Here is a 71,304-nt window from a genome sequence, read left to right as displayed (position 1 = left end):
GACCCAATGCTCCGGAACACATCCCGTCGAGCACCCTTATAACGCCTCATACATAATTAGTGCCCGATGGAGATCAACCCACCAGGTCAGCTAATGGGTGTACACAATTCTCAAATAACGTGTTAGGTCAAGAGAGAACCTCGATCGATTCATAGTTGCGAGCCTTAAACAGAGCAGAGTGCACAAAATATTTTATTGGATAAACAGTTTTCATTACATTAAATAAACAATTTGCATTTCATTGAAACATTTAGAGCTTAATAACTCAATCATACTTTGTACATTTGGAAAGTAAGCCCACCTGGTTAGGCAAAGCCTGAAGATCATAATCACATATAAACCTGTCTTGGGAAAGCAGCGCTAATCCCCCTGGTCACAAAGCCTACAAGAAATTCTATTCTTAATAGGTCTCGTGAAGCTAATCTTACGTCATGGTGTAGTGCTTAATATTCTATAATTCACTTAGCCGGGTTTTCAAAATTTAATAAATAAATAATTGAAAACATTTCTCTTGAGTTAAGAACACCAACAATATTCTTACTCATCTTTCTTTAATAATTGGAATTATAAATAAAACCAATTAAATCATAAATACTTTTTATTGCAAAATATAATGCAATTTCATGTCATGCTTAACATATAATAAGTAATTACTTATAATATACACATAATAATAATTTAATATTATTATGAAAACTAGTCTTTGAAAATAATTAATCAAACTTAATAAGTCTAATTAATTAAATAATGTAATCCATTTTAAATAAAGAAACTGCACAGCCCAATTAAATAAATTAATAAAGGCCCAATAGATTTAATAATTAAAGGCCCAACTGAAATAAAAATAAATAAAAATCTCAGCCCAAATACTCATAAAAATTCGGCCCATGACTCGGCCCAAAACTAATTGAAATTCGGCCCATGACTAATTGAAATTCGGCCCATGACTCGAGCCCACTCTAAACCCAAACCTAAAGCCCAACACTCAAGCCCACCCCAAACAAGCCCTAGCCCAACACCTAGCCTCTTCTCCCTTTTCTTTCCCCCCTCTCAGCCGCTCACACACATACACAAACAACTACAATATCACTCTCTCTCTCGGTCACATTTCACGGCCGCGGCTCCTTCCGGCGAGACAGCCGGCGACCGGCCTCATCTCCCTCTGACCTAGCCACCCGTCGATCTCCCTCTGTTCTCTCTCCTCCTTGGCGACGACGAAAACGCCGCCGCCTCCCTCGGCCTCTCGCTCGGCGACAGCAACCCATAGCTGCCGCCGTCCTGACCTCGACGCAAATCAGCCCGGACCAGACCACCTCTCTCTCTCCAGCCGTGGCCGGGCAGCAGCGGCACCGCCGCCGTGCCCTGCCTCCCTCCGCTGAACCCACAGCCGCCCATCTCTCTCCACCCCCCTCTCTCTCTCCGTCCTCGGCCCGACAGCAGCGGGCAGAGCCGCCGTGCCGCGGCCTCCCTCTCCTACCCTTGGCCGGATGGCCGGCAGCGAGCTCGCCGCCATCCCGACGCCGCTCGACTCGGCCCACCACACATACGATACCAACAACAAAAGGGAAAAACATAGTTCTACTTCTTCTCTTTTCTTTCAAATACAGACTCATGCCTTGTATGTAAACATATATATATATATATATATATTCACACATTGTTCTTATGTATAAACATCATGTTATTATATTGAAATACACATATGCATATATATATATCGATGGGATGATGAAATGAATGTGTGTTTGTGTCTCTGTGTTTGGGAAAAAGTTCGAATGTTTTAAGTATGAAACATAAAAATGAATGCTTTAAACATGCAGCAACACAAATAATGGAGTTTAAAGAGTTAAACCTTGAATAGTTTTGGATGTTGTAATCTCTTAAGCTTGAGTTCTTTTTCTTGCAAGGATAATTTGTGTGAACGAAAGAAAGAAGATTTTAGCTGAAGTAAACTTTGAATTTGTCCAATGGTGTGAAGTGTGCAAGAGGTCTTTGAGGGTATGTGATGTTAAGTTTGAAAAAATGAGGGAGTAGGTGGGAGCTTATTTTAAGGGGTAGGTGGCGTATGTTAGGTGAGGGAGTAGGTGTGGGAATAAAAATAAAATAAAATAAAATAAAATAAAATAAAAAGTCTTCCAGGTTGTACTATGAAAACTGTAATAATCATTCAGTGTTTGCTTAAATAAAAGCTCGTGAAAATACTTTGAATGCTAAATTAAATAAATATGCGACGCACATAAATTTAATAACTAAATTTACAAATGTTTTTTTTTTTTTTAAAACACTTTTGTTGGAATTAAAATAAATTCATTTTCTTTATATCCGGCGTGAATCATCCTGACTTCTAAGTTCAAAATACTTCTAAATTTAGCTAAGAAATAACGGGGTGTTACAACTTTTTAAACTGTAAAAGGAAAAAGAAAAAAAACACAACTGCATTGTTCTCTAAATAGATTGTTCATTTCCAGAATGGTGAAAATTTTGATAAAGAGAGTGTGGAGAATAGTTGATGCTGTATGATAGTCAATACAGAGTCAATGCAAAAAGGAATTTGGGGCCAAAATGAATTTTTGACCAAATTCCTTTTTGAGACCCTTTACTTTTCAAAAGTTGTTAGCGTTTTGAGTCCAAAAATGAAATCACTAGCTGTTTGGAATACTTTGTTATAATAATACAGCTCCTTAACCACTCGCTTTGTTGCTTCATCATGTCTTCTTCACTTGGCTTGCTTGGAAAATAAGACTTCTTGTTTCTTACTTCTCCGATTCAAATTGTTGAATTGCAGATTTGAGCCAATGATATTCTGTTTTTTCTGCACCCGACTCCCATTTAATATATTGTTTTTGAGCAATTAAGATTAATATTAAGAAGATTAGCTAGCATTACATTTTATATCTCTAACCTACAAATTTGATAAGAATAATTTGTCAATTTAAAAAGTATTGGACTACCTTACTATTTAGTGTATATTTAATTAATTGTAAAAATTAATACTATATTGTAAAAAAAAAAAAAGTGAGTAGTTGGAGAGAGAGCAAACTCACTGGCTCATGAACCTTTATCCCATGGATGGCGAAGTGTTTGGAGTGGGCCGCGGCGGTGGTGTGCGGTTGAGACTGGAACAGGGGCACAGTTGTGGTGCGCGGTTGGAGATGGTGGCTGGGGGCGGGCGCTGGTGGTCGGATTTCAGAGGCTGGGGTGGCACGCTGGTGGTCCTTGGGTTTTCTTCTTCCTCAAAACAACGATCAGCGGCCATTCACCGGAGCTTAAGGGTCATTGGCAACGGTGGAATATGAGGAGAAGATGTGTTGTGCGGGGGTGTTTGATGAGAGCGGCGGCGGGTGGGGGGAGGGAGCGGTGATGGTGGCGGCAGCGGAGGGGAGCAGACGATTGGGGAGAGGGGGATTTCCTTTTTTTTTTTTTTTTTTCCACATGTAAAAAATATGCCCAAGTGTCAATTTCGGCTGCCACGATGTCATTTTTGGCGTCGAGTGAAAAAACAATCGGTCATCGGACAAATTTGAGACAAAAATAAAAGGTTATGGATTTAACAGTAGACTTTTTAAATTAGGAGCAAAAATCAATTTTGGAAAAACGTCATGGATTTATAGGCAATTAATTCTAAAAAATATCATTATATGGATAAGTTACAACGTCCATAATATTTTATATTAATTTTCTTTTCAACTATATATAGTTTTGTATTTTGTATCTCTATTATTAGAATAATGTAATTTACATAATAATAATAATAATAATAATAATAATAATAATAATAATAATAATTATTATTATTATTATTATTATTGATAAATTAATAAAGTTATGGAAATTTTTATATAATATTAAAATCCTTGAATTAAAGTAGTTAACTATAGTCCTTTGTTATGGTTTTTGCCAACTTTTATCTTTCTTTAATTTTTTTTTTCAATTTTTTAATCAGATAAACATAACTACAAGAAAATTGAAACAATCAAAATAAGTAAAATATAACTAAATTAGTGAGTCATGTAGTCCTTTATTATAATTTTTTCTACTCATATAATTTATTACATTTTAAAATGATTTTGTAGACTAACTTGATCTTATATGCCCATATTAATTAAGTATGTAATAACATACTTTTGTCTGATCATAAAATATTATATATAAATATATATATATATATATATATATATATATATAATATTTAATAAATAAAACTATCAAATTATTAATATAAATAAGATTTATGATCATATATGGACTTTTAGGATATTTATTTATCTATCTTTCTTTCATGAATATTTAGTCAACAAGTATAACAAAATTCTTGAACATTTAAAATTAATCAAGTTACTGTAATCTATATACTAATATATAATAACGACTACATATTGTCGTAATTAATAACTTTTATATTGAATTATGTTTCATATATAGTTTCTAAGAATTATATGTATAAATGGCATATCATATTTATGTATTGATAATTTTAAATCAACAATTAATAATTAATGTTACAATGACATAACTCATGGTAATAAATTAATTTTAATATTTTAATTGAATGTTATTTCTATAGTGGCATGCAATAAACTTAAGAAGATTTACTTATATGCAATTAATAATACATTATGTTATATAAATGATATATTCCATACAATAAATGCGTGTGTGTGTGTATATATATATATATCGATTTTAATCTATAATAGAGAAGATATTATGACCTATGAATGTTCATTAATTTAATCTAATATATATCTATATAATAATAGTATAGAAGGGGCAAAAACATTCAAATATTCTAAACTAGAATTGTTTAAATAAAATAACTCATAATATAAATATGAGAACGCTTTTGAAATAGCCATTTTCAAGAAAGAAACACAATATTTAGCCATTAATTAAAAAAACACAAAATATGGCCATTTATTATGTGTAAAGACTGTTTTGCCCTTAATTAGGGCGGACCAGATTCTGGTTGAATTCGGGTTTGCACGCGGGTTATGCACAATGACACTAATGACACTAATATGGCCATAAGTATCATTCGTGCAAACTACATAAGAGAGTATATGACACTAATGACACTAATATGACCATAAGTATCATTTGTGCACCACACTAAATGGAGAATCAAAAACTCTAAATGGATAATTTAAACCCTAAATAGGGAATCTAAATCCTAAATGATAATCTAAACCCTAAATGGATAATCTAAACCCTACGGGGAAGTGTTCAAAATTGTCATATTGTACCCATCTAAATAATATCAGCACACAGATATATGATACTAATGGCACTAATATGGCCATAAGTACCATTCGTATGACACTAATTTAGTCATAAGTACCATTCGTGCAACACTGAGTATATGTGGGGGTGATCATCGGTTCAGTTCGGTGCAAAACTGCACCAAATCCTGAAAATCGAAAATCGAACTGATGCTGAAAATTGGAACCGCACCGCACCGCACCGAATCGATAAAATCGTCGGTTTCGGTTCAGTCCACCGAACCGACACATTTTTTTTTCCGAAAAAAATCCTATTAAAATCCGTAAAATAATGTTTTAACCCTCAAAATCAAACAATAAAGGGACAAAAGAAACAAAAGTGAGGATTGGAGTTCCAAGTAGACTTCCTCACTTATAAAGGCATGCAGTGAACCAACAAATCATTTCATTAATTCATTACGTTTTGTTGATATGGATTCCTAACAACTACAAAAATACTTCATAAAAGTATCCATGTATAATATAAGTTTAAATCTAAACCAGATATAAATGAATGATATAGTGTCAATCTAAGTGTAAATCTAAGTTTAAATCTATATATATTATATAATATAAATATATTATAAAAATATATATATTTATAGGTTCGATTCGGAGTGAAACCGCACCAAAAATAAAAAATCGAAACCGAACCGAAAAATTTCGGTTTTCAGTTTTCGGAACCGCACCAAAAACTGCATCAACAGATGCGGAACCGCACCGAAATGGTGCGGTTCGGTTCGGTTTTGCATTGCGGTTCGGTTTTTGCTCACCCCTAAGTGCATGACACTAATAGTGTCATGTGTGCCTAACCCGCGCGCAAACCTGAAACCGACTCGAATCTGGTCTGCCCTAATTAAAGGCAAAACAGTCCTAAAACGTAAAAAATGACCAGATTTTGTATTTTTTTAATTAGTGGCCAAATATTGTGTTTCCTTCTTCAAAATGGCCATGCGAGTGTATTGTTTCATATCAATATTATATGTAATCAAAGTAGTTCATTAAAAGTAATTTGTCACTCACATACACAAACATAAAAAGATTAAATTTTCACCTTTAAAAATTTGAGGATATTGTAGAGTAGTAGCTCTCAATCAAGACAAGTGATTTACTATATTTTGCTACGAACTTTATAGTTTTTTCAATGGAAAATACTAACTAAGAGGTGAGTAGGATTAAAAGATTTAGAATAAAATCAAATTGTTATTACAATTTGAACTTATGAAAATGATCAATTTTTTTCATGAAGCCTCTATTTCTATATAAAAAGAAAGCAAGAATGTGAAAGTGTCAATTCAAAATAATTTCACTTCATTGAATTTTAAAAAAATAAATCATTTACTTTCTTAAAAAATATTAAAAAATTTATGTTATCTTATGTCATTTTTCTCATTCAATTTATATATTTCATTTAAAATATTAATTCATTTTAGTTTCAAATTTATCTAAAAAATTCATAAATTCACATCGACAAACTAGTATAAATTTTAGTGTGCTCAAAACAATCATCCAACTTCTTCTCATCTTTATTGTCCTGATACGCGTTAATAAAATATACTATATTCATCTCAATTAAATAGACTTATTTTTCTTTTCCAGATATCCCCAAATATAGGTCGAGTAATGCATTTTGAAATTATTTACAAATATATCTCTATTTAACTCTTTAATCCACTCTAGCATTAATGTATTGTCAAATAATAAATATGGACATTGACGACCATTTAAGGCTTCGAAACATGATGTGGGTTCATCCCCTTAGCATAGTTGCGTATCAGGATTTCCATGATGTTATTAGCTTTGACACGACTTATCTAGTCAATCAATATAAGATGCCTCTAGCCATTGTCGTAGGTGTTAACAACCATAATCAGTCAATTTTATTAGGATGTGGTTTGTTGACAAATGAGGATGCAAAATCCTTTAAATGGGTTTTCAGTAATTGGTTGGTAGCAATTGGTGGTGTGCATCCAGCTTCCTACAACAATTTTGACTGACCAATGCAATAACATTAGAATTGTTGTAAGAGAAGTTATGCCTAACACCATACATCATCTTTGCTTGTGGCGTATTGCACAGAAGATTTGTATTGCACAGAAGATTCCAATTAAGTTGAAAGGTGTCGTTGAGTATAAAAGATGTGTTGAAAATTTCTACACTCTTATACGACATTCTTAGCATTGCAGAATTTGAAAGGAGGTGGGCTGAATTCCTCGTGGAATATGCTTTGCAAAATAGCAGGTGGCTTAAGGATTTGTACGTTAAAAGGGAAAATTGGATTCCTGTTTTCTTGAATCACTTATTTTGGGCTAGTATGGTGTCTACTCAAAGAAGTGAGTCAATGTATGCTTTTTTCGATGGTTTTGTTCATGCGAGGAGTACGTCGAAAACATTTGTAGAACAATATGAAGTAATTGTGAGTGATAAAATTCGAAAGGAGCAGCAAGAAGACTATATATAGATCAAAGTGTATGACACTAAAGCCAATTTCAGATTATGAATGGGAACAACAATTTGCATGTGTTTACACAACCAACGTGTATAAATTACTGCAAGCGGAGATACTATTGCTAGGAAATTGCAATATTCAAGACGTTGCTTGTCCTGGAGAAAACAATGGATCCAATGTTAAAAAGTTTGAGGTGTTGGAGTCGTGCATGAGGCGTAATTTCTATCATAGACAATATTCTTTTACAGTGGAGTATCAGCCAATTGGGGATTATATCTCGTGCACTTGTCGCAAGTTTGAATTCAAAAGCGTTCTCTGTGTCCATATTTTGAAGGTTTTGGTATACAAGGATATTCAATTTGTCAATGATAGATATATACTAAGAAGATGGCGAACAACTAGACCCCCAAAACAAAAACAATGTAACTCATCATCAACCTAAGTAGTTGAACCCAAATCATGTTTGTGGAGAAGGAGGAATAGTAGTCCACTTCGAAGTGATTATTTTTCTAGCTTTTTGGGGAGGAGAAGATTGTGTAGGTATGGTTGCGGGGGGTGGAGTGTGCGATAGTCTTGGTGAACGTCTAGGAGAAGGAACCATTGGAATTGCAACAAATTCTAAAAGAGAAAAATCTGGAGATTAAAAGATTAAAAAAAAAAAAAACTATAAGGTAAATAAACTATGGAATCAAAGATATATATATAGAGAAGAAAATTTAGGGTTTTAAAATATCATTCCTTATGTAATTCATATTAAGAGATGGAATGTTAATATATTATTCGTTCTATAGTACAAATTTAGAGATATGTTTCAATTATTATTCGGATTTTAAATTAGAACAAATATCTCATTTTCTTTAAACGAAATTGCTTAATAGAAGACACCATTTTCAAAAAATAAGAACTTTTAGAAGACACCATTTTCTTAACTGACTATTAAATTACAAACAATTAAGTAAGATTAAAACTTTTAAAAAAAGAGGTGGTCTTGCATGCGCCTGGCCTCATATAATAGACCAACAATGTTAAACACTATATATATATAATATATATATAGGGGGCGGTTATTCAATAAACCACACTTATTTTAAGAATTACGAACCAACAAAAATGCATGAATTTTATGTATAACACGCATGAATAAATTGTATAAAAGCATGAATTGCGAAAAATAATTTTTTGCTACCTTTGGGATTCGAACTCAGGACCATTAATTTATCCAACAAGGTGATGAATCAACCGTAGATCTTGATGATCTAAGGGCTGAAAATGATTCCTAATTTATATTTTAAGAAGCGTTCTTATTTTAGGCTTCCCCTATATATATATATATATATATATATATATATATATAGATAGATAGATAAATAATTTTAGAAACAAAAGCAATAACAACAGTGTGGTGCAATGGCTTTGGCCTTCCCTTTATTACTTATGATCGTGGGTTTGAATACCATTGAAAGCATTTTTTTTTCTTTCCGTGTATAGGGGCTGGCATGGTTGACCCAAGTTTTACTATATATATATATATATGGTAAAGCATAAATGAACGGTGATCGTTTGTTTAATGAATGATCGGTGAACTACGAGTTTTACCTAGAGTTTGATCGGAAAAGTAGAAGAGGATTGATTGAATTGCAAAGAGCACGAGAAAATATTGCTGCAGTTGTGAAAGTATTGAAAGCGTAAAATTACAGAGTGTGTTCATGCGACTATTTATAGATTTCATGCTAGGGGTAAAATAGTAATTTCGCCTTCGAAGCATGCTCCCCGCGTGGTCAAGGGCATAGTGGTAATTTTGCCCCCCAGGCGGGCGATTCCTCCGTTCTTCAGCGACTTCTCTGGCGTAGGTGGCTTCTCTGGCGTAGGTGACTTCTCTGGCAAGGGCCATTTCTCTGATAAGAGTCATTTATCTGGCAAGAGCCATTTCTCTGATCGGGAATGATTTCCCTGACATATCCACTTCCTCTGGTGAGGTCCGTTCCTCTAATAAAGACGATTCCTCTGTTCTGCATATATTACTCCTCATCAATATATATAGGGGGCAGTTATTCCACAAACCCCTCTTAGTATATAACTTAAGAACTAATATTAACCTTTGATCTCCACCTATTTAACGGCTGAGATTAAGTTATAAACATATCAGGTTATTCATTTTGTTATCTTAGTTGATTCGCGCAGGCACGAATCGAAGGGGTATATTTGGCATGAGATGTTGACTTTCCAAATGGGTATTTGAAAATCTCCGAAAACGTTGCCTATTTAATTTAGAAGAGAGATTTGATGGGATTGAAATTATAGAACAAGGATATGAATCGAGTATTTGCGTGAATTAATAGGGAAGTATCTTTGAAAATATGATTAAAAAAAATAATTTGATTCATGTGTCCAATTAAATGCACCTACCTAATTAAAGTTAAACCCTATGAATCTTTTCACTATCTCTTGCTATTCTTAAATAAAATTGCTAAGGCGACGACCAAACTTTTGAGGCGGCGCTTAATAGAATCCATTCGTATCTCCAGTATTCTTTAACCCAGTTTCCGGCGATGGCACGAACAAAGGGCGGTCAGAACGTTGAGACTAAATATCAACGGTCATTGTTTTCCATCGGATTTTTTTTTCGGGATTTCACGCATTTTCGCAACCACTGAATAGTGAAGAAATTATTCTGGGTTTTCTGGGGCGGGGATTCGATGGTTCAACGAAAATTGATTTTATACCACAATGTTGTGTGGGTGCTATTTCTGGTGGTCCCTATTTGTCGTTTTTAGATCTATGTGTATAAAAAATGCATTTGTGGTTATTATCGAAGGATCGGCTGTGATGAAGCGTAACATTACTTCAAAAGAAGGTGACGATTTTTTATGACTAGTATGTGATTTTTTTGGTATATTATATAATTTTACATTATTAATATTATGTTGTGTTAATAAACGAAGGTTGTGGTACGAATATATGTTGAATATTGTGTGAATTTTTTGGTATACTGTTAGGTGTAGCTGTAAATTATATATTTTTAACACGGTTTATAACCTTTATTGTATTTCCTTTTTGCTTTTGTAGGGAATTCTGGTGACAAATGCAAGGGTAAAGCTGTATCTGAAACGTCTGATTTTATCTAGAATAGTCCTCGAGTTACAAGAGGTTAGTTTGAAGGAACAATGCATTTTAATTGTATTAGAATTTTTCATGTGTTAACGAAGAAGCATGTGGGATGAATACGTGATGAATTTGGGGAGAATAGTCATTATGGTGTTGGATTTTTTTTTTTTTATTATGAAGAGCGAAACCCATTTCAAATTTTTGTAAGTGTTCGTTACATTAGCTTGCTATCTGTTAGTTTAAGATATGGTATACGTAGATTCATTCGTAGGGATGCATGCATTAACTAAGATTTTTTTTTTTTTGCTACTGCTTACTCAAGTATTATTTTTTAGTTATATGAGATATTTGGTTTGTGTTTGATTAAATTGTGTGTACGAATATTTTACCTAACTATGTGATGCGATATGTATTTGTGTATGAATTTTCCGGTAGGAAGGTGACACTATCAATTATTATAATGCTCAACGGTATACTGTATTCACTGTATTAAGATTCAATGAAGTATGTGAAAAGAATATTGTTAATAATAATGTGAATTGGTATGTGTTTGAACATGAATAATTTTATTTTGAGTTGTTATATGTTCTTAAATGTCACTGCCATTTATTATAATGCACATAGTTATAATAAAATAAAAATTATTCGTGAAGATATACATAAATTCTCAACAAAAATACATATTCACAACATGCTGCATTAGTCATTTTTTTGGAATAATATTTGATCCGGGTTTATTTTGATATGTGGAGAGTTTATTTAACAATAATGTTGTGTGAATGATTAGTTAAATTTTTGAATAAATTCGTGAGAATATAATAACCCTACACACGTGCAGGTAGTGTGAAGGGGAAAGGCAAACTGATTGCGACTGATGACGTGAGTGGACCTGCAAATGTTGCTCAACTACGTGAAGGTTAGATATATTTATATTTTCTTATTAGTGAATGCGTTGCAACATTGTAAAGATGGAAAAAGTATTGACAAAAATAAAAATTATAAACGGAATATGTGCTGCAGTTCGTACGAAGTATCGAAATGATCCATCATTGTTAGCTTTTAAGCGATCGATACTTGGCGATACGTTTAAATAACTGCAAATTCATTTCATATTCTACTAGTTTAATTGCATTCTGTTCACCTTATATTATGATTTGGTAATCAAGCATTAATTTTAAATGATTGTTTCTTATTAGGAGAAATACTTAAGATAAAATTGAGTGAGACTCATAACAAGGAAGCGTCTGGTGGTGGTTCGGACGTACCAAAAGTTAGAGTTGTGTCTCCAGTTGCTCCTGCCAAAAAGGCTATAATTGATAAACGTATTTATAAATAATTTTATTGATTAGCCTGTAATTTGTGTATTTATAAATAATTTATAATCTAAACGAATATAATGTTAAAAAATTTAATGTTGTTCTTCGTTTATTTAATCCATCATTCTTGTGTTTTTATAAATTTCATAAATGGTATAACTACATATGTTGTTTGAGCTTGGAAATTTATGTGATTTTAATTACATAAATGGTTCACGTAGAATATGTTAGTGTATGTGAATTGAATGCAATCGTCAACCACACATTAAGCAAATATGTGAATATAATTCAATGGTGTGTAAATATTTGGGCGTAGCACAGTATACAGATGTATCATAATGCGAATATTACAATGGAGGCGAATATTTTAGTGTGTACGCATGAATAACATGCAAACCAACGTGAATATGAAGACACATTAATTATAACAGTTTCATGTTTATATTTTCTATCACGACCTGTGTAAGAATTTCCATGAGGTATAACGCAGATTCCATAAAATTATTGAAATATACAATTAATTGTTCATCTCAAGTTATGAGCAAAATTGTGAATAACTAAAGGATGTCTGAAATCTGGTCATAAATACATGGTTAAACGACGAGAATAACTATGTAATTATGCATGAATCGTTATCACATATTGTACGAATAAACCATATATCACATAAACATCGGCATTCCGATGAATCAGAATGCGAAAAAACACGACGAGAATAACTATGTAATCATGAATAATATGTGTGATATGATGAGAAATTTCTTGCTGTAAAAAACATAATATCATATACCTTCATTCTCCATCGGCAATAAATAATACTCCCTCCGTCCGCCAAAAGTATTCCACTTTGGCCGGGCACGGAGTTTAATAAAATGTGTGATGATGTTGATGTAGTGGAGAAAGGGTCCCACCACTTTATGAGATGTGTGGTTGAGATTGAATTTGGGGTGGGTTTTTTGTAAGTAAAGAGTGTTTGTAAGGATAAAATATAAAGATGGATGGTGGGACCATGGCTTAAAAAGGAAAGTGGAATACTTTTTGCGGACGCCAAATATAGTAATTATGGAATACTTTTGGCGGACGGAGGGAGTAGCATTTTTTTGGGACCCCTACGAAACCGCTAGTTACGAAATCGGTCATTTTAATAGGGTTTGCGTGAAGATAGTGGTATCAAATCTTTAACTAATTTGAGCTACACTATCCCTTTAATTGTGGAAATAATAATTACATAAAAAATGAAATTACCTTTGTATCCTATTGATGTAAAAAACAAAAATTATAGGCATAGATTCAGATTGAAATCTAACCGTGTATTTCTAAAGATCTTGTGGTTTATAATGGTTCTTAGTTTATATCTTAAATCTGGTTCTTATTTTAGCCTAACCCTATATATATATATATATATATATATATATATATATATATATATATATAGGGTGCGGTTATTGTGAGAACCACACTTATCGTGAGAACATAAAAACCATTAAAATCAATGCATCTACTATATAAATTAATGCATTCGCTATTAAATTTAATGCATCCGAAAATAATAAAATTTTTGCTCCCTTCAGGATTCGAACCCAGGATCTGCATTCATCCACCAAGATGATGCATCCACCGTAGATCTTGATGATCGAATGGTTTAAAATGGTTCTCTGTTCTAATTTTATTTAGTGGTTCTTATTTGAACCTCTCCCTATATATATATATATATATATAGGGAAGGGCTAAAATAAGAGCATTTCTTAAGATATAAAATAAGAATCATTTCAGCCCTTAGATCATCAAGATCTACGGTTGATTCGTAATCTTGTTGGATGGATTTATGGTCCTGAGTTCGAATCCCAAAGATAGCAAAAAATTATTTTTCACAATTCATACCTTTATACAGCGAATTCATACGTGTTCTACATAAAATTCATACATTAAAAATTTCTCTTATTTCTTATTTAAGATGTGCCTATATATATATATATATATATATATATATATATATATATATATATATATATATATATGGTGTGGTTCTAGAGAGAACTACACTATTTGTGAGAACGTGAGAATCATCAAATCTAATGCATCCACGGTAAAAATTAATACATTCGCTGTTAAAATTAATGCACTAAAAAAAATAATAAAAATTGCTCCCTTTAGGATTCGAACCCAGTATCTGCATTCATTTAACAAGATGATGCATCCACCGTAGATCTTGATGATCAAATGGCTGAAAACGGTTCTCCGTTCTTCTTTTATTTAGTGGTTCTTTCTTGAACCTCTCCCTATATATATAAAGTTAAATTAGTGTATAAATTAAAAATTGAACTCATGACCTTTGATTTACAAAGTAACATCTTATCCATTGTACCACAAAATACTTGAATTCCTTGTCACCAATAGTTCTTCATTTTCATACTTGAATACATAGAACATCTCCAAAGAAAGTAGATTGCGTTATAGTATAGGGATATACCTTACACCTTACAAAATTCTAAACACACCATCATGCATTTTCAGCTTTATCTTGTCAATTCCTTTTACTGGGCATAAATCATTCTATAGCATGACTGTTCCTGTTCCTTCATCTTTCAGATCCAAGGAACCATTCCTTATGTGGGAATATATGAAAAGAACATGTTGAATTCATGATCTCTCTTTCTCCAACCTCATGACCGACAACATTGAGCATCTTCAATATGCTCTGTCACCTCTGCAGATTCATGATTTTGGCCAGTTTCCTTCTGCTTCTTCTTTCATGAGAAGCAATTCTTTTTCTAGTCTCCTCAGTTTTTTGCAGTAATAGCATTTTCTAGTTTCCTCAGTTTCTTTACTTCTATTTTGGCTATCTTTCTTGTTGTCTGTATATGGCTTCTTGAACTTTTGCTTGGGCTTACTCTTAACATTCAACCCCTCTGCAACGGACTCTTGTCTAGTATCTGATGTCTTTTGATTTCAGAGCTTTGATGACTTCATCTGCATCAATACTTGTGGTTCTTCATTGTGTCCTTGAAATTCTCAAGTGATTTTGGTAGTGCTTTTAGAAGAATTGTAGCCTTATCCTCATTGTACAACCTTCACATTCAATACTTTCCAGATCATCCAAGATCTTGTTGAATTCATCCAATTGATCAAACATTTCTTTTTCATCCAATATCTTGAATGAAAACAATCTCTATTTGAGAATTAGTCTACTCGCAAGAGATTTCTGCAAATATAAATCCTCTAATTACTTCCATACATCCGCTGCGCTTCTTTCCCTAGCAACCACTCTGAACACCTTATCTCCAAGGCATATAATGATGGTTGAGTGTGCCTTCTCGAACATGTCTGTTCTATCAATCTTCTTCCCTTCATCGCCGCTGCTTTTGGATTTATCCATCCTCAAGCACCAGCGCAGCTAGCCCTTGCTGTGTCAGTGTGGCTTTTATTTTGATTTGCCACAAACCAAAATCATTTTTCCTATTGAACTTCTCAATCTCGTACTTGGCCATTGTCGCAGCTCGTTGAGATCCAATTCCTCTTTCCACAGACGACGCCAATTGCAGGGACGGATCCACATAGTAGGTGTGCACGCCCAAAATTTTGTCTTATATATATTAAATATATTTAGTCTAATATCTTTATAGTTTAGTCTTAGCTCAGTCTAATTTTCAAAAAAAGATAAAAATACCTTTCAATATACTAATAAAAATAAGTTTATTCTTGTAGAAGCTAGATTAGTTTTTTTTTTTTTAAACATATAGCAGTAGTTTTTTATATGCTTTCAATGTATATATTATTGAATCAATAGAAACAGAATAATTATTTATTATAGTAGGTGATGGAATTCTAATCCTAGGTCTATTAAAATTCTATTTGAACATAAAAATGAACTGTACGGATTGCCCGAAAATTTTGGCTCGCGGGCGGAAGCCCTCGAACCCCCATTAATACCTTCAAGATTAGCCCCCCTTATCGGCAAATTCTGGATCCGCCCCTGGCCAATTGTAAATCTAAACTCAAGATTACAATCTATGGATCTCAATCATCGATCAAAGATTTGAAACGAACAAGATGCAGAGTATTTACGTGGTTCAGTTCACGAATGGAAACTCTTTATTGAATCAAGATGAAGGATTGAACAATACAGGTTTAGGCAAGAAACTCACAGTTTGCTGGAGATTCTTTTCTCCTTTTTCCCTCATACAACCTTATGAATAAGAAAACTAGCTCGCTAATACACAATGAACTATATAAGACTCAGTTGGAATCTGGATCATAGCCGTTGATGTGCAACTTCTATGAACAGAGATCCATGCATGGGATAACAGAAACTTAAAGAAGTTTGCTGTTAAGTCCTTGCCGAGAATCGCCCTTCCACTTTAAGTCCTTGAGCCAAAACGTGTTTATGAAGAGTGTCGTTTTAGGGTTTAGATTAGTTTGTTAAAGCTTTGATTTTGTTGCTCATTTAAGTCCTTGCCGAGAATCCCCCATCGGAATGAGATTCAGTATACCACATTTTATGTCCCACTTTCAATTTTGTTTAATTTCTTATATATATTTTCTTCAATTTCAATTTTATATGCTTTAGTTTAATTTTGTGATTATTAATTAACTAGGGTTTATTCCATCAATCTAGGGTATATAATTAATTTTTATCATTTAATTTCTCTTTTATTAGCTAATAATAGGTTGATAAATTCAAAGTGATGGTATATGCTTTTTAAAAAAATTAATTTTTTGAAATAAATATTAAATATAATTCATAGTATTATAATAAATTTTATTTTTATAAAAAATATTTTTAAAATATAAGAATGGGACACAGTGGCACACATAAGATTGTAGGACACTGAATCTCATCCCGAATCGAGCTCTCATCTATTCAGGTAGAAATTTTAAGAGTTTTACACAGAATTAATTATCATTAATAGAAATTACTTTTTGGGCAATTTTTTTAATTAATTTATGTGCTTGCGACATATGAAAAGAATGGGAGGGAGTATATGGTTTTAAATTAGAGCATTATCATCATAGCGTGGATATAAAGCTTTTTTGAAAGGGAATTTTAGCGGTTAAACATACATAAATATATACTACTCTGCATTTCAAAGTCAATATGAAGTTAATTAACGCGCAAGTAAAAAAAAAAAAAAAAAAAGAAGAATCTATTGCGAAATTTCCCCTGCAGTCTGACGAAAACCGTGAATTTCTTCGTAATTCTCAGTAGGCCCTCTCTCTCTCTCTAGGTTAGGATAAAAGAGTACGTGTTTATCATTTCTGTGTTTTCATAGAGTTCAAAAAAATTCGCTTTAGAAGACTATTGTGAGTGTTGACGGTTAGTGCTCTTGTTCAACTTCATCTGCATCATCTCTTTCAATAAAAGTAGATCTTTTTTTATTTTGATCGAGTTGTGCATTCTTCTTGTATGTTCTTGCTTCGATCATCACTCCTTTTTTCCTTTGAAAAATTGAATTCTGCAGTATATGAACTTACGTGTGTTTTTCTTCCTTGTTTCATTTATGGTTCTTGAAATCTTCGCCTTCTCTAACTTGGTTACATATTTTGTGATTATCATTACCACTACAACTATTAATCAATAAATCAGATTGTTCTCGAAAGAAAATGGATTAAGAATTTTTTCCGTTGATGATTCTTGAGAATTAAATATCTTAGGCCTCAGATTGATTACTCTGGAAGGGTTCTGTTTGAGTGATGATATACAAATGTGAAAAGGGTCTCTGGTCAATGCAGAAGTTTGCTTTTTTCTTTATCTAATTTCCCGAGTCTTTGATTCCTTGATTGAGTATAGTTGGAATGTGCAAGTCTTTTCCACATGATCTGATCTGTGTGAATGCAATTATGTTTTTTCATTCATTTTCCACATTGAATTGCAGAGAAGATAAGAAGCACGTAGTCGGAGATGGAGATGGATCCATTGGTGATGAAGGTGAAGCTGAAAGATGTAGTGAGGGAGAGGGTCCTCCCCTTCCTCCCTGCCAAATCCCTCCTCCGTTTCATGTCCGTTTCCAAGGAATGGAAGGGATGGATCAACAGCCCTCTCCTCGCCTTCCATCAGAGCCACTACTTCAACAAACTCTCCGGTTTCTTCGCCCAAACCCAAACAACTGATCCCACATTCATCACCTTGGACGCTTCTGCTTACGGAGTTGCAATGCCTAACCTCAGATTCCTGCCCGAGCCCGTTCACATCGCGACCTCCTGCAGCGGCCTACTCGTCTGCCTCGGCCGTGAATCCGACTCCTACTACATCTGCAACCCGGCAAGCAAGGCGTGGGCTCCCCTGCCTCAGCCTCTGCTTTACCACCAATACGGGGCACGGGCCATTCTTGCCTTCGAGCCATCTGCAAGAAACATAGAGCAGAGGTATCAGCTGATCTGTGCTGTGCCTTTACCCGGTGGCGAGCTGAGCTTCGAGCTCTACAGCTCCGCCACAAAGTCGTGGACGGTCTTGAACACCACCTTACCGGACATGGAAAATCTCAGAATGATAGGCAACGGGTTGTACATGAAGGGAGTGGCGTACTGGCTCACAGACGCGGGGATGGTGATAGCTTACGACGTGGAGAGGGAGTTGCACGACCTCATACCTGTAGAGAGCTCAGACGGCGTCCTGGCTCAGATGGCGGGGGAGCTCTGCTACATCACCATGTCCCACTTGACAGGCAGCAGGTACAAGATCATGATCCACGGGGGGATGGACTTGAGCTTGAAGCGTTGTCTGGAGATCAGCATTGGGGAGATCGATCCCTGGTTTAGGGTTCTGTCGTGTGTCGATGGGGAGACAGTGATGATTCTGTTTGAGGATTGGATCTACTCTTACAGCATCAGTGATGGGAATCTTGAAGCAAAAACTAGGGTTGGGATTGGATCTGTTTCTGCAGATAACAACTATCTGCCTTATGTCAACACTCTGGTTCAGGTGGAAGGCGTTTGGTAGTTTTTTTTTTTACACTCATCTTGCTTGCTTCTCTTGTGTAATTTCTCGAATCACTTTTGACTGATATTTCGTATTTTCATCATTGCATGTCGTGTGTTTATATAATATAGTTATAAACTGATCTTGCTTAGCTTTGTTGTGTAAACAACAAACACAAGAAGTCCAACTTTTTAGAGTTCAACAACAAAAAACTTAAATAAAGATTCCTAAACTTCCTAATCAATATTCGCTAGTTTCATACATTGAGGCAAAGATAAAATCACAGCTCCAAAAATAATCATATGCTATGAAATATGAAGGGATCAAAAAGTTTCACAAATTATTAAAGATAAGAAGATAATCAAAGTCAGCTACTTAGAATAGAAATAAAAAAGGGCAAAAAAATATATACCCTTTTTTTTTTATAAAAGATACTAGTATATAAATTCTGTCCATTACGACTGTTTCGTCCTTATACCATTTTTAAAATTTTACTTATATTTTACTATTTTAAGTTATTATTTATTATTTATAAAAAAAATGAAAAACATGAACCCTGCCACCATCGACCGTTGGGCTTTGCAAATCCACCACCACCTCCATGCAGGACTGTATACTGAAAGCAAACATTTATTGCTTGTATACAATGTTATGTATTATTTTCACTACTTTTCTCATGCCTGAAGTAATTATAATTGCATATGTTTTGTTCATTTATCTCAAAATTATAGATTATGTGTTGTGTTGTAGATCATAGAGAACCATATGATCAATTTCTCGTGAGATATAAACAGTTTTCATAGTTGATCTAACTATGAATGAATTATTGGTCTAAGTTGTAGTATAAATAGCTTATCTAGACTATTTATTTACACTAGTACGTTTACGATCATGATTTCTTTTTCTAACCTTGAAGGAGAACTAATGACACGATAACTTATTAGTTTAAATCTTGATAGATTTTATGAGTATACCTGAATGTCAGTACATTACTTTGACTTGCTACGTGTGTGAGTTTTTAAAGAAATTTAATATGCTTTGTATCTTGGGTAATGATAGTTCGCGCGTGGTACTTAGAGGGTGTTTGGCTGAGCTTATAAGCTCATCAAAACAGCTTATAAGCTCATTCAAAGTGTTTGACAAAATAAGCTCTTAAACAGCTTTTAAGCTCCAAATTTCAGCTCCCAAAAAAATAAGTTCCTCTACCCCAACTTATTTTTTTATAATCTCATATGTAATAATTATTTTACAAATATTTTTCAACTATAATTTATTATTTTCATCATATATCATTCAAGTTCATTTCTCTTCGATTTTCTCTCTCTAAAAAAATATTTTCTCTCTCTAGCTTATAAGCTCAATTATCCAAACACTTGGACAACTTATAAACTCTTATAAAACTACATCTTGTAAGCTCCAAGAGCTTATAAGCTCTTTAAAATAAGCTTAGGCAAACACCCTCTTAGTCAATTGTTTTGGGACACCATATCTGTTAAAGATGATGACATTTCCTTAATGAGCTCATAATGTTTATCATACTAAAAACTCTGTGAGTGAAGTTTAAGTATGATAACAAGGAATTTAATGGCATTTAATTGATGAGCAATTAATTAATTGAGAATTGTCAAAGCTTTAATTCTGTACGTACACACACAAATCAATGTAGCAGAGCTCCGGCGGCCGAGCCGATCATGTTAAAGACCATGCTGAGCAAGCTCCAGCTGGACTCAATGTTCCAACTCAGATTACTCCAGCTCAGCATAGAGAAAAGATGAGCAGTGGATTAATGGTGAAAGAATAGCACGGTGATCTTGTTATGAAAAGTTACAACCGGTGGTTATGCTTTTGTTACTTTATGCATGGTACTGTTCCATTGCATAATTAGGGTTGGCTTGTTATTCTAGTATCTTCGGTAGTTGCATATTTATATGGTTCTTCTTGACATAGAGTGAAATGAAATAACAGAGCACACTTCTCAAAGTTTTCCTATGGCTTCTCTTTTTGTCTTCATAACTCTTTCTTTCACGGTCCCCTAGCGTGATCGGCTCGACGTGTATCTCCTCAGACCCAACATGTGAAGCAATAGGTCAACATATTTAAGATTGTAAGCCAACCTTATGAACTCCAGCTTAAAGTCATTCCAAGGAGGGTACCTAGGCTCGAGTTCCGGGAAGAAGGTCCGATGCAGCACGGCTTTCTCGTGGCTGAATGTGTCGAACGAGTACTTCCCATGGTACCTCCCGAAGCCACTCTGCCCCACCCCTCCAAACGGCAGCGAATCACATATGAACTGCAATGAGAAAAAACCATGAAAAAAATGATTGTTTCCACCTCTGGATGCTGGCCTCGAGGATGATATGGGGCTTACCTGAATCATGGTGTCGTTGAATGTCACACTTCCTGATGAAGTTTCTTGCAGAATTTGATCTTTCAGTTTCTTGTTGTGAGTGAATGCATAGATAGCAAGAGGCTTTGGTCGAGCGTTGATGAAATCGATGCTGTCTTCGATTTTATCGAGCTGCAAGAACACAGATTTCTCATAAAATCAACACAAAATACAGAGTTTTGCTACATGTAATTGTTGATCTTACTGTGATGATGGGAAGCAACGGCCCGAAGATCTCTTCAGTCATGATCAAAGCATCCACCGGGGGATCCAGCAGAATCGTGGGCTCGATCATCCTGAGAGGTTCAACGAGTTAGATCCCTTCGTGCAAGGATGAGACGGAGAAATGCAGAGGACAAACTTACAGATTCTCTCTGTCAAGTGAGCCGCCATAAACAACGGAAGCTGCCACACCGGGCTCCTCGAGAAGGCTGCATATCCTATTGAAATGATTCTTGTTCACAATTCTGCAGATGCTTTGCAAGCTCTTCACGTTGTCACCGTAGAAATTCTTGATGCACGCCTTGAGTAATTCGATCTGAACGACATTGTCATCATCTAATCAGAGCTCAGTTGTCGTTAACAAGTCAAGAACAATGAGCAGAGTTCGCCTAGTTTACCAGATGCGGAGCTAGCTTCTGTTGCACGAGCAGATAATCAATCCCGATGCAGGCCTGTCCCGCGCACGGTCCCCACTTCCCTCCGGCTACTCTCTTCACGACGACCTTCAACAATCATACAAACACGAGCACAAGCACGAGTTAAAGGTAAGGCATCCAAAAATGCAGTTCTTTGAGGTTAGTACTACAAGCATAGGTAGGACGAACCTTCAAGTCCGACTCGGAGAAGGAGTCGAGGATGACGGGGCATTTCCCACCGAGCTCTAGAGTCACCGGCGTCAAATGCTTAGCTGCTGCAGACATGATTATCCGGCCAACTCGTGGACTCCCTGCAGCAGTGATCAAGAAAAATCACAATAGTCGAAACCAAACACAACCTATATCGCAATTGAAAAGGTATCACATAATGATAGTAGTAGCAACCACTAAGATACCTGTGAAGAATATTTTATCCCATTGTTGCTGCAAAAGTTTCTCAGCAACATCACTTCCACCTTCAATGACTCTAATGGCTTCGGTGTCCAAGTATAGAGGGATCGTTTCACAAAGCAAAGACGAGCATGCTGGAGCTAGCTCGGAGGGCTTCATTACCACCGTGTTTCCAGCAGATATAGCCCCAATTAACGGGTCCAATGTAAGACCTGGATATCATTGTTCATTCATGCATTGAAATCCGAATACATTTTACAACAAGAAGAGTGAGAAAGACGATAGGGAAACTTACTAATCGGAAAATTCCACGACCCAAATATGAGTACAGTCCCGAGTGGCTCGGGCAACACTTGTGCTCTTGATGGAAACAAAAGCAATGGAAGTTGGCCCTGGACGCGACATGCCATCCACAATTACCCGTCTGTGAATATAGGCATCGTATCTATCCTAAACAGTTTGTCTTTTACTAATCTTTATATATAGTATCAAGAATGTTATAGATTTCATCTCTTTCTAGCCATGGTTCAACAACTCATTCATGTCAACTTATTCATAATCTACAAATTCAATCTTTATTCAAGAATTTACAAATTGGCATCTTCTACTATTGCATAACGTCTCAATCTGAAGCCTCGTGAGTGTTTATTGATGATCGGGTACTACAAGCATAAGCATAACGCACTGATGAAACAAAACATGTGCTTGCTGATGATTCGGTACTACAAGCATAACATAACGTGTACTGATGAAATAAAACACAAGACGAGTAATTAAGAGGTCCCAAACTACTAGCTATGCCCTTTGCCTCAACACATTATTATGATCATGGAAAGATCAATGACAGAGATCAGATCACATCTTCTACTATTGCATAATGTCTAAGTCTCATGCTTTGTACGTACGTATTGATGATGCGGTGCTACAAGCATAGGCATAACGTGTACTGATAAAATCAAATGTGTGCTCATTGATGATTATTGACATAATAAACACTAGATGTCAACGTGTAAGAGGTTCCAAACTACCAGCAACGCCTTTGCCTTAACACATTATTATGAACATGGAAAGAAATAAATGAGAAAACCATTCTCTATAATAATAAAAAATAAAAATAAAAACCTTTTTTGGAGCCATCCATTTCTTGATGTGTAGCAAAGCGTGGGATGCTGATTTCTTCACCACTCCAATCTGTTACACAAAATCAAGGAAGACAAAATAAGAAATTACTATTAAAGACTGAAGCAGAAAAATCAGATCTTCAAACAACAATCACGAAGCTTCTTACCCATTAAAGCTCACTTACAAAGAACCAAAACACACACTAATGGACAAAAAAATGACCAAATCAAAGCACAATTGCGCACACAAACCTTCACACTAAATTTATTTCCATAGAAGCAAATTAAGTAACTCAAATTAACTTCACCTATATAAACAAAACTCAAGCTTGATATAAATGGACAAAAGTATTCAAATTAGTTAAAAAGAAAAAGAAGCAAAGAAATAAACCTCATCTCGATAAGCTTCAACTGGGTGTTTGCCGAGATCTTGGTCCAGAGCTTCGAAGATTCGGGCCTCGTTTTCTGCGATGAGCTTCAAGAGGGCCCGAAGCTGGCCCGTTCTCCAATCGATTCCCCTCGTTTTTCCGGCACGGAAAGCCCGTCTCAGCCCGATTAAGCCTCCAAAATCTTCCATCGATCTCCGAAGCTCTTCGCCGCGTTGAGAATAAAAGTAGGCTGGTTTTTATATACACGCGTTTATTCAAGATTTGGCGATGCCATACTTGGCAATAAATGCAGATTTGTTTATTTTCGAAGTTATTCATCTAAACGTGATACGGATTTCAAACCCATTGACGCCCATTTAATTGATGGAAGTCGGCAACCAACTTCTGCAATTTGCTCGAACAAGTTTGAGCAAAAAGCTTTAATCTTTGCTTTCTTTTCGTTTCGACTCCGTTTGAAATTGAGTCGAGATGAGTCGTGAACGAAAAGTATATGGTGATAGCTTTATTTCATAATTTTAGCTAGCATGATAAAAGATGCTCCCTCCAATTCTTTTTACTTGTCTTTTTATTTATCGTTCTAAGCTCAATCATGCCCCCTCAGTCCCACTATAAGTGAGACAATTTTTTTAGGCACGAAAATTAAAAAATTTGTATTTTGTGTGTATATGAAAAAGTGTTTAAAGGGTAAAATTTTTACTAAGAAAATAAAAAATCTTACTTATGGTGGGACACCCAAAATAGAAAGAATCTCGTGAGACGGAGAAAGTATAAATTAACACAAAAAAATTACCATTATTAACCTCACTTAATGATGTTAATTCTTTGAACCAAACTCAAAAGAAATGGTGCATGCATGTTTGAGTTAAATGAGAATATTATTGGCAATCTTATTACTCCCTCCGTCCACGAATTAAAGCCCTACTTGCACTTAAATTTTTGTCCACCAATTAAAGCCCTATTGTGCTTTTTGTACTCTTTTACTCTTCTTCTTTTCCTATATTTACTACCCTTTGCCACTAATGGACCCACCTTACAACAACTTTATCATTTTTATATTCTATATTTATTACATTTTATCACTAGTGGACCCACCACACAACACCTTTAACACTTTAGTCAACTACTTTATCACTTTAGTCAACTACCCTTATATTTCACCCACAACACCTTTTTCAGTTTTCTTAATCTCCGTGCCCACCCTCAAACGGGGCTTTAATTGGTGGACGGAGGGAGTATTAAATAAGATTTTATTGAAAAAAGAAAAGGAAAAGAGAACCTAAACCCTTGAAAGCATAAGAAGCACACTAAGAGTCGAGCCTCATTAAAACCTCTCAGGAAGAGAGAAAAAAGATTACTTGTCTAAGAAATCAAAGAGAAAAAACCAAAAACATCATGAAAGTGGAATTACTTCGGAAGCTCCGGCCTAACCATTGCCCCCAAGTAAGCCCGACATTTCCTGATCTGAAAGAAACCAAACACAACCAGAGAGAGTAGCAAAGCTCTCAACTGAACTATCAACGAAATACAACTCATCCCAGCAGCAGCCAACCAAACGCCCCTTGCTATCAAACTATCGAAGCTCAAAATAAGCCCCAGAAAAAAAAACCACCAAGCGTTCGAAGAAACGCCAAGCACAAACCAAGAAAGACCATAACCCATTAAGTCTTGATGTGAATATGGTTGTGGACTGACATATTCATACGCACCGAGTGCTTAATATCCTATATCTCATGAGGCCACCATCCTTCCGTTTGGCTGTAATTTGCCATGATGTTCGCCGCTTTATTGCCCTCTCTGTAAATATGAGTTACTTGAATATTGAAATTCATGAGAAGTCGAAGAGTGTGATTCCAATATTATTGGCAATCTAAACCAAAACAACATACTAATATTACTATAAATTAGTCAATATCATGAAATGACATCTGATAAAAATGGGAGGGAATAGTAAATTTACAAGTGAGTTTTCATTATAAATTATTTTTTAAAAAAATTATCACGGTCCATCTTATATTTCTCTATCATTAATTCAAATTAAAAGTGAAAGTTATCGGTTCACTAAAAATATGGTATAGTTTGGAGGGTAAGAATTTTAATAAATAGTTGAAATATGTGTATAAAGTGAAAAAATAAATCTATTAAAGTTGATTTGTTATATAATTAATAAATGATTTGTGAAATGTATTTTTTTTAATATCTAATTGAATAAGGTTAAAAATATAAAAATATGTGTACTAAAATAAAAATATCACACTTACAATAAATAGACTAAAATAATAAAAAGACTATAATTTTTATGAATGCAATAAATATAATTTTTTATACTTTGAAAATAATATAATTAATTATATCTAACGTAGTACAATAGATGTGAAGTCAAAGGCTACAGTTGCATATCTTGTTAAAAGAATTACTAATAGATTGCGAAAGGTATTTTTTTTAAAATATTTAATTTAATAAGGTTAAAAATATAAAATATGTGTACTAAAATAAAAATATCACACTTATAATAAAGAGACCAAAATAATAAAAAGACTACAACTTTTATAAACACAATAAATATTTATAAAGAGACCAAAATAATAAAAAGGCTACAACTTTTGTGAACACAATAAATATTTTTTTATGTGTAAATTATATCATTAATTATATCAAACGTACAATAGATGTTAAGTCAAAGGACTACAACTTTTGTGAACACAATAAATATTCTTTTACTATACAAATAATATCATTAATTATATCTAACGTGCAATACAAAATCTTTTGTACATCTGAGTGTACCGTACACCCAAGTTGCCCCATACCCAAATCCTAATCCGTATGCTAATCCAAATCCGCATTCTAACTCAAAATCGTATAAGTGACACTATTCAGTTATACAAATGACACCGCTTTATAATTAACACTATTCAATTATATTAAGGGTTAAGTACCAGATTCCCCCCTATCGATGGCGTCCCTATCGCGTTTAGCCCCCTACCGTCAGGGGGGAGAGCTACCCACTACCTCAACGTGGCTTTATCGCACCAATTTTTCCCCCGCCTTTTAACGTCCGTTAACGGGGCGTCCCTATCGCGTTTAGCCCCCTACCGTCAGGGGGGAGAGCTGCCCACTACCTCAACGTGGCTTTATCGCACCAATTTCCCCCCCGCCTTTTAACGTCGCCATCTATAGGGGGAATCTGGTACTTAACCCAAAAAATATTTTTATGATTCGTCTCTCCCTCTCTCAAGCTCTGCCACCGCGGCTCCTCCTCCGGCGAAGGGTCGTTGGCCGGCCTCCATCTCCGTCGCCTCTTCCACTACCATCGTCACCACCACCACCACGTCTTCCTCCGTCTCCACAAGTTCAGGAACCAAAAGTTCAACACCCAACAGTTTCCACCACCATCCATCTCTCCCCCGCCTTTGCCCCAAATTCCGGCCGCAGGAGCTTCGCCGATGAAGACGGCAGAATCCACAGAAACCTAGATCTGCAGAGAGAGAGCCCATTTCTCCCACTTACGACTGGTGCCTCTGAGGGGTAGGTCGACGCCGACGAGAATGGAGAGGTGGCGGACATCATCGTGAGTGCTGAGAGTGCTGAGATTGGCGTCGGAGCTGGCGAATTTATAATTCACTTTGATGACACTAATGGTGCCGCTGCTGCTTCCGCAGACTAAATTTAGAGAGAGAAAATTGAGGAGCGGCGGGAGAAGGGGGAGCAAGTAGAGGGCGGAAGTGCGGCTTCATTTTCTGTTTCTCACCTTCTCCGACGAGCAACCGATGCCGATTGGCTTCGCTGGAGGAAGCAGCAGCGGCGGATTCTGCCAATTGGCTTCGCCGGAGGTGTCGATGGGTGTGAGGCGGTGAGGCGCCAGATCTAAAAATTAAGGAGAGAGAGAGAGAGAAAGATGAGTGGGGCCCACTTGTTTTTTTTTTTTTTTAAGTACCAGATTCCCCCTATCGATGGCGTCCCTATCGCGTTTAGCCCCTACCGTCAGGGGGGGAGCTGCCCACTACCTCAACGTGGCTTTATCGCACCAATTTCCCTTTAACGGACGTTAAAAGGCGGGGGAAAATTGGTGCGATAAAGCCACGTTGAGGTAGTGGGCAGCTCTCCCCCTTGACGGTAGGGGGCTAAACGCGATAGGGACGCCATCGATAGGGGGAATCTGGTACTTAACCCTTATATAAATGACACTGTAACATTTTAAAATACATTTTAAAATGTTATAGTGTCATTTTCAATCTTATAGTGTTATTTAAAACATTATGATGTCATTTACAATCTTATAGTGTCAATTACATGGAGTGCCATTTATATTTTTGAATAGTGTCAATTATACACAGCGTCATTTACAATGTTATAATGTCATTTATACGCAGTGTCATTTGTATAACAGAATAGTGTCAATTACAGGCAGTGACATTTGTATAACCGAATAGTATCATTTACACGATTTGAGTCAGGATGCGAGTTTGGATCAGAATGCGGATTATGATCTGGGTACGGGTCAACCCGAGTGTACGGTACACCTGAGTGTACCCAAGACCACCTCAATGTACAATAGATGTTAAATCAAAGGCTACAGCTGCACATCCTCTTTAAAAAAAGGTCATAGCTGCGGTTTAGAGTTGTGAATTATATGAATTACGTGAATTACATAGATAGGAAATAGTTGATGGGACCTCTGTCCTATAATTTAGTGTGTACCATTGTGTCCCACTTTTAATTTGTTATACTTTTTAATTAATTTTTTTAATGTTAATTTATTATGTTTTAATATAATAAAAAGATAATTAACAAGGTTCACTCATTCAATTAGAATTTATAAATTTAAATTAAAATTTATTATATAATACTCCCTCCGTCCATGAAAGAACTTCCTAGGAGAGAGTGGCACGGGTTTTAAGAAAAAATATTGTTGAGTGTATTGAGAGTGGATAAAAGGTAGTTGAGTGTATTGAGAGTGGTGAAAAGGTGTTACTCCCTCCGTCCGCCAAGATTATGGCAATTTGCTTGGGCACGGGATTTAATAAAATTGGTGATGATTTAGTTGTAAAATTTTCATTGAAAAATGATGGATGAGAATTTTTTTTAATAAATCATATGTTTACTAGAGAGAAAAAGATGAAAAATTGTTGGATAATATTTTCACACCCTTACCCTAGGATAATATTATCCAATATTGAAGATAAAATGAGTTGTCCGAGAAAATATTCCATTCTGCCTGAAGAAAATTTTCCATCATAGTAAATATGTGAATGATAAAAAAAAAATAAAAAAATTAGTGAAAATATTCTTTTTCTCTCATTCTCCGTCAAAATAAATGCACCAGTTAAGCACCGTAACTTCTATGTGTAAATATCATAACTTTGAAATTCAAAAGGCATACAGTTGACAATTAAGAAAAATAAGTTACGCACCGTAACTTCTATATGTGTAAATATCATAATTTTGAAATTCAAAAGGCATAAAGTTCAAAGGAAATTAATATTGTTGAGATTGGTATTCTTGCTTCTTACTGCAGAGATGAACTATTGCTTATGCCAGAGGTCCGTGTTCATGCTATTAAAAGAGCTAGGAATGTTGTTGCTCATTGCCTAGCGAGATCAGCAAGAGATATCATTGCACCCCATGTTTGAAATGAACCCCCGTCCTGTGTGGTGGGTCATCTCCACACCCCATGTTCGTGTGCTCAATAAAATTCTCTCGTTTCCCTCAAAAAAAGGCATAAAGTTGACAATTAAGAAAAATAGAAACTTATAATAATTTTATAGAACCACGTAGGATAATATATGAATGAAATCGTACCATTATAGTACATAGATTATCCGAATTGATTTTTGGATTTTGTTGTTTAGACAAAGGGCTTTAATAAATTTTAAATTATTTGGAGAATTTACTTAATTTATGCATAAAGAATCTATTCTATAATACGATTAGGCCTCAGCCTACGTGGCAGGCCTCAAATTCTTTCTTTTCAATCTCAATCTCCAACGTAGCATTTGAGAATCCAATCTATATATTCTCATTCTCACTTTTAAAACAAAAGTCACGCATCCCTCTTCCTCACGCCTCCCTCTTCCTCACCCCATCGCCGTTGTCCCTGAATCCGGTCGGCGTCGTCTCCCCCTTCACTCTCTCAATCATTTTCTCTCTCTAAAGTCGATTGCACACTCAAATCGAGCCCTAATTCCCCCCTTAAACTGCCCGCCTCTCTCTCCCTCTAAATTCAGGCGTCGCCGCCGTCCTAAGGGCGGCGTTGCTCCGCCTCATCTCTGACTCCCTCTTCCATTCCTTAATTAGTTCGATTTTGTTTCCACTTCTTAAACCCATGAGAATTCTCCATTCGAAGCAATTAATACAAGAGCCCTAAGATTTCTTTTTCCTATAACCCGTTGCCGTTCTTTCTTCTAGACTCCGGCGAAATAGTCGTCGCTGAGCTTGCGGTTCGTCCGCCGCCGAGTCACCGCTAAGCCCTGGAGTTCGTCCACCGTGCTGTCGACCCCCACCCCACCGACGACTTCTCTGTTTTGAAACCTCCATTTCCTGATCTGCCGTGATTCTTCCTACACAGCTATGGTAAGTATTAAATTAGTTTCCTAATTTAATAACGTTTTTCACTATTTTAAATATAGAATGATTATTATTTTAGAAAGAACAAATTTTGGAAAGAATTTTGGCATCTGCTATCAAGTGTGTTGTGATTTTTGCATGGAAGCAATATGATTTATCAACTCTGATGAGGGGTGAAATATGCAAGGTCCTAAGATCAGGACACGTGGCTTTGCTTAGAATACCAAAGTGGAATACAAAAAATGAGCAGCAGGGAACAAAGAAGCTGTGAGAAATAGGCAGAGGGAAAAGTCCAGAGCAGAGCTAACCAGAGCAGAGCTTTCCAGAGCAGAGTTGGCAGAGCAAAGCTTCCAGAACAGAGATGCCAGAGCAGAGTTGCCAGAGCAGAGCTTCCAGAGCCAAAGCTAACCAGAGCAGAGGGCCAGAGTCAAGTTGCCAGAGCAGAGATGCCAGAGCCAGAGCTAGCCAGAGCAGAGATGCCAAAGCCAGAGCTAACCAGAGCAGGGATGCCAGAGCAGAGCTTCCAGAGCAGAGCTGCCAGAGCAGAGCTTCCAGAGCAGAGCTTCTAGAGCAGAGCTGCCAGAGCAGAGCTGCCAGAGCCAGAGCTAACCAGAGCAGAGCTTCCAGAGCATAGGGCCAGAGCCAAGTTGCCAGAGCAGAGCTGCCAGAGCTAAGTCATTAAAGTCAAAGCCAGAGCCAAGTCACCAGATCCAGAGTCAGAGCCAGAGCCAAATCGCCAGATCCAGAGTCAGAGCTAAGCTATTGGAGCCAGAGCGCGGAGCCACAAGCCAGAGACAATTCGCCAGAAGGCGGAGCTACTTAGCAGAGCGGAGCCAAAGAGTAGAAGTTTGCCCCAAGGAAAGAAATCCAGAGCTACTAGACAGAGCGGGATGATGAGGACAGAATCCAGCTCTGTAATTAGGGGACAACGACCTAACAAGTTATAATCTAATAATAGCCTTAATTAGTTTAATGGCGAGCATGTGGAATAGATGACCAAACGAATTTACTACTTTACCCCGACTGTAATGCCTATAAATACCTACGATGATGAAATAAAGCACACACTCTCTCTTTTACTGCTTTAAGAGCTCTTCTATTTCCTTTCTCTCTAGAGTTTGAACTAATAAAATTACATATATAAATAAAATATCTAAATTGTTAGAGTTATGTTTGTTAGATAGTTGACAATTGGAGTCATGGTTGAATATAATTTCATATTTGATGATGCTCTCTCAAACTCTAGATGAGATGATGCTCAAAACTCCAGACGAGATGATGCTCTTTCAAGTTTTAGACGAGATGATTCTCTTTCAAGTTTCAGACAAGATGATGCTCAGAAGTTAGAGGTGATCTGTCAAGTTTGCGACGAGATGATGCCCACAACTTGGTTGGTCTTAAAACTCCGAATGATACGATGTTCGATAAATCAGTTATAGTCTTTTAAATATCAGGCGAGATTATTTTCATAATTAGTTATGCTTTTAGAAGTTCGGAATTATATGATACTCACAATTCAATTATGATTTTTCAAACTCCATATAAAATTATGGTCAAAAGGCAAAATAAAAAAAATTGAACAAAATTAATAAATCTTGTAACAACAAATGCAACAAATCAATCCTCCATGCAAGAAAATCAATCTATGTAAAATTTATATCTATTTCTACTCTTTTTTTTTTCTTATGCGTCAACTTTTTATAAAATTTCATATGAAAACTAATGGGTATTTTTATGATCTCAACAAAATTAATAATTTAATTACTAAAAGTTGTTGAGATTAATATAATTTAAAATGTATTACTAATTTAATTTAATTTAATTAATTATATAAATAATTTACATAAAAAATTATTTTATATAATTATCATAAGAATAACATAAAATATATAAATTACAAGAAAATATGTACCCGTCGAATTTCGACGGGTAATACACTAGTTGTATCTAATATCCCCAATGGGACATCAAGCGGTGCGACTTCCTGAGTGTGAACAGTGAGGTCCCGGGTTCAAACCCCACTGTTCCCCCTCCCCAACTCCCTTAAGTAAAAAAAAAGAACGGTATCTAATCTAAATACCCCCTCCGTCCCAATATTAATGGCCACTTTCTTTTCGACATGAAGATTAAGAAATTGAGTGTTATGTTTTACTAATTGAGTGGGGCCCATCAAAATTATTGAGTTAATTAAGATACTTTCTTCTTCTGCCCACCGGCCACCTCTCATCCACCGCCTCCCTCCTCCCCCAAGTTAAGAAAAAAAAGAACGGTATCTAATCTAAATACCCCCTCCGTCTCAATATTAATGGCCACTTTCTTTTCGGCACGAAAATTAAGAAATTGAGTGTTATGTTTTAATTAAGTGGGCCCATCAAAATTATTGAGTTAATTAAAATACTTTCTTCCTCCTTTCACTTTCTTCTTCTCCCCACCGGCCACCTCTCATCCACCGCCTCTCTTCTCCGGCGAAGTCGCCGCCATCAGCCACCCTCACCTCCCTCACCTCTCTGTCTATCGCCGCCAAACACCCACTGTCAAGAATCCCCCATTTTCTTCTGATCTGAAACCCAGCTTCAACTGGAAAAAAATTACACAAAATCTTGCCCAAGTCTTATCTCCTCCAATAAGATCCAAAATCCAGAAAAAACAAAAAAATTCTCCGATCAATTCTCTACGTATGCAACTGCCGATTTTAGAGAAACAAGAAACCAAACCTTCTCTCTTAGCCGTGGATTCTTCATCTGAGTAGGGAAACTCTAAAATCAAGCCGCCGCTTCTCTAATTTTGAAAATCAAGCAACGAAAATCAAGCCGCCTCGTCCGTTGTGACTGCTGCTGCTATTGCTTCGTCCGTGGTCGTGGGCCTCACCGATGGCGCCGCCGTCGAGGCGACGGCGGAAGGCAGGAGGCGGCGGCGGCAGACATAGATTTCTTTAGGGAGAGAGAGAAATATTGAGAGACATTGAAAAGGAGAGAAGGATTAAGACGAAGGGTGGGCTCAGGGGTGCTGCTGCGGAGGAGCTCGATGTCGGCGAGCCAGACGGCGGCGATGCAGCGTACTGGGGAGGAGCGGTGGGGGAAGGAGGGCTGAACGTGTGTTTTGTGTGCGTTTTTTGTTTGTGTGTACTATTTAATTAGGGTTTAGATTTAGGTAGAAATTTTAATTAGATTAATTAATAAATTTTTAATTAAAATAAATATTTATACTTTAAGAAAGTGACCACTTTTAATGTAACAAATCAAAATGAAAAGGTGACCACTTTTATTAAAATAAAGAAAGTAGTTTTTTATTTAATTGATGTGATTGAACCCAAAATCTTTGTAGGGGAGAATCTTATGATGCATCAATTTTGCTACTTAAACAATGCTTCTTTAACATTGATGAACGTCTAATAAGAAAAGTATTCCCCAAAATTATTTACTATTAATTGGCAATGTGGTTTTAAATTCAAAGTAACGTCATAATCGCTTTCAACAGAGGAATTATTCCATATATGTTGTAGCGACTTCAATTCATGTATACGTATAAGGATTTTAAGTATATAAAATTTTATACCTTCAAAAGAAAAAAGTACTCCCTTCGTCATAAAAAAAATAAGGCCCATTCTTTAGGCACAGATTTTAATAAAACGAGTAATTAGTGGAGAAATGATTCACCATTATTTGAAATGAGTGGTTGAGATTGAACTAAAGTTGATTTTTTTTTGTAAACAAGGGGTATTCATAAGGATAAAATATAAGAAAAAGAGGGTGAGCCCATGTCTTAAAGGGAAAATGCCCCATTTTTTGTGATTTGTGAACGCCAGATATAGTAATTGTGCCCCATTTTTTTATGGACGGAGGGAGTATATAAAATTATAAAAAAGAATCATATCTTATCACAACTTCACAAGTATAGAGTATGTCCCGATAAAATATATGTGACAGTGACATATATATACATTAATAAAAATTACGATATCAAAACAACACAAAATAAACAGAGGATCCGAACCTCAACAAATATCAAATACGTTAATAGAGCGTTTATTTTGCGTGATTGATAAGATACATAATTGAGTATTTTTATCCTCAAAAGTATGATTACTCCAATCCTACCCTTTTAATGTGATAAGAATCAAGCAAAAATAGCTTAAACGATACTCCCTCCGTCCCAATAAATGTGGTCACCTTTCATTTTGGTTTGTCCCGCTAAAAGTGGCCACTTTCTCAAAATGAGAATATTTATAATTTAAGTAAGTCTAATTAGTTATCTAAACCTAAACCCTATTTAAATAAACAAACACACACGCTCACACACACATCACCCAGATACGCACACTAGCGGCGCACCCTCTCCTCTCCCTCTCATCTGCCCTCTCCGGTCGACGGCGCCGACCGCCGCATCCTTCTCCTCTTCCTCTCGCATCTCTCTGTCTCCCCCTCTTTCACCCTGTGACTCTCTTTGTCATCTCTCGCTTATCTCTCTCTTTGTCAATTCCTGCCTTCCGCTATCTCCTGCTTTCCGCCGTCGCCATCGATGAGGCCACCAGGCCCACCACCACTCCGTGAAGTCACGACCGCGAAAGAAGCAGTAGCAGCAGCAGTCACAACGGACGAAGCCACGACCGCGACCCTCTGACTTTGGGAAACCGCGTGCTGCCGTTCTAGCTCCGCCGCTTGACGCCAGCTTTGCCCTCCTCCGCCAGAGATTCGACGCGAGGCAGTGCCTGCCACGCTGTCGCCGACTGTACCAATTTGAGGGTTCATGGATTTGGTTTTGGAGTTCGTTTGATTTTGGTTTTGGTTTAGTTTTGATTTTGGGATTTGGTTTGGTTTTGATTTAGGGATTTACTTTTGGTTTTGGGATTTAGTTTGATTTTGATTTAGTAATTTAGTTTTGGTTTTGGAGTTTGCCGGAGAAAAAGGTGAGTTTCGCCGGCGGTGGTGGCCACATTTATGGGGACGAAGGGAGTAAAAATAATCAAGACCCTTGGGATATTCCAAAAATCAAATCCATCAAAATAAATAAGAGATTAGTCTTACTATTTTTATCTATCGAGACTAATTCTCAAAAGTAAATGCCCCTAGATGTCACAACTTTATAAGCTAACCACTACTACAAAAATACACATACATAACACTTCATACATAACGGTTTTTTTAAAAAACCGTTATGTATGAGCGCATTTTTATAAAAGACAACGGTTTTTATAGAAATCAGTTATCTATGTAGTGTTATTTATAAGCATAGATAACGGTATGAGGTATTTCGTTATAAATGAGTGTTATCTATTAGTTGCATACATAACGGTATTATCGAACCGTTAAGCCAACCGTTATCTATGAGCGTATTTTTAAACTTTTACATAACGGTTATTGAAATCGTTAAGAAGAAGTGTTATGTATGCGATTATTCCATTTTATCTTTTATTTTCATAATTAATTTATTAATTAAATAATTAAAAATATAATGTGAATTATATTATTATTTCTCCCTTCCTCACACCCCTCATTCACCTCCACCCTAGAATTATACACCACATCAACGTCTCCTGTAGAGGAGGCGACGTCTTCGATCAGCCCTTCCATGGCGGCGACGGCGACGGCGACGGCGACGCGCCCGCCACACCGAGCGGCAACGGCCAGAGCCTCTCCATGTCGTGACTCTCCTCCCTTCAGCCATAAACCCCGTGCCACCAGGTACGTCGCGACCTCAATCTCGCCGCCGCAATCTCGCTGCCCCTCTTCTCGTCTGCTAACCCTAGGTGCGCTCCATCTCTGACCTCAATCTCGCCACCGCAATCTCGCCGACCTCAATCTCTGACTGCCACGCTGCGCTCCCATCTCACTGCCCCTCTTCTCGTCTGCTAACCCTAGGTGCGGCGATTCGTGCTGCCTGCCACGACTGTGCCCCTATCTCGTCGCCCTGGTCCTCGTCGCTACCCTAGGCTTCGCGATCTGCGCCGCATCCCCCATCTCGCCGCCCCTATTGTCTGGTAACCCTAGCCGCACCGCCTGGTCCCCCTCGCACTGCCTGCTTTCCTCCCTGTTCTCATTTTCTCTATCCTTGTCGCATCTCTGATCGATTCATGCTCCATATGCTTGGAATCTGGTGTTCTGCAGCTCTGACTCTTCTCTAACGATGTGATTTTGTTCTATCACTCTTTGATTTTTGGTTATTTGGAATCTGAGGCATTGTGATGCTTACTTGGGGTTAATTTTGATTGTGGGTTATTAGTTGGTCTTCGATTGCTTGCTTTCTTATTGTGATGCTGCGTTGTGCGTATCTTTGTGGTTTGTTGTTTTGGGGGAATTTGTGTATGTTTGCTATGCAGGTTGAGCAAACAATTAGGTAATTAGTGATTCATATAATTCTCGAGCACCTAAATTAGTGATTCATATAATTCGTGGTTTGCTATGCAGGTTGAGCAAGACTCCGTGCAATCACCGGAGGCATTTGCTGCTAAACAACCTTGGAAAAACTCCAGGTGTGTATTTTCAGGCTTCTTTCTCAGTTAATACTGATTCTTGCTCCATGACCTCAGGAATAAACATGTTTATGGAAAATCATTAGCTCAAATATTTTGGTATTCAGTGGTAGAAATCAGTGTTTTGATTATTGTCTGCTCTATACTTGATATTTTGTAAGGGATGTTTAGTTCTTTTAATTGAGTTCTCTTGTTAAAAAACAGAGTATTGCAAAAGGACATGTAATGTTTGGACTTAAATAAGCTATGTTTAGGCTATGGAGCTCATTATTTGACATAATTTGAGTTGTTTACATAAAGATGGTAAGATATTCATCACACTGCAGTCATTTGTAGAAAGTGGTTGGCGTGGAGATGTTTGGAGCTTCAATGTGTGTGGCTATATACTTTGTATTCTTTAAATTTTAGTTATTGGTTGTGGAATCGGTTCAAGTATCCAGTTGGGAGTGAAAATTGCCTAAGAGCCTTTGCATTTTAAAGTTGAGAATTGTTTACTTTCATACCATTGTTGCATATATTGCTAAAGATAGAGCTAAATTAAGTGAATTTCAATTCCAGGAAGTTTGCTAAGTGAATTTCAAGGCTCTCACTCATTTGAATGCGTGGATTTGTTGCTTAAGGTATTTTATTCCAGGAAGTTTGCTTCTTTAGTTAATGAAAGATTCATTCCAGGAAGTTTCGTTTCACCTCTTTAGTTCTAGTTTATTTCAATTTTTCTTGATTTTGCAGCCTTTTCATTTCATTAGTATCTGCTTTTGGTATAAATCTTCCCTTCAATTATATTCAGTATTGGGATTGATTGAATTGATTTTCATAAGTGCAGTCATTTCTCTTTTTAGGTTAATGCTTACTCAAAGAACTATTTTGTTGGGTTAAGCCCGCTGTCCATTGCAGCAAAATATGGCGAAAGATTTATTGCATCTGTAGCTAAGTTGAGCACGATAACTCTCATTCTTGAAAAAAAGTTTGCCAGTGTTTGATTAAAAGATAGACTCTTACTTAATTGTTTAACTTCATATTGTATGAGTTTGCTGCTCCTTTGAACTTCTGAAATTGGTGTTTTTCTTTAACTCTTTGTGTGTTCTAAGTTTCTCTCTGCATTTGTTTGTGTAGTCCTTGATGAATGATGACACTACTGATGTGGCCAATCATACAAAGTTTGCCAGCCGGAGAAAGGACCTATGAGGTTCAAGGTACAAATATTATAGGCTTTTTTTTGAGGTAAAAATACCAATACAACAGGCTGCTTAGCTATAAATGTGTCGATCTATTCTATATTTGTATTGCTTCACTTTAATTTTCTGACTATCAATGTCAATTAAAAAAATGCAGTTGACGTATGTATGTTGAAACTGTACATTATGTGATTAAAGGCTGATATAGTGCTCAAGTAGGAAGTTTGATGTTTGATTATATGGAAGTCTTTATTCCAAGCTATGAATCACTAACTTACTATCATTGTGACCGAATGACTGAACTAGTTTCAGCGATAAGTTGAGTGTAACTGATAGAACATGAAGCCTTCGTTTCTGTAGTTGTTTGTGAAGAGCTAATGCTCAGCTGTATGTAAGACTTACATACAGCTGTAGTTGTTTGTAGAACATGGAGACTTACATTATTTTCGAGTGCATCTTGAGGTATGTAAGGTCACTATTATGTTGGTATTTTTTTTACCTTGGACCAAAAATCATATGCTTGTTCTTGCATCAATTTTGGGTACTTTTAGTGCTTAGTAATATTTCCTAAAAAATGTGAAATGGAGAAGTTTTTAGTGCTTAGTAACTTGATAGGTTTTGTCCATTTTACCAATCACTCTGATATGCTTTTTAAGTGTTTATCATGATGCTCTATATTGTGATTCTAGGTTGACTCTTTGTATGATTTTGTGGCAGGTTTGTGGTGGATTAAATGAGTCGTACGTTGAGCTGAAGAGGCTTGTGAATTCACAAGAAAAGTTGTACCATATGGCTAGCTAGTTGCATATTTAATATGTTTAGTATTTTTGTAAGGCATAATAGTATAGATAGAGCAGTTGTTGAATTTTGACTATATTCAAATCTTGTATGAATTCTTTTTTATGATAATAATATAAAATTAAATATTTTGGATGATATATAATATTATTATTGTTGGTTTTTATCATTTATACTGTTATGTATAAATTAATAGATAACGGAGAAATAGAAATCTAATTACGGTCAAAAACGTTATACATAACGGATTACCAAACGTTATTAATATCAAAAAACCGTTATGTATAGATGTGTACATAACAGTGAATATTAAACTTTTATGACGGTTTGAAACGTTATGTATAATACTATAGATAACGGATATAATCCGTTACTTATATATAAACAATCGTTATGTATAATAGAATAGATAACAGATATAATACTATAGATAATGGATATAATCCGTTATGTATAATAGAATAGATAACGCTTAAATCTCCGTTATGTATGAAATCCACATACATTATACCACTATATATTACGGATGTTTTTGCACATAGATAACGGATAAAATCCGTTATCTATGAGCGAATCTAGCGTAGTGAACATATAATTATGTCCCAAACACATAAAAATTACAAAACGGAAGTGATACAAAATAAATAAATAAAAGATGAACCGCAACAAATATGTAATACGTTAAAAATCAGAATATATTAGACATGCAAAAAAAACAGAGATTCCGAACCAAAAAAAAAGGTTAAAAGTCAGAAGATCAAGACTCGAAAGAGTTGAGACAAAGCTCCAAACAATCTGAAGCAACGGAAATTAATAAGAAGTGGAACATCATTAATAAATCCTAATGCTAATCAGAATCCTCAATCTCCATAGTTGTAATGCAGCTATTCTCGCCTTCATCTATTCGAGGCAGTTGCAGAGGAGCGGCGGGGCCGGGGTTAGGGCGACGAACTCTGCCTGCAAACGCAGCAGCAGAGTCGAAGCCATCCTTGTCCACCACTCTCCCCACCTGCCGACGCTCGTACTCCTCCTCCTTCAATACCACAAAAAATTGCAAATATTCAAATGGAGGGAGGGATCAAGAAACAGTGCCTCTTTATATTACTATCAATTTAGTACCAAGTGGTCTCGTAGATGTTTTTGCATATCTTCCAAATTTCTGATCTGCAAAATTTTGCCAAGAAACTGCTGTTTGAGAAAGCAAGAAATGGAGAATCATCAATATTCAAGAAATCTGAGATTTCACTAACCTTTTTTTTGCAGACCTCAATACGCATTTGGATCTGTCGGTACTGATACAGAAATTATTGACAAAATTAAATGAGTATCACTTTAATTTATAGTATATATTATATACACACGTTTTCAAATCAGATTTTACAAGATGATGAAAAACACAATCAATATAAGGAATTGAAATTCTAACTAGCATGCATGTATCTTTGGTAAAGATTAGAAAATTAAAGAAGATGAAGTTAAAAGAGAATATGACGAAGCATGTATTTTTCACGGAGCTTATTTTATAGCCTATATGCTATTTAAGAGCTTATTTTATCAAACATTTTAGAAAAGCTTATAAGCTCAACCAAACATCCTCATACTAATGCACTTCATACGCTTCTAACAGCAAAAATTACATCTTTAATATCCAAACTATTGGTCTTTTGAATATCCTAACTATCACGAAACTAACAAATCCCAAATTCTAATTTTCGACAATGGAAAGATTATGTGGATTTTGACATGATTATGATCCACGTAACCTCTTATGGCCGGGAATTGGAATTTGGGCCTTCTGTAGGTTTTGTGATAGTTGGGGATATTTTTTTTTATTAAAGATCAATAGTTGGTAAATTAAATTGTAATTTCCCCTTCATTTTGTTCAAAATCAGTTAGACCCCAAGTTTGAGTTCCATTATTGCAATATAAACAAAGGGCAAGTGAGACAAGCCTATTCATATACATATGTAAGAAGATGAAACGTTCAAGACAGCTTAACGCAGTTCCAATAATTTACAACTATGAAGAAATTGATGAAAGGAGCAACACCAAGAATCAGAAAACTAGCAACATCTTTTAGAAAATCCACACTAAAAGAGTGAAAACAATAAACATCAAATATTTGGATGCAAATTAAACCTTTCGCTCTTGTATGTTCCTGAAAGCAAGATCCATTTGTTCCTCAAGATTGCATAGTTGCCTCATATTCAGATCATCAAGCTCTCCACCTTTTCTCTGCCTTCATAAATATGTAATGTAATAATTAATACTTAATCTCAAAATTTGTTGTCCTAATCTATGATGAAAAATGATACTATAATAACTGCATACATGATCTCTCTTGTAAGTGTAGTGTTCACATCTTTCAATCTTCTCAACTCTTCTTGCATTTTCTGCACAAGACAGTAAAAATCAAAATAACTTTTTTAATGATTTTCCTCAAAACCCTATTCGAAAAAATACAGAATCAGAAGAAAAAAGGTGATTTTTAAACCTCATAATGTCCACTCCAGATATCAACACCCACTCTGCTCTGGTATTGATCAATGAGTTTCTTCAACCTACCAAAATCCCATGGAAAAAAAATAAAAGTGAAAGTGAAAGAAATCAGGTCAAAATCAAATCTTTTCTTCCAAAATAAAAAAAATCCAAGATGGGCCAAGACACATTAATTAAACATTAAATTTAAGTGCAAGAACGTACGAGGAAGTGGGGCTGGTGTATTCATAGAAGTTGTCGCTGTTGAGCAAGATGATTGAGACCTCAGCATCACAAAGAAGAGTGATTTTGTGGGCTTTCTTGAAAATCTTTTCTTTGTTCTCGGAGAAAGAATCCATTTGCTCCATCTCCATTTCTTCTTCAAGAACAAGAACCTCGAGGTTATTTGTTCTTGTGCAAAATTATTCCAGTACTGTGGCAGCAAGCAAGCACAACAAATGTTTGACTGTTGCTGAGGAGAGAGAAGGGGAGGAGAAAGAAAAGCTTGCCATTTGCAGTATGCAGAGAAAGTGAGATGGAAAGTTCGATGGTAGCTTAGCAATTTCAAGTCTTTTTGCCATAAAAATGAGAGTTTGTTTATGTGGTGTGCTACTTCTTGTTACATCATTTGAAGTTTGAGCCTAAAAGACAGCTAATGGAAATTATTTGAATTTGTAACACACTTTAAACTTAAGGCACAATTCGAACTGAACTGCGAATTACTTAAGGGGGCAACAATAATATGTAAAAAATAAATTAAAAAAAATCAATTTTAGTTCTTTTTTCTTTTTATCTTTATTCTCATTTTTTTAAATTAAAATTTATGATCACTATGTCCGGTGTGTATTGAGCAATTTCACCTAACTTTTTATTTTTCTTTACTTTTGACGTTTTGCCGTTTTTGGTGTTTTGCTTCTTTAAGAACATTTTTCTATGGGTTAATTGTCCCTAAATACACCACATTTTCTTGAATTCTACAATTGCACATCATCTTTAAAATCTGCCCCTAAATACATCATTTTTTCTTGAATTCTACAATTGCACATCACATTTAAATCCGCCCCAAAATACATCACCTTTATATTTTTTTTTTGTTTTTGCACATGACTAAAAAATCCTCAAGAAATAAATTAAAGTGTTAATTTATAAATTTAAATATCTTTTTAGCAGCGGAAATATAATAAAATAAAATTCTTTATAAAGTTTAAAATCATATATATATATATAAGTATTTTCGTAAAGAAATAAATTTCTAATAAATTTTTAGAAAGAACTTGAATTAAAAAAATAAACAAGCCATGACATTAAGAAAATAAAATGAAACTTTTATTTTAATAAATTTCACACGAATTCGATATAATTTGGAATTTAGAGTTACAATAATCAAAAGAAACAATGCGGTCGGCTAGCCATAATGAAGATCAAAACTCAAATTTTGGCCACTAATCTTCAAACTACAAAATCTGGCCATTAATTAGGCGGTATACCTAATTTGCCCTTTTACCCATCTCACGCACCAGATCTCAGCTTCCCTCCCATCTCTCTCTCGGAGATCCGCGCCAAATCCGACTCGGAGTTGGTGGTGTCGAGAAAGGTCCGCAGGGCGGCGCCGCCACCGATGGTGGACGTATTCGCCGAAGCGGGGTTTGAATCATCGTCGTCGCCGATGGAGGAGGTCGGTCAGGTGGCGGAGGATGAGGCGGCGGCAACAAATCTGATCTGATGAGGCGGCGGTGGATCTGATCTGATGAGGTGACGACGGTGGATCTGATCTGATCGTTGCGCCGCCTCCTCCATCGGCAGATCTGATCTTCGCCTCCTTCGATTTCAGCCATCGACAGATCTGATCTGATCTGATCTGATCTGTGCTGCACGTATGGCACTTATGGCACTAATAGTGCCATAAGTGCACACTTCCCCCTAGGGTTTAGATATTCCATTTAGGGTTTAGATTATTCATTTGGGGTTTAGATGTTCCATTTAGGGTTTAGATTATCCATTTAGGGTTTAGATGTTCCATTCAGGGTTTAAATGTTGTTGTTGTTTCTGTATTTGTGCTGATGACCATTTTACTTAGTTTTATTTTGAATTTCGTTGGCACTTATGGCACTAATAGTGCCATAAGTGCCAAAATGACTATTTTACTTGGTTTTATTTTGGATTTCCGATGGCACTTATGGCACTAATAGTGCCATAAGTGCCTAACCCGACCCGGCACGCGACCCGCGTGCCTGATCCTACCCAGTCCGCCTCATTAAGGGCAAAAACGTCCAAATCAATAAAAATTGCCAGAATTTGTGTTTTTTCAATGTGTGGCCATAAATTGTGTTTTATGCTTCATTTTGGCTACTTCAAAATTTTACTCTAATCAAAAGTACCACATGAATAATATAATGAGTTTGAAAGAAATATATATATATTTTTTTTAAAGAGGTTCGACGCGCCCATTCGACTCTCCACGCGCCTCCAATGTCCTTTAATAAAACAAAAAAAATGTTTCTTTCAAACTCATTATATTATTCATGTGGTACTTTTGATTATTGTAACTCTAAATTCCAAATTATATCGAATTCGTGTGAAATTTATTAAAATAAAAGTTTCATTTTATTTTCTTAATGTCATGACTTGTTTATTTTTTTAATTCAAGTTCTTTCTAAAAATTTATTAGATAATTTATTTCTTTACGAAAATACTTATTTATATATATATAGATGATTTTAAACTTTATAAAGAATTTTATTTTAGTATTATATTTATGCTGCTAAAAAGATATTTAAATTTATAAATTAACACTTTAATTTATTTCTTGAGGATTTTTTAGTCATGTGCAAAAACAGAAAAAATATAAAGGTGATGTATTTTGGAGCGGATTTAAAGGCTTTCCTTTAATTGTAGAATTAAAGGAAAGGTGATGTATTTAGGGGCGAATTTTAAAGGTGATGTGCAATTGTAGAATTCAATGAAATGTGGTGTATTTAGGAGCAATTAACCATTTTTCTATTGTTATATTGGTGTTTTGTCTGTACGTTTTCGAAGTTTGAGAATTAAAAAATGTCTTCCTTCTCTGCAAAATTAACAAAAAATATATTACTCTCTCCGTCCACGAAAAATGAGATACAATTATTATTTTTTACATTCATGAAAAATAAGCCACTTTTCCTTTAAGTACATAAACTCATATCTTTTCTTTATCTTTTATCCTTACAAATATCTTTATTTACAAAAAAAAAAACATCATTAATTCAATCTCAACCACTCATTTGATACAATTACGGGCGTGCATCGATTGGTTCGGCCGACCAAAAATTTACGAATCGACTGGCTGTTACATAAAAAAATAACCGACCAACCGAAATTTAAATTTTAAACCGACTGAAATCTAACCACCAAAAGTTTGATTGTTCGGCCGACTGAGTCGAACTGACCGACATGAAGAAAAAGAAAGCAGCAGGGCGGCCAGAGCGAGCGAATATCAAAGGGCAACGCGATTATTGTTGGACCAGAGGATGCCGCAGTGTGGTACTGGTTATTGGGCGGCGCGGACGGAGGCGATAGGCAAGGAGAAAAGCGCAAAGACGTAGGGGAACAATATGGGCTAAGGGCAGAGCGCTTGAGTCAATAACCTTTAAACTGGAGGAGAGGAGAGCCGACGGGAAATCGGGAGGGAAGGGAGGGCGAGGGGAGCAAAGTGGATATTTTGGGGGTGGGGGAGAAGTTGACGAAAAATTTGGGAACATGAAAGAAGATTGGATTTTTAGGGGAAGGGGGGGCAGACGAGTAGGGGTGAACAAAAAATGAACTAGATCGAAAAAATACGAATTATTTTTAGTTCTATTCGGTTCACAGAAGTTTGGATCGATTTTCGGTTCGATTTTATTAGGGGAAAACCGATCAAATTTCGGTTCAGTTTTGATTTTCCTACCATGTAGGGGTGTAAATTCGGGTAGAGGGTATCAAGTATATCCTCACCGACCTGATACCCACGCGGGTATCGGTCTCAATTCATAAAGAGGGTCGGGTGCGGGTATGAAATTACATAAAATTGCGGGTATCGGGTACCCGCGTCGAGTAATGCGGCTACCCGCATACCCGATTTTAGTTCAATTAATTAATTAATTTTTTATTCATTGTAATTATTTATTAAAATTTTGAATTTTTATTCCAATTTCTACGAGGAGTCAGAGAAGAGTTACATTTTTTTCTTCAAAAAGTGGGACAAAATACCCACATTTTGTGGGTACCCACAATTTGCGGGAAAAAATACCCTCAAAATTACATGTCTTCAAAAATTTGCGGGTAATGCGGGTACCCGAATACCCGCAACAGATACCCACTACAGGTATTCGAGTACCCGTATATTGAACACGGGACGGGTGAGGGTGCGATTTCTATGTGATTTTGCAGGTCGGGTACCCTCAATTTGCGGGTAGGGTACCCGACCCGTCCCGAATTTACACCCCTACTACCATCGGTTGGTCGAAAACTAAACCGAACCGATTTATATATTATGAATTGAACCGAAAAAATCGATCGAACCAATCGAACCAATCATTTTTGGTTCGGTTCGAAGAAGTTTAGGTCGGTTTTTGGTTCGATTTTGAACAGATGCTCAGCCCTACAGATGGGAATTGGGGTTGGGGGAGGGGGAGGGATGGAGGGGAAATTAGAATATGTATGTATATATATATATATATATATATATATATATATACTCCCTCCGTGTATAGAGGTGCGCTCCAATGAGACTCTTATTTTTCGTGAGATATTGAAACCCTTATTTCTCAATGAATAAGACATATATACTGATGAACAAGGCAGTATATACTGATGAATAACGAAATTTAAAAAATTGGTAATGAATAAGACATATATACTGATGAACAATGGAGTATATATTGATGAATAACGAAACTTAAAATATTCCGCTCCCTCCGGGATTCGAATCCTGAGAAAAAAATTCATCTTCTAGGTACAATAATAGTCATATGATTGATAAAATAAACGCATGAGATCGTGTCTAAAATCTCACTAAAAATAGGGGGTCTCATTGGAGTGTTCCCATATATATATATATATATATATATATATATATATATATATATATAGGGTGTGGTTCTAGAGAGAACTATATTATTTGTGAGAACGGGAGAACCATAAAATCTAATGCATCCAATGTAAAAATTAATGCATTCGCTGTTAAAATTAATGCACTAAAAAAATTAAAAAAAAATGCTCCCTTCAGGATTCGAACCCAGGATCTGCATTCATCCAACAAGATGATGCATCCACCGTAGATCTTGATGATCGAATGGCTGAAAATGGTTCTCCGGTCTTTTTTTATTTATGGTTCTTTCTTGAACCTCTCCCTATATATATATATATATATATATATATATATATATATATATATAGGGTTAGCTTCTATGGAGACCACTCCCCTACATAGAGAACAAAGATCAAATCATGTGCGTCGATCTTGTTTAATCTAACGGTTCATATAATTTTCTGATTTAATTTTTGATGTAATTAAATATTGGTTGATTAAATCCACTGAAATCTGGGATCACGTTGAATAAATCCCGAAAATTCCGAAACTTCCTGTTCTGGGACCTGATCCGTTAATGAACATAATATGTGAACATTATTATGTTCATTTGTTTTCCTACGAAAATATCGACGGACATTAGTAAGTTCATTTATTTTTTTACGAAAATATCGACGAACATTAGTATGTTCATTTATTTTTTACGAACAAATCAACAAAAATTAGTATGCTCATTTGTTTTTTTACGAACATTAGTATGTTCATTAGTATTTTCTACGAACATATCAATGAACATAATATGTGGATGCATTATTCACGTAACAGACTCTTCATCAAATTAATATTCCATAAATAAAAGATTTGATTGCCTATATCTATGACAATTAACGAAAATATCAAATCTTCACTAGATGAATCATCACCCTTGGATGTACCAAGATCGACGCACAAGATTTGGTCTTCGTTCTTCGAATTTTTGATGGTCTCCATAGAACTCTATCATATATATATACATATATATATATATGTATAATTATGTACTCGGTTCGATTTTCGACCGACCAAATTTGAAAAAATCGAACCAATCGAGAAAACCAAAATCTCTACAAATTTTCGGCCGAATCGACTGACCAATGACATAAAACTTATCACATTTTTTGTTAAAACATGTGGCAAGGATGGTATTTGGGCCCCTATTCATAAGAAGGGAATTCAGCCCAAATACTCGATCTTGTAACCTGGAAACGAAGCCCATGGATACCCATAGACCAATCTTTAGTAAATAAGCCATCCGGAGAAAGCCCAAAACCAATACAAAAGAGGAGACCAAACAGAGCTGAAGGTCTAGAAGACTTTTCGTCATCAAGCAAACGCAAAGACAGAAGTAAATGCCCTTATCAACGAAGTAAAAGATCAAAGAAGAAGAGATACGTACCAGAGTAAGTTGGATGTCCAGAGGAGAAGAATGTCATCAAAGCTGGTCAGGGAGGACATTCGGGGATCGCAAATCTGAAGACATAGACAAAAAGACCTTTTTTGCAGTTGGAAAAAGGGTGCACCTAGGAGTGGTTGTTGTAACTGTTTTGCAGGTGGTCCCCTCAACTTTTTGCAGATTTAGCGACGGCGGAATATCTGATTGTTGGCCCATGTAGAAGATGCTAAAGAGAAAAGGACAAAACTACCTGTGATAAAAAAGAATGAGGATCTTGAGAAGACAAGAGTGTCCCTCCCGTACTCAGAGCTGAATTTATTAAAATACTCTCGGTTGTAATAACCTATAAATAGTGAGAAAATCCAAGTTGTAATACACATTCAATCTTTTAACAATATATTCTCTCTCGTTTTCGTATAAATTCATCAATTCCCTTCATGTTCAAATTCAAATGATATAGTCGTTGAATAAAAAATCCTCTCATCATCTTAACCTAGAAAATACACTTAAATCCCCTTGATTTCGAACCATAAAGATAATCTCAAAAAGTTGTGCGGAAATATTCGGGAATTCACCACAGCCACTCCATCCGATCTCGTCTTGTTACCGCTAAAGATTATGTGTTTTTCTTTTTTGGAAAATTCTCATATTTTAAACCTCATTCATACTCAATATTTACAAAATATCCACCATTTACTTTTACAATTTGGTGGGTCCAATATTACCCTTTGTGGAACCCTTCAACATTAAAGTAACATCTTCCAATTATTTCATTAAAACTCATGTTATCCACTTCACCAAACACTTTTTGTGAATGGATGGAATATTAAACAACACCTAATTTTTACTTAAGATGAGTTTTTTTTATGCAATATGCATGAGGAATAATAAAATTCTAACTTGTACTTCAACTTTGACATATGAAGTAGATACTTAATTTCTTAGAATAGTGGAAGAAAATATCAATGAGCAGTTATATATTCCTCAAGTGGTAACGACCGAAAGCCAAAAATTGAAATGAAATTTGCATCAGTAAATGATGCATTTTCATTCTATAATCAGTACACATGTGAAGCTGACTTTAGCGCAAGATTAAGATATAGCAAAAAGAAAAAGATAACAAATGAAATTATTTAGAAACAATTTGTATGCTTCAAAGCTGGTCAAACAAATGAACCTTGTTCTAAAAAACAAGCACAAAGTGATGCCCCAATAAAGACAAGAGCCCGTGGTGAATTTAGAACTAATTGTAATGCAAAGAATTCCATTATCAAGCAATAAATTGACATGAATGGAGTGCTAGCGTCTTCGTAGAATGTCATAACCATGGACTTTCTACTCCTCAAAGGTGCATTTGCTCCAAGCTTACCATATATAGTGTATTTGTCATGAAGAGAGCATTGACTCAACAATTTTCAGAAGCTAATTAATATGACGACTTGTCAGTAAATGCAACTATTGGAGATAGAGTGCGACAGGCTGAAAGTGTATGTTGCACATAAAGAGATATTAGGAATTTATAGAAATAATTAAGGGATGAACATAAAAAGATTGATGCTAAAACTCTAATAGAATTATTTACATTTGAGAAGGAAAAGTATTCAGCATTTTTCTTTTATTACGAGATTCGTTTATATAATAGGTTCAGAAGATATTTTTGGGCAGATCATATTTCAAGGAGAGCCTATAGTGCATTCGGCGATATCATAGTGTTATAACAAGTTCTACATCTCTTGAGGAATTCGAGCATGGTTGGGAAGAGGTTATTTAGTATGCTAATTTGAAGCAAAATAGTTGGATATTATTAATGTATTTATTGCTACATATGTGAGTTCAAACATATTTTTAGTTGTTTTTTTTTTTGTTGGGATGTCAAGTAGTCAAAGATATAAGAGTTCACATTTTTTTTAAATGCCTCGAACAAGAATTCATTGATAAATTTCATCACACGATTTAATAGAGCACTAAGACACCAAAGACACAATGGGTTAATTGCATACCACATTGATATAAATGAGCATCCCAAAACCAAAACAAATTGTTCGATTGAAACTCAAATGGTTAAGATGTGCACAAAAAATAAATGAACATAATTTTCAAGATGAAATGAGTCAACAGAGAGATCATATATCATGTAGCTGTGGAAAATTTGAGTTTGATGGTATTCACTTAAGTGTAAATAGGGGAATCTACCCACTTATATAATCTATCTTACAAAACTACCCACCCAAAGCCAAAGTCAAAAGTGATGGTGATAGGCATGCTTGATTTTTTGTAAAAGGTCTTACACAAGTACAATTGTGTAAGATTGGTAGTTGAATTTGGTTCAAAATCTGAGAAAGAGACAATAAATGCCCAACTCACGTCACTTTCATAATGTAATGTATACTGTATGTATGAAAAGTTAGAAAAAATTAGCTTACGTTTGTGTTATAAAAACATTACTAAGAGGGCTAAAAAATTCATTATTATGTATATTATGCAATAAAAAAATATTATGAAATAAATGGCGTAATTAGCCGCCGGAATTTCATAGCCGCGAACAGTAGCCGCGTATATTTTGTATCGACGGCTACTGTTCACGGCTATGAATTTCCGGCGGCTAATTACGCCATATGTTTCATAATATTTTTTTGTTGCATAATATACATAATAGTGAATTTTTTAGCCCTCTTAGTAATGTTATATTATAACACGAATACCTTAATGTAGAGTTTTTTATTTAATTTTTTATTTTAATTTTTTTAATAGTACAAGAAGTACGCATTGATGTGAAATATGAGAGATAGTGAATCTGCAAAAAATTGGATTATAGTGGGGTAATAATACTCATTTTATGCATGATTTGATTGAACATAAAACAATACAGTAACACATAAAATAATAGGCCATTTTTGAAGAAAACATTTGAAACTCCTGGACTTTGAACAGAAAAATATTTTAGAGCTAAAAATCGATTAGTCGCCAGAACTGCGTAGCCGGTCGTACTAGCCGCGTGAAAATTTTCACCCACGGCCAGTGACGCCGGCTACGGTTTCGTGGCGGCTACAATGGTTTTTGTAACACCCCGATTTTTCCTAATAGGATTTCCCGAGAATACTTGAACTTAAAAAATACTCCCTCCGTCCCACTAGACTTTGCACACTTGTCTTTTTTGTTTGTCCGACTAGAATTGACACTTTCCTAAAATAGTATGTGGTCCCTACTTTCTCTAGTCACATAAAATAAGTGGACCCTACCTACTTTACACTCTTAACCCTTTATTCTTAATCTCCGTGCCCAACTCAAAAGTGTCAAGTCTAGTGGGACGGAGGGAGTATTATTTAAGTGAATTCTCGCCCGGATAAAAATTTTTGTAGATAAAAAAAGGGTATTTCTTTCAGTAAAAGATTTTATTAAATTTTACCAAGAGGGATTAAATGCAAATACGTGACTATGTGAATATATTTCATATTACATTTTATTTTTCAATTACTTTTAATTTGAATTGAGCCCAAATAGAACTATTATACTAACCTATTTAGATTGGGCATATTTTTTTTTAAGATTGTCTATATACTCCCTCCGTCCACGAAAGAACTTCCTATTTTTCTATTTCGGGACGTCTACGAAAGAACTTCCTACTTTTTCCTATTTTGGGACAATACCCCACCACTTAAAAAATACTCCCCTTTTAAGACAATTCACACCACTCAAATAACATTAATTAAAACAACACAATAAATTATTAATACTTTTTCACAATTCCCAATACACTTTACAACTTTTTCTCCACTCTCAATACACTATACAACATTTTATTAAAACCCGTGCCACTCCCTCCTAGAAAGTTCTTTCATGGACGGAGGGAGTATTTTATAAGCCCATTTTTATCCACAATTTTTCTTTAGATTCATATCAGCCCACATACTCTTATTAAATTTTGTTGATTTTTACTTTTACTTTTGAAAAGAGAGATGGGCCATGTTTTGGCAGCAGCCATTTGTCATATTCATCAAGAAATTCCACCACGTATCACTCTACCATTCACCACTTCTTAAGCCAATCATCCTACATGCAATTTTTCCCTTCCAAAATAAATCTGCCAAAACTCAGATCATTCACAGAAAATACAATTATCATCAGCTTTTCTTTCCTCTCCAAAAATTCATTCAAATCACAAGTACCCCTTCAAGAAAGTTCTATCCCAGAAATCAAAGATCTGATACTCCATACATCACAAAAACAAAGAACACAGTCTGTAAGTATATATATTTCTCAAGTGTTTTGCCCATTTCATAAGAAAAGATTGAATTTTTGCATAAGAAAAGACTGAATTTTGCATAAGAAAAGATTACAATTTTTCCTTCACCCTTTCAATGAATTAGAAGACTAGAATAAGATGATTTGGGGAGGGGTGTTGGCCGGCAATTTTTAGCCGGAGAAGGAGAGCAGCATCCACTGCTCGGCGTGGCAGGAGGAGGCGGCGTCGGCCACGGCGCCGGCGCTGTCACGGTGCTGCTGCTGTTGACACGGCGCCGGCGGTGCCAGATCTACAGGAAAGGAGGGGCAGCGGCGCTGCTCCGTGCAGGGACGGCGGAGGCAGCTGCTGCTGCCGGTCAAGAGGGAGACGGGTGAAGGGGAGGCGGCGGCGGCTGCTGTGCTGCGGTCGACGCGGCGCCGACGGTGACTTTCGCTGCCGTCGACGGAGAAGAGGGAAAGATGAGAGGAGAAGAGAGAGGGATGGGGGGAAATGAGAGAGAGAGGAAAAGAGAGAGAGAGAGAGGGGGGCGGCTGCCGACCTCCGTCGGGCGGCGCCGCCGTCAGGCGGCGGCGGCAGTAGCGTGAGAGGAAGAGAGATGAGGGAGAAGGGCGAGAAGTGAGGGAGAGTGAGAGGGAGACAAGAGCTGAGGGAAGACAGAGAGAGGTCGAAGGGAGGGAGAGAGGAGGCGGAGCCGCTGGCCTCCGACGGCGGCGTGCCGTCTGGTGGCGGCGGCAGGAGGCCGAGAAGAGGAGAGGGAGAGAGGGAGAAAGGGAGGCTGGCGTGAGCTGTATGTGTGTGTTGGGGTGTGAGAGTTAAATTAGGGATTTAAGGGAGAGATAAGGAAGTTGGGCTCAAGGATGGGCTAAAGCTTTAATTTAGTATTGGGCTGGAAAGTTGGGCTAATATTATTAATAAATTGAGTTGGGTTTTATTTTAAGGTTTTGGGCTAATTTATTTCTTTAAATCAGCCTTTACTCAAATATCTTTAATTAGTTGAGTAATTTGGATAATGATTTAATGGTCTAATTATTTAATTAGACTCTATAATTTGAGTTTTGATCAATTATTTTTACGCATAGATTAAGTGTGTTTATTTATGAGAAGTAAAACACGAACTGATTTTGCATACTATGTTGCAATTATAGTATTTTTATAAATTGTTTTTGTTCAAGACTTTTAATTGAGTTTTGAAAATCCGGGCGCAGAATATTAAGATTTAGCAGCTTTGTAGAATCGTTAGTTCATACGATATTTTGAGACCTATTAAGATTAGATTGTCTTGTAGGTCCACTTGAGAGAAGGAATTAGCATTGCTTTTACAAGAAGAGAATTGTACATCTTTTATGTACGAGCTTGTTCTATCAATGTGGGTTTTATTTACCAAAGTATGCTTTGAGTTATTGAACTCTACTTGTATTATGCAAATGCAAATGAATATCCATGTTAAAATGTTTCTTATATCTCTATTGTTTAAAGTGCTCCTATATTATCTAACGATCGGGTCCTAGCCGGCGTAGCGATTGGATTGCCCTGGTTAGGATTGTGTACACACAAAGGGGTATTGTGGGCTGCTCCCACTTGCCTCAGACTGTCAGACTTGGGTTGCTCCCATTTCTGAAACATGCATGGTAGTGGACCTCTGTGGGCTGCTCCCACATGTTCACATTATAGGTGAAGCACCAATAGAGAGAAGACTGGAAATGGATCCACAAATTTATTTTAAGTATGCATGGAATGCTTTCAAATATTTCTATGTTATACTGCTCATAGCATGGATTTCTTTTAAATGGATTTTCAAATGTTTTCAAATGGCTAAACCCACTGAGTATATTAGTACTCAGCCCTGCAATTGTTTTCAAAACCTTTTGCAGGTTGAGCGGCAGGTGGTGTCGTGCGAGGCTGAGGGAGGATGTTGCCGTAGTTTCGTATAATAATTTCCGCTGCCATAATATTCACTTAGGTGGATAACTTTTGAGAATGACTCTTTAAACATTCCTAGCCTAATTATTATGAACTCTTTTGGCAATCGCATTTCTAGCAATTGAACCTCGCATATATGTATGTCTAGTATGAAGTCTTTTCTTGTTGTCTCAGACCTCCGAACTTTTGATCCTGGTTGGGAAAATTTCTATCTTAATTGTTGTATTTATTATCCTTCAATTGCGGCACTCCTTTATTAACAATGTATTACCTGAATCTAAGAACATATCACCCATTTTATTCTAACAAAGTCTAGCAAATCCCATTAAGTAGCCGTTTCTTATTCTCCCGGGAGTCGGGCTGTTACAGTTTTGGCAAAAAAATATTATTTTTGACGTAATATATATGGTTGTGAAATAATTTACCTTGTTATGAATGTTTGAAAGTAACATACGTATCCTTATTTTGTGTATTTCTATTTTTTTGTTAATTTTTAGTTTGAAAAGTACATGTCGACATGAAATAAGAGAGAAGGTGACTGCAAAAATTTGGATTGTAATGATGCTTTAATGCTCACTTTCTGCATGCATTTCATTGCACATTGAATAATAGATTGAATTGTATTGAATGAACAATACATTTCACGTGAATTTGTACAAAGGAATCTAATATTAGTCTATAATAAGGCTGCATTTGTGAATGAGAAAACATAAATCCAAATACTCGTAGATTCGTGAGTTGAGTTAAAAAATTGAGAAATTGAAACCCTCAAGATTTGACAAGTGGTTTTGTGCGATAGGTGGTGCAATTGGTGTTCAAATTCTACTTGAAGAGGTGATTTTCTCATATATTGTTTGTATAATTAATACTCCCTCCGTCCGCCAAAAGTATGACACTTTGGCTGGGCATGGAGATTAATAAAATTGGTGATGATGTTGATGTAGTGGAGAAAGGGTCCCACCACTTTTTGAGATTTTGATGAGGAACCTGAGCACGAAGCTGAAGCCTCGGTTGCAGCAGGAGACGATGATGATTCTGAAGAAAATGACGAAGATTTTGACCCTGCGCTCGAGGTGGGCACTGCTTCTGATGCCTCTGAGGATTTATTAGAGGACGATCTAATCGATTTCACAGAGACCGAGCGAGCAGGTTGGATCCGACAAAGTAGAACACGTGATGGAAATCCGACAGCTGAAACCGGTGATCTAACTAATTGGTTAGTTCCCTTGATTCCAGTTGACGCCTCGGCTTCCCTGGTTGCTCGCGAGAGTGACTCTTCTAGAGTTGATGATATGCAGAAGAATTCTTTTTACAACAGCAAAGACGACCTGATCATTGCTGTTGGTTTGTGGACCATGAAACGAGGCACTGTGACTAAAGTTGTCCGCTCAGATTCGGGACGGGTCTATTTCACGTGCAAGCACTCTGACAAGTGCAATTTCAATCTTCGCGCGTCTAGTCACGGCGGAGGGATGTGGAGAGTGCATAAGTTGAAAGAGCATTCATGCGAAGGGGACTTGCGCACAGCTAAAAAAATCAAGGCACACTCGAAGATGGTTGCAGCGTATGTGGCAAACAGAATACGCGATGATGGAGAGGTCATTAAGCCGAAATCCATCATGGCGGAGTTGGTACGCAATTTCGGCATCAAAATCAAATATGATGTCGCGCTGCGTGCAAGAAATCTCGGGATGGAGATGATATACGGTCTAGTTGATGATTCGTTCCTCCTGCTCCCAAGATATCTGTATGCCCTGAGGGAAGCGAATCCTGGCACCTTGATTGGTTTGGAAGTAGACATAGACTGCCGGTTCAAACATTTGTTTGTTGCTCTTGCTGCTTCCATCTCACCTTTCTACTTTTACCTTCGACCAGTGATTGTGGTTGACGGCACACACCTGAAGGGGAAAAATAGTGGCATTTTGTTTGTCGATGTGGCAAAAGACAGAAACGAGGCAGTTTTTCCCTTGGCGATTGGTGTCGGTCCGATCGAGAATGATGAGTCGTGGAAGTGGTTCATGTCACATCTGAGACAATCTTGCGGCGAGCCCGAGAACTTACTTGTTGTATCTGATGCGCATGTCTCCATCGCTAATGCTGTGAAGAGCGAGTTTCCAAATGCTACTCACGATATTTGCTACTACCACTTGTTGAACAAGATCAAGGGTTACGGGCCCGGTGTTGCTGAGCTTTTCCGCCAAGCTGCATACGCTTACGAGCAATCAGATTACACACGTGCAATGTCAGCCATGGCTGCTCTGAAGCCAAAGGCGTACGAGAAGTTGTTGCGCGTAGGACCGGAGAAGTGGGCACGATCACAACCGTTACAGTTTCCTTACATCCAATGGGGCCGAGAGTTTTAATGCACGTTTGTTGTGGGCCAGGCGTCTTCCCATCTGCTCGATGTTGAAGGCAATCAGATTAGTTATCGAGCAGTGGTTCAACGACAGGCTTGCGGCCGCACAAGAGAGCGATGAACATCTGACTCCGGAGGCAAAACAGAAGCTCAGTGCAGAACTTGTAAAAAGTCGTCGTTACACAGCCAAGAGGACCACCGAGAGAAAATACAGGATTCGTGCTAGTGGTCGCCATTATATGGTTGACCTTCAAAAGCAGAGCTGTGAATGCAACGAATTCGACCTGGACCAGATGTCGTGTTCTCATGCGATTGCAGCCATAACGTATGTCATTTCTATTCATGAACACAATTACCATTATTAGATGATCAATAAATATAATCGTTTGTTTTGCAGTGAGGCGAACGAGTCAGTGGAGGATTACGTGCACTCTTACTACTGCCAGTACTGCGTAGCCGTACAATGTAGTCGTGAGGGGTTCCTTACCCACGGCTATTTCAGCCGGCTACACAGTTCTATCGGGTAATTGTTTTTAAGCTCTAGTATGTTTTATTGATTCATAATATATGATTTTATAATTTTTTTATCCAACATTTGCTATTATTTTATGTGTTACAATATTAATTCATATTCAATCAAATAAATTGAGACTTATTGAGTTTATTTGTCAATCTTCTTCTCGTGAATTTACTGCAAGGGCATGAGATTCCCACCATATAAAGCTGCATTGTAGCCGTATGAATTGTCCAATCACCCTTTAAGTTTATAATAATAATAAAAACTAGGTCTGTTTAAAAATTTAAAATCAAGAGTATTATGAAACCAGAAATTTTTTTAAACCTAATGCAGTATTTAGCCGCCAGTTAATCCTAGCCGCTCACAGTAGCCGCCGGGATCCATTTGCCACCGGCTACTGTTAGCAGCTACGATTAACAGACGCCTAAATGTTGTATTAGCTTCAAAAAAAATTGTTTCATAATACGCTTCATTTAAAATTTTTTCAACTTTCTTATAGATGTTTTATAACACGAAAACGTGTCCTTATTTTTTCAAACTTAAGGCATTTTAGGGTTACAAAGTGACGTAAGTTAGCAAATAATGTCATTTCCTCAAATTTACAGTCATATTTCTCTTACACATTATCTTACACAATTGTACTTGTGTAAGAAAAGTGTAAGAACTTTTACAAAAAAGTATGCAAACCTATCACCATCAATTGTGCTTTGGGTAGTTTTATAAGACATGTTATATGGGTGGGTAATTTTGTAAGATAAGTTATCAAAGTGGGTACTTTAAATTCCGCCCCCTTCACTTAATGACAAGAATGGTATAGATATGAGTAAGAGTCGTGCGGCTGGTGCCGTTTTGCAGGGCGCAGGAGCAGATATTGACACTTCGTCGCCGGTGGAGTTTTTGAATAAAGTGCAACATGCTCAGGCTGGAGGTGCGATGCTGTAAAATTTTGTGATTCATTCTTCTTCCAACGTTGCTCAATCTATGTTGGCGGTGGTTTCTAAAAGATGGGGAGATATGTTGGAAGACAAAGACTCTTTGGACGAGGATGAATCTCTAAATATTTTCTCATAGTCTTGGTTGTTTGCTTTTCGGTTACCCGTGGTTTCTCGCTGGGTGTTTTCGCCTGTTTTTTTTTTACTCTAGACTTTCTTTTTTCCTTTTAATAAAATTTCTATTTCAGCAGACACAGTTAGGATTATGTATACTGCAAAGCATGCTTTAGATGCTTGTATACTTGTATTAATCTTATTTCATGATTTGTGAGAATCTATGATGCACGGATTCTCCAAAAAAAGCACATTGCAGTATCGGATACGTGCAGGGGGCGGGTGCGGGTGCGATTCGCGTGGGATTCGCGTGGGATTCGCCACGGGGCGAATCCCCCCCCCCCCCAAAAAAAAATAATAAAATAAAAATTGGATACGCGAATCGGGTATGCCCACCTCAAGAATCAGGTGCATTGAGGGTTGTTTTGAAGAACTTCATTATTTTTGGGCTCTTTTGTAATTTTTTCAATTTATTGCCCTACAATTATTTCTGTCTCTTCGATCCCTCAACAATGAAGATTCTATACGAGATAGATTGACGTTGTCTCTTCGTTTGCAATGCAACATTTAATTTATGAATGTTATTTTCTTTTTTCAATTTGATTGGTCATATATAATAAAATATATAAATATAAAAGACGTATCATTCACGAATCACATCTAATAATTTTTGAAAATCCGTATCCCCGCACTCGAATCGTATCGCTCCTGCACCCGCCCCCTCGAACCTGTGCAACATAGGTCTATGATGCACGAATTCTCCAAAAAATAGCACATTGCAGTATCGGATACGTGCGGGTGCGATTCGCGTGGGATTCGTCACGTGGCGAATCCTGCCAAAAAAAAAAAAATGGATTCGCGAATCGGGTGCGTTTAGGATGTATTGAGGGTTGTTTTGAAGAACTTCATTATTTTTGGGCTCTTTTGCATTTTTTTTTCAATTTATTGCCCTAAAATTATTTCTGTCTCTTCGATCCCTCAACAATGAAGATTCTCTACGAGATAGATTGACCTTGTCTCTTCGTTTACAATGCAACATTTAATTTATAAATGTTATTTTCTTTTTTCAATTTGATTGGTTATATATAATAAAATAAGTATATAAATATAACAGACGTATCATTCACGAATCGCATCCTATAATTTTTGAAAATTCGTATCCCCGCACCCGAATCGTATCGCTCCCGCATCCGCCCCTCGCACCAGTGCAACATAGGTGAGAATAAATATTTTAGAATAAATATTTTTAAAGAGCGTATAATTTTTTTCATTATTTTTCATTTTTTTTCAAATTTAGAAACGACTTTTAATTGTACTTAATTATTCAGATATTTGCGTGTCTGAATAATTAGTGAGTAATCACTTTTTAATTGTACTTGATTTTAAAAATTTCTAACATCAATCAACGCACTAAAGTGACTTTTTTATTAACTTTTTAATTTTGTACTATTTATTATTAATATTATTTAATGTTCATGTTTTCACTGAAGTACATAAACAATTATTGTAATAGTAACTTTTTATTTATAAATTTAAAAAAATTAAGACATTTAGCGAGTAATATTATACGAATTTGAAACGATGACTCATTGACTCATAGTAATTAAATCACTTTTTAGTAGAGTTTGTGAAGGGTACAGATATATAAATAAACTTTCTAACAAACATATAAATATAAGTTAGAAAAATTATCAAAAAGACATGCTCTTTAAAGTATATTTTATTATTTTATTTATTTTCTAACTTTTTTCCATGTATTATCAAATATTATTATATCAAAATAGAATATTAATTTATTTTTTATACATATTTATAATTTATAAATATATATATATATATATATATATTTTTTTTTTTTCTTCGAAATTTGGCGGATCAACCACTAATTTAAACACATTTGAAAGGAACAATATTTAATTTTCCATCAACTCACAAATGTGAAAATTGAAATTAATTATTGAAAATAAACTACTCTTAATTATTTTTCTCCACTGAACTAAAATTACAGCCAAACATTTCCCAAGAATCTGTGTAATGACTAATGAAGCGGTTGGGCACAACAAAAATCATATGAGATCACCAAAATCCTCGCAACAAATGGGTGGTTAGTGTTTCAAACAATGGAGATTTGAGAATTCCGCATTACAAATCCAATAATCCAAGCCAGCTAGCTGCGAATTGCGATAACTCCCGTCATCCTTTGCATTTTTCCAATAAAAATCGCAGCTTTTTTGCTCCCCTTTTGAATTGGGTGGGAAAAGGGGTTGAATTTTTCTCTACTCATTTCCTCTCACTCACGCCAACAGTGTTTGAATGTGTTGAATTAGGAGCTCAGAATTCCATGGAGATTGTTCGTTTTTCCATCGGTGACGTTGCCGTTAGCTAATCTGGTCAGCTGGATTTTGCAGCTTTTAGTGAAGTGAGAATGGGTAATTAGGGTTCACGAGAAGCTGATTTTGTATGGCGACGGCTTCTACGGTGCCAATTCAGTGGATTCCTGAAGATGACCTCTTGCTGAAGAACGCTGTCGAGGTAATCCTGATTTCTAATTTTGTTGAATTAATTGCAATTCTGAGCTGATATATGCCGTTGCAATGCTCATATTTAATCCGAATTTTGGGCGTTGATGCTTTTGTTCGATATAATTTTGTGTGCTTCTGTGTTAATTTTGGCTGCGGAAGTCTGTGGATGCTAGGGTCACTTACCGCATCTCTTTTACGCTTAATGTGCAGGCGAAAAGCCATAAGATTTCTAGGATTAGCAATCTTTGAGCACTTTATAGTATTGGAAAATTATTTCATTTCAGAGTGTTGTGATTCGTAAATGTTAGTGGATCTTTGTAAATAGTAGGAAGAGTTTTGTTGTGGAGCTGCTTTGATTTATACATGGCAAGAGCAATTAATAAGTGCTTGGGTTATTCGACCAGGATGTAGAGTGTCGTTGAATTGGAAGTACGTGCTCTTGCTACTTGTCTTATACTGGTGCAACAGCGTGCAGATTGTAGATTTTCCAGTCACTCTTCAAATAAAATGCTTCCAAGTATTCTTTCTTTAGTCCTACAAATTTTACCAGATTAATCAGTGAAACCAATAAATGGAAGAGAAATGCCACTTCTTTTGATGTCAGTTGAAGGTCTAGTTACTGATGTCGAAGCTAAAATTTGCTTGCTCATGGAGAAAAAACTGTTGCTCTTAGTTTGTGTTTCTCTTCCAATCTATGATACTGTTTGTTCTTCTCATCTCAGGCTGGTGCATCATTGGAAGCACTTGCCAAAGGTGCAGTACTATTTTCTCGTAGATACACTTTACGAGAACTGCGCCAGAGATGGCACTCTCTTCTCTATGATCCTGATATTTCAACGCAAGCTGCTGCTCAAATCTTTCAACTTGAGATATCTGGTATCAACCATGTATCAAAATTTAACAGATCTGAGAGCAACTCCCTAGGAAGTAAGGATGTTGCGAAAAAGAGGAAATCTGCGAGCATCCGTCGAAAATACTATGCCATGAGAAAAAAATTCCGTAGTGAGTTATTCAGCAACAGCGATCTGGGTTTTTTTGAACCCAGTCCTCATGAATTTAGTGAGCAAAGTACCGATTTTCAGAAACAATTGATGCGTGATGGTAATCGTTTGGGCCGTAGTTGTATGATTGGAGATGGCATGTCAGACCATCTAGGACTTCAGGAAGAAGACTTAGATATTTTGAGGCATGCCTTTCCGGGAACAATAAGGGATATTTCTGTGGCATCACGATCCACTAAGACATCTGGAGGCTATGGACTTGATGGGAATGCGACTTCATCGTTGATAGAAGGTGGAAATAATATTTTAGAGGTTGATACCCAAAACAGAAAAAGTTCAATGGATGAGAATGCTCACAATTCTTCTGTTGGATTTGAAAGTAGACAACAATACAACCCCTCAAATTCAGATGGCTTTTCTTCTTTACAGACAATCATGTTCGAGCCTGATCAGCCTCACTTGCATCACTGGAGAAGAATGCAGGATGTTTCAGCTTCTTCAGTACCTTCTAGTATGAGCCTGCAAGATGCAGATCAGATTGCTGAAGATACGATCCCCCATGATGTCGAGGATAAAGAAAATAGCTCAACTGTATACACAGGTGAATTTGCTGACCCAGACTCACTTCTGAATCTCTCGAATGAGGATGAGATGTTGTTGGAGGATGATGAAAAATATGCAGCTAATAAATGTTGTACTGATAATGCTAGTTCAGTTGTCCAAGATTCTAACAAAGACGACCAAGAAAATGATACAGCAAAAACTGAACCTGAGTCTGTGACAGTTGCAGAAGTTGTTCCTTCGATTGCCCCTAGTGCAACACCTGTGGTGTCCGAAGTAACTACATCCTCTGTTCATGCAGACCAACCAATGAATAGCCAGTCAGAGGTTGATGCACCTTCAAAGCCAACTTTGATTTCTGATTTTACTGGACTCGGTGGCGGCAAGATCTGCTGCACGTTGAACACCGAGGACACGGAAATTCCATGCAATGATGATATATTCTTGCTTATACATCCGTCTACTTCGTTTGGTTCTTCTGCAACACAACCAAACTCCACAGGTCCTGTGACATCTGCTCATGAAAAGGATTATGAGCAAGGTTTAAAATTTTCAATGAAAGGAAATGAATCTGCAAAATCTTCTGGGTGGCCCCATATGGTGGGTACACATGGCTTGCTAGAATCACATGCGGCGCACCCACTTGTAGGTCGTACTGCCAAAACTGAAATTCATGATTCCAGAGCGCAGGCTCTACTTCCTGGATTCGTTACCAAAACCATTGGAGATTCCAGTAAAGGCAGATCACAGTATGCGACTCCAAAACAATGCAGCAATAGTCTGGTCAAGAAAGAAGTTGCTGGAGTTGATATAAAGGTAGTTTGCGTTCCACTTAATTCGTTTTTTCTTCTTTTTCTGAACTACCTTATTGGAGTATGTAACACTACCATCTATGGCTTACACAATTACTCCTTGCACACAGGTTAGACAAAACCCAGCAACAGTCACTGAGATGATACGATCAACAGAAGCAGGTTCCTCAAGAAGCCAACATCCAGAATCAGCGGTTGACGACTCAGTGTCAGATGAAGTCGAATCTGGAATTGATGATGATGTACCTTATTTTTCTGACATCGAAGCCATGGTATTGAATCTTGACAGTCTACTTGAATTTATTCTTCCCAAAAAAAGATTTAAAGAAATTCTGCTTTTGATCTTGCAATGTCTACTATGCAGATACTAGAAATGGACTTAGATCCACACGATCAAGACTCCAGCATTGTTAGGCAAGGTTTGTCTGGTTCTCTTGTTTGGTTGATAAAATCAACTCTTCCTCTATCCTATTTTACAAAGAACTTCTCTCACAAACTTTGAATGCTAAATTTCACAACAATGCTTTTACCTGATTTTCTTTTTTCTTGTTAGAGATCGTTATTTTTGTACCGAGTGCACAATTATTTGTTGATTTGTTCTGTTAACTTTCCAGTTCCAAGTTATCAGTATGATGATACCAAGAGAACAATCATAAGGTTGGAGCAAGGTGCTCGTTGCTGCTTGAGAAGGGCTATGACATCACACGAAGCCCTTGCTATCTTGTTTGGCCGCCATTTGAGGCATTACATCAGGAAGCCCGAGGTGTTATATTAATACCACTGCCTTCATGCTTTTGAAGAAACTACCATAATCATCTCTTTTTGATTGGTTATCGTGTGTAAAATAATAGTAATGTCAAGAAAAGTGATTGAACATGTCAATTTAAACTTTAAATTAATGAGCAAATACTGAACAGGAAATGCATCAACTGAAGGGGCTCTGAGTCACTGTTGCATTTACACCTGTTAGCTTTCCTGCATTCTTGAGAATTATATAGCTCTATTCACAGAAAGTGCTTCATTCATGTGATAAGTTCTACATTATACTCCCTCCGTCCCATTTCAATAGGCCACATTTCCTTATTTGGATGTCCCATTTCAATAGGTCACTTCCTAAAATGGTAAGTCAATACATAACAAATATCCCCACATTACTCAGTATTTACAGCAAATGTCATTGTGGCCCACACATAATTATCTCTCTTTTCAGTTTAAAAAACAATTTCTTCATTTCTCTCTCCTACTTTTTGGACAAATATATTCTCAAAAAAAGTTATTTTCTCTCTCCTTTTTTATTATAAACTATTCGTTTCTTAATATCCGTGCCCAAGCCTTGTGATTTATTGAATTGGGACAGAGGGAGTATGATATTCTTGATATAACTCAATAACTAGGGATCTCTGATTGAATATTCATAGTGAAACCATGAATTCTGCTACAAGATGCTCAACTCATTGCGAATATTGTTATAGTGTAAATATTCAGTTGTTCTTTGAGTCTAATGAATTATGATCACATTGCCTTGTCTTTGGGCCGTTTGTGGTTCACTGCGTTTTGAGTACTGTGCACAACATTTTTTTAGGCCCCTGTGCACACCATTTTTTGATACAACTGTTCCTTTTTGATAGTGGTAATTATTCTAATCATGCACATATTTATTTCTTTGCACCTTACAAGTTATTTATTAGTAAAATTTTGTTGTTGATTCTTGTCCCATGATTTTTTTTTTCCAGGTTTTACTTGGAAGATCAACTGATGATATTGATGTTGATATTGATCTAAGGAAAGAAGGAAGAGCTAATAAAATCTCTAGGCGGCAGGTATGGTTATGCAACTTTGTGCTTGATAAGTTTTTCCGATGCTGTAAAGATTCAAAGAATGAAGATGGTACTAAGATGATAGAGTAAAGATGATTGATAAACGAAAACCAATAAGAAATTTAGTAAATAACTCCTCCACAGAGGCCTACGGAACACTTCCGTTCCTAACTTTGATTATCCAAGACACCAGGACTAGCTAGTACACAGCTATAAATAATAAAACCCTGATCTCTAAAGCCCATGCACACCTTGGGCTTGACTCAAGTAATTAAACGATAAAAATAACAATTAAAACAAAGATAAAAATCAAGACTCTAAAAATAGTTAATAATCAGGATGCTGCTCGATTATCATAAGAGCCTTACTTTTGAAAATTGAAAGTAGTAGAGGCATGTTTTGGATGGGTATACATATAAGACCGTTATAGGGGTCTGTATATTGTTTATTTAGATCAATTGGAACCTTAATTGTCACATTCATTTGGATTACTCAGGCTATTATCAAAATGGAGGCAGATGGATCGTTCTTTCTAAAAAACTTAGGTAAGAGTTCAGTGTTGGTGAATGGCGTTTCAGTAGCTTGTGGACAGTTGCTGAACCTTAGCACAAGTTGTTTAATTGAGGTAATCTATCGAATTTGATTTTTCCAAATTGTTCCATCTAATCTGATCAGCCACTGCTTTAGAAATGTACATGATTAGAGCTCAATTAGTTTGTTATATATATAATTTTTGAAAATTGTTGCATTTGTAGATAAGGGGGATGAGTTTTGTGTTTGAGATCAACCAAGATTACGTGAGGAAGAACTTGCGGAAATATTGCCTGAAAAATAAAGGAAAGACGGGCAAATCTGATTGGTCAGCTGAGGACGAATCATGAGCATACGAAAGGGGTATAAAGGTTCCTTGGTAAGTGAATATTTGTCAATGTATAGGCTTACACCCTCAGGTTGAAATAAATAGCTTCTCTATCCAATATTAGTGTAGATATACCATGTTTTAGAGCTCGTCCCAGTCTAGCTGTGTTCCACACGCACTGTCTCTGTGTTATATACTTTATTTATGTACTCTACGTGTTAGAAATTAATGAGGTTTTCACATGCTTCTTCGTCCCTTTTGGCCATGCTTTTTATGTGAAGAACATGGAATATAAGACTTAGGAAATGCCATCTCTTTGAATAATTGTTGCCATGTTTGGTGCTGAATATGACGAATATATTTTATTCTGGAAAAAGTAAAAATTAAACCTGAATCATGTACTCCCTTCGTCCCACTGTAAGTGAGACCTTTTTTTTGGGCACGAGAATTAAGAAATGTGTATTTTGTGTGTAGGTGAAAAAGTGAAAAAGTGTTTAAAGTGGAAAAATTTTACCCAAAAAGGAAAGAGTCTCACTTACAGTGGGACGCCCAAAATAGAAAGAGTCTCAGATACAGTGGGACGGAGGGAGTATATCTTTTCCTCGGTTTTTAGTGAGAATCAATACATTTTGAAAGAGGTATCTTGAAAGAAGAATTTGATGTGCCCACATTTGCTTGCTTATTTATGTGAGTCCTAGATTCCACCAATTGTTTGTTCTTTGAAGTAGAAACTAAGTAATGTAAGGATGATTGATTAAATTAGACACAAATTTGGTGGCGTGGTCCATGGTGGGAAAATAACAAAAATATGTGGAAGTTAGTTAAATGTTGGGCCAATCATTTATGCAAAAAAAAAAAAGGTTCTTGGATTTTGATGACTTAGGGTTGTCTTCGAATGTTGCATGTCATGGAATACATTGAATATTCTTTTTACCTTGCACGTGTCGACTGCATTTTGAATCGAGCATTTGGTGTATTTTATCAAGTGTAGCATAGATTGCAGCGATTACTATGTCGCAAAAGATGCAAAAAAGTATAGAGGCTCATTCAAGAAATGGAAGAATGGAGATATTATTGATTTCCATCACCTAATGCTTAGCTGCATAGTGCTGTAGTTAGTTAGGGTAGATGCAAGCATCTTGGAATAATTAAGGCATCCCTAACCAATGATTAGATTAGTTTTTTATTTTGTTTTTTGCTTTAATTACTTGAAAACATTATTTTTTCCAATCTTGTTTGGGTGGGAATGCTTTGCTTTTTTCCAGAATTAGAGTAAAGGGAGAATTTGTTGGGAAAAAGGTTTATTTCTCAAAAGGAAGTGGCTATGTGAATGAAAATTATATTCCCAGTAATTTTGATCATGTAATTATATCTTAGTCATCACCTTTTGTAAATTCCTTATTACCTCTGTTTTTCCTTTTTTCTTCCCTTACAAAATGGGTCATTGATTATTTTTATGATCTTGGAGGCGCAATACATCGACGATGACATAGTATATCTTATTGTGGAGTTTGCAGGTCGATTTATTGATATTTAAATACTGACATGTATTGATGTATATGCACTTTCCAAAAAGTAATTGCTAATTATAGTAAGTTTGATTCTTATACATCTTTCATATAGTAATCATTAAATAACATGCCATATATCGTTCTCTGAGCAGATGCTTCATTTGAAAGCACTAAACTGAATTCTCAAATTTAGATAACTGGATTTGGACTTCTCCTCTTTAAAGTAAGTTTTAACTTATTATCCATTTATATTTAGTGAATAGTAAAAATATTAAACTGACATAGTAAACAAAAATTATTTATTAAGATAAACAATTTAAAAATTAATTATATTTATTATTTTAGTTGTGCAATTCACAATCATGTCACTGTGAATTTAAGTTTTAAAGTTAGAATTCACAGCCATGATTATTCTTAATTGTGAATTTTAGCCTTAAACTTAAATTACAATCAAGATTATTTCTAGTGAATTATAGTTTTAAGACTCGAATTCACAATTAATCTATATTTGAGTTGTGAATTCTAGCTTCAAGAATGGAAAGAATAATGCGTATTGAAACAAGCCACAATATATATATATATATATATATATATATATATATATATGTGTGTGTGTGTGTGTGTGTGTGAGAGAGAGAGAGAGAGAGAGAGAGAGAAAGTTCAATGGAGAATCATATCTATTCAAAGAACAGAGACCAAATCTCATGCGTTGATCTTATCTAATCTAACGGTCAACGTTCGTTCGTTTAACGTTCAACGGTAATTTGTGTTGAACGTATCCAGGGTTCGAACACCAAAAATTCCAAACGTTCAATAAAATTATTGATATGTTCAACCCGTATTACTGACATGTTCAATGGTTCTATATTCTACTTATTTGCAGTTATCATATATATATACAGTATATGTATATGATATGTTTGGAACTACTATTAGTACTAGCTATCATAATATACTAATTTACTGTTCTTTGCAGCTAAGTTGAATTCCCAATTTTCGTGCATATTATACATGTGGTTTTCTACATTTCATGAATCAACAGATGTGACGACACTAAACATTAAGCAATTAATTTGATTATACTCCCTCAATTTCACAATAGCGTGCAATAATTAGTGACATAAATTTTACTAATATTATTGAGTATGCTACGAGTGGAAGAATAGATTTATTTTTATCGTAGTGTTGTAATAGTGAATAAAAAAAATACTTTTTCTGTCCCATACGAGTGTACATAATTATTAATGACACGGATCTTAATAAATATTAGGTGAATGTGTTGTTAGTGAAAAAAGAAATTCATTTTTATTAATGAGAAGAAGAGTTTTTTAAAAAAAATGCACTCTTATAGAACGTTTCAAAATAAAAGAGTACACATTTTGGAATAAAAGGTTTGTGGTTGGATATGTGTGATAAAATTGTGAATAATTTAACAAAATAAAAAATAAAAAGCTTTTGGTGAATAGTGTACAAAAAAGATGTAGAGACCTTTGTGTGTGATATATCAAAATAGCAAAAAAATGCATAATTTTATGAGTGGGAGCGAATATAATTTATGTATAGTAGTAGTATATAATAGAGGATGAGTAGCATAGCATGACATTAATGGTAGCACCATAGCATGAGACGCTCCTCTCTTTCTCTCTCTCTCTAGAATCATTACACTCCCTGCAACTCCACTCCCTGCTTCCATCATCCATCTCTTCCTCCAAATTCACTCCAATCACCAAAAATGGTAACAACTCCACCTCTCCCACTCCTCACTCTCTCTCTCCTCTACCTGGCCATGCACGCCAGCTCCGCCACCCACTGGCAAGACGTACAAGTCCTGAAGCAACTGAAAGGTACAATCGCCCCAAGCTCAATCCCCCCCGCCTCCTGCATCGACTCCTGGGACTTCTCCGTCGACCCCTGCGACTCCCTCTTCTCCGACAAATTCACCTGCGGCTTCCGCTGCGATGATTCCTCCTCCCGCCTCACCGAGCTCACCCTCGACTCCGCCGGCTACTCCGCCCCCCTCTCCGCCGTCTCATGGTCCTCCCTTCCCTACCTCCAATCCCTCGACCTCTCCGCCAACAACTTCTCCGGCCCCATCCCCCAATCCCTCTCCGGCCTCCCCCGCCTCCGCCGCCTCGCCCTCTCCCGCAACTCCCTCTCCGGCCCCATCCCCCACTCCCTCGGCTCCCTCACTCAGCTCGAAGAGATGTATCTGGACAACAATATGCTCAACGATTCAATCCCACCAGCTCTCAACGGTCTCAAAAATTTAAGACGGCTCGAGTTCCAAGGCAACCAACTCAGCGGCGAGTTACCCGATCTCACTCAGCTCGCCACCCTCAATTTCCTCGACGCCAGCGACAACGCCCTCTCCGGTAACCTCCCGGCGGCTCTCCCGCCCTCCCTCGTCGAGCTCGTCGCGCGGAACAACCAGATACAAGGCACCATCCCGGCGTTCGCGGCGCCGAGTTTGCAAGTGCTGGACCTGAGTCACAACAAACTCAGTGGGTCGGTCCCAGCGAGTTTATTCACTCACCCATCGCTGGAGCAGCTAACGCTGTCGTTTAACCAACTTGATTCCGTACAGGTACCCGGTGATTCGGGCCTGACCAGCCCGCTCATATCCGTTGATTTGAGCGATAACCGGATCCGCGGGCTTTTACCCGGGTTCATGGGCCTCATGCCCCGGCTATCGGCCCTCTCGTTGGAGAATAACGAGCTCACGGGCCCCATCCCGGCTGAGTACGCGATGAAGGTCTTGGGTTCGGGCCTGGGTACGGCCCAATTCGAGAGGCTTTTGTTGGGAGGGAACTACTTATTCGGGGCGATTCCGGGCGGGTTTTTGGATCTGAAAGCGGGTTCGTTGACGGTTCGGTTAGGGGATAACTGCTTGTACCGCTGTCCCATTAGATTTTTCTTTTGCGAGGGAGGGGTACAAAAGTCATTTGACCAGTGCAGGGCCTTTGGCCCTATCATACCATGAGTGCTGTGCTACATGGTGTCTTTTTAATGGTCCCTAGCAATTCAATTTTGCTAATGTACAATAATTTTATTTATTTTTTTCATCTACAAATTCTAAGGTTTTATTTTTTAATTATAATAGGTATCTAAATATAATCAAATAAGCAACACGAACATATGTGAGACTTCTACACCACATAAATATGGGAAAATAATTGTACGCAGACAGAATCACTACCCACAAAGATGAAAAAATTACACCGCATGCAAACAGAATTAAATCGAAGACCTCTAATAAAAGAGAATTTTTGGGTGTCTCAACTTTACTACTTGAATTAGGACTGATTGACACAAGTTCTAAAATTTAAATGTTTGCAATGTATTTTTGTATGTATAGTCTTGTGTTGAATCATCTAAGGAAATCTTATAGTTTAATCAAGAATTTTCCATTATTAAATATATTAGTCACATTATATAATGGGTAAAATGATATTTATCTATATTTTGAAAAATAAAATTTAAAAAATATGTATATATCTTTTATAAAAATATATAAACTATCTATTTGAGATTTTTCTTACCTTTATATAGAGATTAGTTCATTTTGACTGATGTTCGACTCGCAATAACTGAGTATATCAAGCACTAGTGTATTTTTTAAGGATATTTAATCATTAATACTCGATTGCTCGATTCGAAATGATCGAGCATATTCGGCAATATTCTACTAATGTTCGACTCAAAGAGGTTCGAGCATTAATGCATTAATGCTCGACTTGCATTGATCGAATATGTCGAACAAAGTTTGTGATTTTAAGTAAGGATAATTTTATTATTTCAAGTTCAAAACAAATAATTTTTCTTTTGTCTATGAAAATAAGTAAAAGCAATTTTTAACCCTTATATAATTGCATTATCCAGGACTAGATTATACTATATAACAAATTTTGTGGCGTAAAATAATAAATAAATATGCGCATCAATGATTCTATAACACTATAATTAATCAAATAAAAAATGATTTATTTAATTGAGAAAAGAGGAATGAGCTATTTTAATGTATTATTCGTATTGTGGCTATTATACTGTATTGTTCATATTGTAGTTATTTTTTATTTTTTATATTTTTTTTATTTAAAAAAATATAAATACATAAAATTATAAAAAGAACTACAAAATGAAAAAAATATAGTAAAATAGTTAAAATCTTTTATATTTTGAAAAATAAATAA

At 36.2% G+C, this 71,304-nt stretch overlaps 6 protein-coding genes and 3 long non-coding RNA genes across 11 annotated transcripts in view; 6 read left to right on the top strand and 3 right to left on the bottom strand.

The window, feature by feature from the left end:
- LOC130986700 (uncharacterized) overlaps positions 1-2,386 on the bottom strand; it is a 2,849-nt gene extending 463 nt beyond the window's left edge. The window contains exons 1-2 of the long non-coding RNA XR_009089346.1: positions 1,853-2,386; positions 302-382 (exon numbers count right to left, since the gene is read on the bottom strand). This is a non-coding gene — a long non-coding RNA (uncharacterized LOC130986700). The remainder of the gene's footprint in view (positions 1-301; positions 383-1,852) is intronic.
- An 8,215-nt stretch (positions 2,387-10,601) lies between these two features.
- LOC130986698 (uncharacterized) lies at positions 10,602-12,249 on the top strand. The gene is made up of 3 exons (XR_009089345.1): positions 10,602-10,854; positions 11,651-11,728; positions 12,009-12,249. It is a non-coding gene; the product is annotated as an uncharacterized LOC130986698 (long non-coding RNA).
- Positions 12,250-17,225: 4,976 nt separating this feature from the next.
- On the top strand, positions 17,226-19,147 carry LOC130986697 (F-box protein At5g49610-like). 2 transcript variants are annotated; one of them, XM_057910168.1, is made up of 2 exons: positions 17,226-17,330; positions 18,002-19,147. In XM_057910168.1, the coding sequence occupies exon 2, from the start codon at positions 18,028-18,030 to the stop codon at positions 19,063-19,065; it is 1,038 nt and encodes a 345-aa protein (XP_057766151.1). In that variant the 5' UTR covers positions 17,226-17,330; positions 18,002-18,027; the 3' UTR covers positions 19,066-19,147. The 2 variants fall into 2 exon arrangements, with proteins under 2 accessions (XP_057766151.1, XP_057766150.1); XM_057910167.1 differs by having other exon boundaries at positions 17,269-17,442.
- Positions 19,148-20,805: 1,658 nt separating this feature from the next.
- On the bottom strand, positions 20,806-24,530 carry LOC130986696 (aldehyde dehydrogenase family 3 member F1). Its single transcript, XM_057910166.1, has 10 exons — positions 23,992-24,530; positions 23,602-23,670; positions 22,775-22,871; positions 22,485-22,691; positions 22,258-22,379; positions 22,051-22,155; positions 21,796-21,968; positions 21,636-21,726; positions 21,413-21,562; positions 20,806-21,334 (listed from the first exon to the last, which is right to left on the bottom strand). The coding sequence occupies exons 1-10, from the start codon at positions 24,175-24,177 to the stop codon at positions 21,077-21,079; spliced, it is 1,458 nt and encodes a 485-aa protein (XP_057766149.1). The 5' UTR covers positions 24,178-24,530; the 3' UTR covers positions 20,806-21,076.
- Positions 24,531-38,626: 14,096 nt separating this feature from the next.
- Positions 38,627-39,123, top strand: LOC130986695 (uncharacterized). The gene is made up of 2 exons (XR_009089344.1): positions 38,627-38,659; positions 38,915-39,123. It is a non-coding gene; the product is annotated as an uncharacterized LOC130986695 (long non-coding RNA).
- A 546-nt stretch (positions 39,124-39,669) lies between these two features.
- Positions 39,670-42,097, bottom strand: LOC130986694 (floral homeotic protein DEFICIENS-like). 2 transcript variants are annotated; one of them, XM_057910165.1, is made up of 7 exons: positions 41,699-42,097; positions 41,490-41,556; positions 41,327-41,388; positions 41,135-41,234; positions 40,246-40,278; positions 40,115-40,159; positions 39,670-40,028 (listed from the first exon to the last, which is right to left on the bottom strand). In XM_057910165.1, exons 1-7 carry the CDS (start codon positions 41,845-41,847, stop codon positions 39,843-39,845), a joined length of 642 nt encoding a protein of 213 aa, XP_057766148.1. In that variant the 5' UTR covers positions 41,848-42,097; the 3' UTR covers positions 39,670-39,842. The 2 variants fall into 2 exon arrangements, with proteins under 2 accessions (XP_057766148.1, XP_057766147.1); XM_057910164.1 differs by having other exon boundaries at positions 40,246-40,287; positions 41,699-42,090.
- Positions 42,098-54,547: 12,450 nt separating this feature from the next.
- Positions 54,548-56,475, top strand: LOC131025648 (uncharacterized). Its single transcript, XM_057955447.1, has 2 exons — positions 54,548-54,557; positions 55,085-56,475. The coding sequence occupies exons 1-2, from the start codon at positions 54,548-54,550 to the stop codon at positions 56,473-56,475; spliced, it is 1,401 nt and encodes a 466-aa protein (XP_057811430.1).
- Positions 56,476-59,975: 3,500 nt separating this feature from the next.
- LOC130986693 (uncharacterized) lies at positions 59,976-65,845 on the top strand. Its single transcript, XM_057910163.1, has 8 exons — positions 59,976-60,563; positions 61,276-62,931; positions 63,038-63,199; positions 63,292-63,346; positions 63,542-63,690; positions 64,661-64,747; positions 65,241-65,369; positions 65,500-65,845. Exons 1-8 carry the CDS (start codon positions 60,492-60,494, stop codon positions 65,623-65,625), a joined length of 2,436 nt encoding a protein of 811 aa, XP_057766146.1. The 5' UTR covers positions 59,976-60,491; the 3' UTR covers positions 65,626-65,845.
- A 2,852-nt stretch (positions 65,846-68,697) lies between these two features.
- Positions 68,698-70,197, top strand: LOC130986692 (leucine-rich repeat receptor-like serine/threonine-protein kinase SKM1). The gene has a single exon (XM_057910161.1). It carries the CDS (start codon positions 68,847-68,849, stop codon positions 70,092-70,094), a length of 1,248 nt encoding a protein of 415 aa, XP_057766144.1. The 5' UTR covers positions 68,698-68,846; the 3' UTR covers positions 70,095-70,197.
- The last annotated feature ends 1,107 nt before the right edge of the window (positions 70,198-71,304 follow it).

This window comes from Salvia miltiorrhiza, chromosome 5, assembly GCF_028751815.1.
Source record: "Salvia miltiorrhiza cultivar Shanhuang (shh) chromosome 5, IMPLAD_Smil_shh, whole genome shotgun sequence".
NCBI lineage: Eukaryota > Viridiplantae > Streptophyta > Magnoliopsida > Lamiales > Lamiaceae > Salvia > Salvia miltiorrhiza.
Note: the sequence above shows the minus strand (reverse complement) of the source record. Positions and strands in the feature narration are given on the sequence as shown.

Bases quoted from the DNA above. Each gene is read 5' to 3' on its own strand.
- LOC130986693 (XM_057910163.1), top strand. From the start codon at position 60,492: ATGGCGACGGCTTCTACGGTGCCAATTCAGTGGATTCCTGAAGATGAC. The intron at 62,932-63,037 runs GTAGTTTGCGTT...CCTTGCACACAG, and splicing joins TTGCTGGAGTTGATATAAAG to GTTAGACAAAACCCAGCAAC. The intron at 63,200-63,291 runs GTATTGAATCTT...TCTACTATGCAG, and splicing joins TTTCTGACATCGAAGCCATG to ATACTAGAAATGGACTTAGA.
- LOC130986694 (XM_057910164.1), bottom strand. From the start codon at position 41,847: ATGGAGATGGAGCAAATGGATTCTTTCTCCGAGAACAAAGAAAAGATT. The intron at 40,288-41,134 runs GTTTAATTTGCA...TTTCTGTATCAG, and splicing joins GGAACATACAAGAGCGAAAG to TACCGACAGATCCAAATGCG. The intron at 40,029-40,114 runs GTACTAAATTGA...GTGGTATTGAAG, and splicing joins AACATCTACGAGACCACTTG to GAGGAGGAGTACGAGCGTCG.
- LOC130986697 (XM_057910168.1), top strand. From the start codon at position 18,028: ATGGAGATGGATCCATTGGTGATGAAGGTGAAGCTGAAAGATGTAGTG.
- LOC130986696 (XM_057910166.1), bottom strand. From the start codon at position 24,177: ATGGAAGATTTTGGAGGCTTAATCGGGCTGAGACGGGCTTTCCGTGCC. The intron at 21,727-21,795 runs GTAAGTTTGTCC...TGAACCTCTCAG, and splicing joins TCACTTGACAGAGAGAATCT to GATGATCGAGCCCACGATTC. The intron at 21,563-21,635 runs GTAAGATCAACA...GTGTTCTTGCAG, and splicing joins CGTTGCTTCCCATCATCACA to CTCGATAAAATCGAAGACAG.
- LOC130986692 (XM_057910161.1), top strand. From the start codon at position 68,847: ATGGTAACAACTCCACCTCTCCCACTCCTCACTCTCTCTCTCCTCTAC.